The 68,012-nt window shown below is 54.1% G+C and overlaps 16 protein-coding genes and 1 pseudogene across 17 annotated transcripts; 9 read left to right on the forward strand and 8 right to left on the reverse strand.

The window, feature by feature from the left end:
- Positions 1-1,563: 1,563 nt before the first annotated feature.
- Positions 1,564-5,945, reverse strand: GMORB2_2676 (cullin-associated NEDD8-dissociated protein 1; the record flags this gene model as incomplete). The annotated part of the gene is made up of 4 exons (XM_035464655.1): positions 1,564-2,028; positions 2,149-2,487; positions 2,595-5,625; positions 5,713-5,945. The coding sequence occupies 4 exons, from the start codon at positions 5,943-5,945 to the stop codon at positions 1,564-1,566; spliced, it is 4,068 nt and encodes a 1,355-aa protein (XP_035319325.1).
- A 2,672-nt stretch (positions 5,946-8,617) lies between these two features.
- GMORB2_2677 (Sterol desaturase/sphingolipid hydroxylase, fatty acid hydroxylase superfamily) lies at positions 8,618-9,694 on the forward strand (the record flags this gene model as incomplete). Its single annotated transcript, XM_035464656.1, has 1 exon — positions 8,618-9,694. The coding sequence occupies one exon, from the start codon at positions 8,618-8,620 to the stop codon at positions 9,692-9,694; it is 1,077 nt and encodes a 358-aa protein (XP_035319326.1).
- Positions 9,695-10,523: 829 nt separating this feature from the next.
- Positions 10,524-12,933, forward strand: GMORB2_2678 (Fungal trans; the record flags this gene model as incomplete). The annotated part of the gene is made up of 3 exons (XM_035464657.1): positions 10,524-10,600; positions 10,818-12,180; positions 12,469-12,933. 3 exons carry the CDS (start codon positions 10,524-10,526, stop codon positions 12,931-12,933), a joined length of 1,905 nt encoding a protein of 634 aa, XP_035319327.1.
- A 1,263-nt stretch (positions 12,934-14,196) lies between these two features.
- GMORB2_2679 (Glycosyltransferase sugar-binding region containing DXD motif) lies at positions 14,197-15,405 on the reverse strand (the record flags this gene model as incomplete). Its single annotated transcript, XM_035464658.1, has 1 exon — positions 14,197-15,405. One exon carries the CDS (start codon positions 15,403-15,405, stop codon positions 14,197-14,199), a length of 1,209 nt encoding a protein of 402 aa, XP_035319328.1.
- A 3,172-nt stretch (positions 15,406-18,577) lies between these two features.
- Positions 18,578-20,119, forward strand: GMORB2_2680 (Acyltransferase family; the record flags this gene model as incomplete). Its single annotated transcript, XM_035464659.1, has 1 exon — positions 18,578-20,119. One exon carries the CDS (start codon positions 18,578-18,580, stop codon positions 20,117-20,119), a length of 1,542 nt encoding a protein of 513 aa, XP_035319329.1.
- Positions 20,120-21,445: 1,326 nt separating this feature from the next.
- On the forward strand, positions 21,446-22,831 carry GMORB2_2681 (uncharacterized protein; the record flags this gene model as incomplete). Its single annotated transcript, XM_035464660.1, has 1 exon — positions 21,446-22,831. The coding sequence occupies one exon, from the start codon at positions 21,446-21,448 to the stop codon at positions 22,829-22,831; it is 1,386 nt and encodes a 461-aa protein (XP_035319330.1).
- A 1,059-nt stretch (positions 22,832-23,890) lies between these two features.
- On the forward strand, positions 23,891-24,142 carry GMORB2_2682 (Apc13p protein; the record flags this gene model as incomplete). Its single annotated transcript, XM_035464661.1, has 1 exon — positions 23,891-24,142. One exon carries the CDS (start codon positions 23,891-23,893, stop codon positions 24,140-24,142), a length of 252 nt encoding a protein of 83 aa, XP_035319331.1.
- A 415-nt stretch (positions 24,143-24,557) lies between these two features.
- On the reverse strand, positions 24,558-25,464 carry GMORB2_2683 (trafficking protein particle complex subunit 5; the record flags this gene model as incomplete). Its single annotated transcript, XM_035464662.1, has 2 exons — positions 24,558-24,979; positions 25,425-25,464. 2 exons carry the CDS (start codon positions 25,462-25,464, stop codon positions 24,558-24,560), a joined length of 462 nt encoding a protein of 153 aa, XP_035319332.1.
- Positions 25,465-26,182: 718 nt separating this feature from the next.
- Positions 26,183-27,537, reverse strand: GMORB2_2684 (CRAL TRIO N; the record flags this gene model as incomplete). Its single annotated transcript, XM_035464663.1, has 2 exons — positions 26,183-26,595; positions 26,850-27,537. 2 exons carry the CDS (start codon positions 27,535-27,537, stop codon positions 26,183-26,185), a joined length of 1,101 nt encoding a protein of 366 aa, XP_035319333.1.
- Positions 27,538-28,726: 1,189 nt separating this feature from the next.
- On the reverse strand, positions 28,727-31,620 carry GMORB2_2685 (Fungal specific transcription factor domain; the record flags this gene model as incomplete). The annotated part of the gene is made up of 6 exons (XM_035464664.1): positions 28,727-29,176; positions 29,265-29,723; positions 29,889-30,178; positions 30,384-30,769; positions 31,263-31,318; positions 31,597-31,620. The coding sequence occupies 6 exons, from the start codon at positions 31,618-31,620 to the stop codon at positions 28,727-28,729; spliced, it is 1,665 nt and encodes a 554-aa protein (XP_035319334.1).
- Positions 31,621-32,648: 1,028 nt separating this feature from the next.
- Positions 32,649-36,417, reverse strand: GMORB2_2686 (uncharacterized protein; the record flags this gene model as incomplete). The annotated part of the gene is made up of 3 exons (XM_035464665.1): positions 32,649-32,718; positions 32,785-36,296; positions 36,376-36,417. 3 exons carry the CDS (start codon positions 36,415-36,417, stop codon positions 32,649-32,651), a joined length of 3,624 nt encoding a protein of 1,207 aa, XP_035319335.1.
- Positions 36,418-38,659: 2,242 nt separating this feature from the next.
- Positions 38,660-39,212, forward strand: GMORB2_2687 (uncharacterized protein; the record flags this gene model as incomplete). The annotated part of the gene is made up of 3 exons (XM_035464666.1): positions 38,660-38,679; positions 38,797-38,822; positions 38,905-39,212. 3 exons carry the CDS (start codon positions 38,660-38,662, stop codon positions 39,210-39,212), a joined length of 354 nt encoding a protein of 117 aa, XP_035319336.1.
- A 574-nt stretch (positions 39,213-39,786) lies between these two features.
- Positions 39,787-41,305, forward strand: GMORB2_2688 (annotated as a pseudogene). Its single transcript has one exon. Coding segments are annotated over exon 1 (834 nt in total).
- Positions 41,306-41,878: 573 nt separating this feature from the next.
- On the reverse strand, positions 41,879-44,293 carry GMORB2_2689 (serine/threonine-protein phosphatase 2A regulatory subunit B'; the record flags this gene model as incomplete). Its single annotated transcript, XM_035464667.1, has 5 exons — positions 41,879-42,278; positions 42,350-42,648; positions 42,717-43,670; positions 43,802-44,128; positions 44,270-44,293. 5 exons carry the CDS (start codon positions 44,291-44,293, stop codon positions 41,879-41,881), a joined length of 2,004 nt encoding a protein of 667 aa, XP_035319337.1.
- Positions 44,294-46,809: 2,516 nt separating this feature from the next.
- On the forward strand, positions 46,810-48,813 carry GMORB2_2690 (uncharacterized protein; the record flags this gene model as incomplete). The annotated part of the gene is made up of 3 exons (XM_035464668.1): positions 46,810-46,905; positions 47,111-47,483; positions 47,561-48,813. The coding sequence occupies 3 exons, from the start codon at positions 46,810-46,812 to the stop codon at positions 48,811-48,813; spliced, it is 1,722 nt and encodes a 573-aa protein (XP_035319338.1).
- Positions 48,814-49,544: 731 nt separating this feature from the next.
- On the forward strand, positions 49,545-51,152 carry GMORB2_2691 (palmitoyltransferase ZDHHC2/15/20; the record flags this gene model as incomplete). Its single annotated transcript, XM_035464669.1, has 1 exon — positions 49,545-51,152. The coding sequence occupies one exon, from the start codon at positions 49,545-49,547 to the stop codon at positions 51,150-51,152; it is 1,608 nt and encodes a 535-aa protein (XP_035319339.1).
- Positions 51,153-53,504: 2,352 nt separating this feature from the next.
- On the reverse strand, positions 53,505-56,891 carry GMORB2_2692 (phosphatidylinositol phospholipase C, delta; the record flags this gene model as incomplete). Its single annotated transcript, XM_035464670.1, has 1 exon — positions 53,505-56,891. The coding sequence occupies one exon, from the start codon at positions 56,889-56,891 to the stop codon at positions 53,505-53,507; it is 3,387 nt and encodes a 1,128-aa protein (XP_035319340.1).
- Between the last annotated feature and the right edge of the window lie 11,121 nt (positions 56,892-68,012).

Here is a 68,012-nt window from a genome sequence, read left to right on the forward strand (position 1 = left end):
TCGGTGATGCCGTTTCTGGTCCTTTCTTGACTCTTTTTTTTTTAAAAAAAAAAAAAACTTGTACTATCATTTCATAAACCATTAGTGCGGGGAGGAGTATCTATGAGAGTATCAGTAGGTGGTAGGTAACTTGTCTGGTCTTCTCAACCTGCTACCCTCTTTCATCTGTGAGTTGACGATTCTCTTGTCAATACACACACACACACATATATATATATTATATATACATACGTATACATACATGCATACATACATACATACATATACATACATACATATATATACATACATACATACGTATACATACATACATATATATACATACATACATACATACATACATATAGGCATATATAAATCACAGTCAACTCTTACTTGCACAGTCAACCAATTCTTGCTCATGAGCATTCTTGACCAGGTCAGCCGTCCATATCCTCATGGTAAGCTGACATGTATAATACAAGTCATATACATATCATCTGTACATGGGTATCACTTCAGAACGAACCCACATTAAACCCCCTCGGGAGCCAGCACGCCATCATTGACGAATCGCGATGGGGCCATGTCTCTCAAGGTAAAAAAGAAGCATATTTATGCTTAAACATGCTTCCCCCCCCTCCCACATGTCACTGGCCATGATTCGTCTCATGGGCCTATTTCTATCCAAAGAAAACCTTGACTCTGACCTTGAAGATTCGACAAGAGGGACGGTCAAGGAAAGAGAAGAGACAGTCATCAACAGCAGCGACAGCAATAGCAATGGCAACGACATACACAGCAGTGTATTGTACATACAAGTTGCAAGGCAAGAGAGACACTTCGAAAAGAAGAGAGGAAAAAAGAGCAAAAAACCACTTCGTACCATTCATGGTATTATTCAACTATTTCTCGTCAAGATTTTTTTTTAAAATTTTTTTTTTGTTCTTTTAAAGCAAGAAAAAAAAAAGTCTATACCGTGTCTCGCCCACGGTATAGACCAAAATCCATCTCCCGACTTCTACCCCCTTCAACCAACCACATCTCCCGCCAAGCCTCATCCTTTTTAAACCCTCATCCTCATCGATCCTACTCGTATTACCGTTTGCTTGCAAGCATCAGTGCGGATAAATCTTCAGAAGAGGGTCCTCTCTTGCATCAGAGATAATTCAAGCCATCACTCACCACTTTGCTTCTCCTTCAGATAAATATAACTACTCCGTACATCACTCATCTTGATCACCAGCACACGAAACAACATGTCCGGATTTCTCTGCTCTCCGACCAAATGGCTGAGCCGTTCCCCCCCCCCCCCCCCCCCCCCCCCCCCCCCCCCCCCCCCCCCCCCCCCCCCCCCCCCCCCCCCCCCCCCCCCCCCCCCCCCCCTTCTCTCTCTCTCTAAAAAAAAAGGCATCTTTCTTTTGAAGAGAGCTACTACCTACGTCGTCGTATTAGCAGATACTGTCCATCCACACACCCTCTATTCTCTCCCCCCTCCTTAAGCGGTGAGGGATGAGGGATGAGGCAGCTTCAATCTCAACTGCGAGGTCTCTCCCTGGTCACGCCGTGCTCATCGTCGGCCCCCTAGACCATCTTTGTCTGAAGCCTCTGCTTCTCCTCGCGGAGACCCCGAAGCTGCCCTTCAAAGTCCTTGTTCACCCATTCCCAGTATGACGTCCACGTCCCCGCCGCCCCCGCGTTGCTCGTCGCCGCACCGGCGTTGCCCGTCAGCGCCTTCATCCGGTCCCCGAGGAGGAGCGTCACCCGCAGCACGCTCTTGTTGGCTTCTTCCTGCTTCTCAATCTCCTGCTTGACCGCGTTCTCCTTGAGCTTCACCGACAGGACGGACCGGTACGCCTCGGCAATAGAGTCTAGACGACGCGCCGTCTCGTCGGGGTCGATCACCATCAGCTTTGTGATCATCAGGTTGCACAGCTGCCTGATGTCGTTGTCATCCCTGAGGCCCGCCACGATCCGGTCGTAGAAGTCGATATTGCTGATCCGGCTGAATGCCGTCTCCATGAGAGCGTAGAGGGTCTCGTACGCGCTCTATGTGATTTGAATCCCATCGTTAGCTCTCGTCTACCCACCATCTCCACACATGCTATACCGTACACACACACACACACACACAACCGCTCCTGAAGGAGAGCCACGTCCCGGACGTACCTTGCGAACTTCGAGCCCGTCATCCACAGTGTGCGTGAACGGACCCAGCTTGACCTCGCGCACGAGCTCAGGCTTGACCACCGACTCGGTCAGGACAAACGGAACCAGCTGGCCCAGCTGAGGCAGGATGAGGTCTGGCTTGTTGTGCGCTGCCGAGTTCAGCGTCGTCATGGCCAGTCGGCGGATCTCCATGTCCTGATCCTGGAGCATCACCAGGAGCATCTCCACCAGCACGTTGCGTAGCATGGCGTCAAACGTCTCATCGCTCTCCGGCAGCGAGTACCTGATGGCCTGCACCGCCATGCCTCGGACACCTTGCGACTTGACCGACAGAAGTTTCTGGGCACGCGGAGTCCAATATCAGCATCTCGATTCCATAGTAAGCAGTTGGGGGGGGGGGGGGGGGATGTAGTGTGACTCTCCTTTCGCTCCCCGACCTCACTCACCTGTAGCTGTGGCATAAATTCTGTAGGGCTGAGGATGACCAGCCGTCCTGCGCACTCGGCACAGCCCACCTTGTTGTCGGCATTCTCCGACGCCTCCATCAGCTTGGCCCAGATCTTGGGAGCGTAGCCCTCGAGCTCGGTGGTCATGGCCGATATGGACTGCAGGACCTCCTTCAACGACTGCACCAGCAGGTACTGCGTGTGACCCCCCTTGCTCATCCTCTCCAGTATCACCGGGAGGTACCTTGCAACGTTCCCGGAACCCGCCCTGCCGAGGGCCACCGCCGCCGAGAGGGAAACCTTGTCCGGCTCTTGGCGGAACTGGCCGAGGAAGGTGTCGGGGCTGAGCGGCGACGCGGTGCCCAGCCCCTTGCCGGCCTCTCCGAGAACAGCCAGGGCCAGGCTCGTGCGCGCCTCGTCTCCCGACTTGGCGCTCTTCTCGAGCTCGGTGACGAAGCTGTCAATCGTCACGCCCACCGAATCTCCGCTGCTGACCAGCAGGGTTCCGATGATCTTGCCCACGACAACCGGATCACCGTCGACGCTGACGTCACTGAGCAGGCCCTTCATGAGCTTGCCGCCTGCCGACGTCTTTCCAGCGCTGGTAACCAGGTTGATCATGGGGTCCAGCACGAGACTGGCGAAGTGAGTCTTGAGGAGAGCACAGACGGCACCGATCATCTCCTGGGACATGACCAGCTCGGGATGGCTTGGAAGAAGGCTGGCGAGGATGGCGAGAGACGGCCCGAGGAGGTGCGTGTCGTTGTTCGTTATGGCCGGCATCAGCGCCGAGACGACCCCTTCGATAGTGGCCGGCTCCAGCTTGTCCTTGGAAGCGGGGGAGAGCGCGAGGTGTTTCAGAGCCATGATGCTGGACCCGCGAAGGGACCTGTTAGCCTTCCGCAGCTGCGCCGCCAGCTCCGTGGCCACGTCCTGGACCCAGTCCTTGTCCAGCTGCTCGGGGGAGTGGGCCGACGCGGCCACGGCGTCAACGGCCCGTACCGCTGCCAGGCGCGTCGTCTCGTTCTTGAGTCTGTCGCGGAGGAGGTTGAGGGCCGCCTCGCGCTTATCCGAGGGTAGAAGCTCAGAGGCATCGGCCGACAGCGTCCGCGAGATGACTACGCCGAGAGCGTGGATTGCGCGCTGGCGGACCTCGGCATCCGTGTCGTTGGCCTTTGCACGGTCCACCACCACGTCGTACAGCTTGTTGAACTCGGCCTGTTGGCTCGATCCCGTGTTCTTTGCCCGCGGAGGGGTCATGGTCTTGACCAGCTCCTCCGCCGTGCGCACCGCCTCGCTGGAGATCTTGTAGAAACGATCATAGACGGCCGCCGTCACTCCCGCCACCATCCTTGCCACGTACGGCTGCAGAAACGCCGACGGGTGCGTCTTGGCCACATCGCTAATCAGCTGGAGGGCGGCAACCTTGAGGGTGGCCGGCGTGGCCGAGGCCGAGCCGCCGGATATACCCAGCGAGCTCACAGTCCCCGAGGCCGTTGACTTTACCGCGTCGATGACCGGGTCGATGATGTCTCCCAGATGGTCCGCCAGGCCGCCCCGCTGCACAGAGACCATGTCGTCCAACAGACCGATGACAGCCTGCTTCGTCGGGACGGACTTACCTTTGAGGTGCCTAGCGGCGACCTTGACGATAGAGGGCGTCAGCCGGGCCAGGTCAGCCTGAGGGCCCGTCTGGGGGATCTTGTCCATCTTGGGCGATAAGCCACCGACGGGCTCAGAGACGGTTCCGGCCGCGCTGCTCTGCCGGCGCCTCTTGCGGCTATTCGGAGCCTGGCTGACAGAGTCTGGCTCTATGCCATCCGGCGACAGCTCATGAGCGTGGATACCTTCCCCGGTCTTCCGTACGAGGAGGGCCAGGGCCGAGATGACTTCGAGGCGCACATTCTCCTCCCGCTCATCAATCCTCTTGATCAGATGCGGTGCGGCCCGGTTGTAGAGCACTCCGTTCTCAAGCAGGTCGCCGCTTCCGCGGGTGGCAACCAAGGTGTAGAGAGTCTTGGCGGCACATCTCCGAACCTTCCAGCTGGCATCGTCATCGTCGTCTTCAAAGCCGTCATCTTGGTCGAATTCGTCGTCCTCTTCCTGGTCGTCGCCGCCGCCGCCGTCGTCGTCGTCGTCCATGCCCACATCGTCGTCATCGTCGACAGCGTAGTTGGGGTCGTACCTGAGGTAACGAAGGCAGGAGGCGATCATCTCGTCTGTAAACTGCTTCGTGTCTTGTGGGCAGGAAGCCAAGAAGGCCTCGAGGGCAACCAGGGCCGCCTCTCGGACTTCGTTGAACTCTTGGCCCAGGTCGTCTCCGTCGCTGACCTTCTCCAGATGTGCCTGCAGCTCTGCGTCGGACAAGGCGTTCAAGACCACCGGGGTGGCCGTAGAGATGTGCGGAGCGAAGCGTGTGGGGATAGAGCGGGCCATGCTCCCCAGGATGGAGATGTAAAGCCTGCGGGTGACGGGGTTTAGGCTGCCGCTCGAGAGGCTGGCAGTGATCCGCTGAACGACACCGTGCAAGTGCTCCTCGGAAAGATAGACGGCCAGCATGGCAATAGCCACGACGGCACGCTTCTTGACCACCGATGACCCCTTCTTGCTCTCGAGCATCTGGATGACGATCTCCTGCATGGCCTCGACCTCGACCTGGTCAAGCAGAGGTCCGAAGCAGCGAACAACCTCGATCATGACATCAACCGACTCGGAATTCAGGTCGCCCTCGTTCTGCAGCATCCCCTCGGGCACCGGTGGCAGCTCAATGCTTGTCGTCTTGGGGACCTTGGTCTTGGGACCGGGTCCAATCAGGCGGGGTATGAGGACACGGCTGACGGCACTGTAGGCATCCTGGACGTTTTGCGTCGTGGCAACTCCCGGCACCGGACGTGGCAGGGCAATTATGACAGTTCGCAGGGCCAGGGAAGGGATGGCGTTGTCGACCGAGTTCTTGAGCTTAAGCATCGACAGTTTCTCGATCATGGGGGCGATGATGGCAGACGGGATCCTCCCGACAAGAGGGGACAGGCTATCGGACACACAGGCTGTTCAGTATCTATCCGTACCCCTACGGATTCGAGGGATATCCGGCGGGGGAGGGCAGGAATCTGCTCACCACTTGACGGCCAGGTTCTGGACCTCTCCATTCTGGTCATCTAGGGCCTTGATGATGTTATCGACAGTGCGGGCAGCGACGTTGTAATCATGATGCAGGAAGTCGGGCTTAGAATTGTTCAGCAGCTGGACGAGGTCGTTGAGCGACATGAATCGAAAATCCGGATCGGCATCGTTCAGTCTGCTGACCAAGCTCATAACCGCCTGGGGCGTGACGGGTTGAGCTGATGCCATGACCAGCAACGGTCTCCAGGTAACGGCTAAGGCGGGGTTATTATCGTATGGACGGGATTATGCAGTACCATCAAGGTCAGAAGGGAGGTGTGAGGCGTGTGAAGATGAATAATCACAGACCTCCCGATTATCGATTCCTAGCAACTAAGAACAGAGCGATGATGGCTAGTATGAGGGCCAAAGGACGAGGACAAGAAAGATGACGGATCTTGGCTCATGATGGTGGGGGTTCGGTCGATACTGCTGGGTTAGCTGCGCGCCTATTGGCGGCTGAGAGAGCTGCCAGAGCTGTTGCCAAAGCGCCCAAGAAAGGGTCACTATGAGTAGTTGCCCCGCTATGGAAGGAGGTTCTCGGGGGTCCAGTTTATCCGGTCCGGTCACATCCTGAGTCTAGGGTAAATTTTTGTTTTTTGTTTCGAGTATATCTGTTGCACGCTCTCACTTCACCTCCTCCCATTCCTTCTCCTCCAAGGACGCATCGTCGTCACATGCATTAGGAGTCAACGAACCAAATAGCTGTGGGAGGCAATGTCCTCAAATGTATGTGTATGCGAGACCTTATCCCTGTGGGACCAGAGTAAACGCAGAGGATGCAATTCCCCAGTCTACTCCTCATGACTCTAAACTCAGCCAACTAGTGGATCACGATTTGCTTCACTCGCAAGATAACATCAAGAGGTGGGCCACTAGGCACATATTCATATGCCGAGGCAGGAGGATAATCTGATGGAAAGCTACCTACGACTCACATTGATCTAGAACGCACACCTCGCAAGCCTTCGCTGTTCATCTCTTTCCAAATCCCCATCCCCCCCCCTTGCCCTTCCGGGTCCCCACTGACGTCCCCAGTCGGCCCACCTCTGCCATTGTTATTGTTGGGGCAAGGCTGTCGGCTTGACATGTGTCTAGTCTTGAGCTCTTCTTCGAATTGAGACAGGCTGTTTTTGTCCCTTCGCGCAACTTCCTATATTATCCTGGCAGTCTTGAGATATGTTTCATCATAGATCAGATCAGCCCGAAGCCCGGGGAGACCCGGTGCGGTGAAAGACATTGAGTGCTCGCAGCCGAATGTACGCGCACGTACCTATCATCTATGACAGCACACAACAGCGACGCCACCCAATTACGGACTTGACGTACAGTGTTGCAGAACGGGGAAGCCACTACTCTCTAAGCAGAAGCTCAACGGCTGGTCTGCAAACGTCTACTGTATGGTGTTGGCATTGCGGGTTGGGTAGCAAGAGTTGCTGTGCGGTCAACCTGTATGATCCCTTGGCATTGTCGTCATCGGGCCGTGGAGCGGTTGACATTCAACTTGCACATCTCTCGCCCTTCGAGCATGAAGCCTTCTAGTTCCCCATCTTTTAGATGTTCCATCCGTACTACATGTCACAATGCCTCAGCCCTAGTGCGTCTTGCATTTCAAGACGAGCGGGATCAGCGAGTGACTTTGATGAAGCTTAAAGACACAAACACCGTGTCAGGGGAGATGATACCGAGGATAATAACGTGTAATATGTACAAAGTAGTGCGTGGATCGAGGAGACATCGCAAAGTAACACCCAAAAAGGCAGTGGGAAATACAAGTACCCCGCAGACCGGGACGACCAGCATCGACTCGTTACGGAACTTGGAGCTAGTCTCGAGACCTTGGAACCAAAGACTCCACATGGTTGCGAGGCTTTACTACATTTGTTTCTCTGGCCCCCCCCCCCCCTCGCCCTATGAGTATTATTAGCAGGTTTATATTGCTTTCCTGCTCTCTCTCTCTCTGCTCTCCCTCTCTCTCTTGCTCATTTGGTTGAGAATGCAGGGGCATGAAGACATGGAATAATGACGGCCCCCAACAGTTAATGACCGCGTCGACCCAAGTTGCGTGGCGAATAGGAGGACCGTCTCTCGTTGTGGAGCCGATGTTAATCGTAGACTTGAACTTGGGACGAGACAGAAACCGAACAGGACATTGAACATGGGAACCTCGGAAGACAACCAAGGGCAATGCCGAGACATGCAACCACGGGTCTGCGTGTCTCATCAGTATGCGAGCACGACGTACCCGATGTACGGATGATGATTGTAGTCAGACCGTGGAATAATTATGGCTCAAGTGTACCGAGTATAGCTAATAATGACCGTGATCAAGTGCCCAGAACTAATCCGTACATATAGGGCAACGTCGTCAACGCAGGGGTAAGAAGGACCGAAGTGGATCTGTTGCCTGATGCTATGAAGAGGATCTCCCCCCCCCTCCCCCCCCCGGCAGACGTCAATGGCCATCGAAGAGATGAAGAAGAAGATCGGGGCCTATCTGATATCATTATCGCTCCTTCTCTTCGCATGCCGAACGATCATATGTACATGTCGATCCTTAGGGTATATAAAGATACAAACCCTCGCCACCCCTTGCTAATTCGTCCTGAGCCTGTCTAATATATAATCATCTCTGTTTTCTTTGTTTCCTTTTTATTACTGAGGTGTGGCTACACCGACATACAGACAACGACAACGACAGCCTGCACCGAATATATATATATATATATATATATACATGTATACAACCCACCAAAGAAAAGAGGAATCTTGATATCAACTCGGACGAGTACACCGACTACACCCACCCACCCACACACACACACACACACACGCAAGTCGAGACGATTCCTTCCTCGAAAATGGCGACGACGGCCAAGATGAGGAATCCCAAGGACTCCATGAAGTCAGACTGGTACACAGCACTGCCCCGGGATCAGTGGACGTGGCACCACTGGTTCTACCACTATACGGGCGTGTACAAGGAGGGGGTGGAGACGCCGGTGCCGATATACCAGAAGACGGAGAGGGTCCCGTACGTGTCGGACTGGACGACGCACGGGTGGATCACCGCACACATTGCGACGACGATATTCCTGAACCACCTGTACGTGGTGTACACGGGACACAACCTGAGCGCGGTGGCTGCCTTCTTCTTCTACTCGCTGGCCTTCAAGATCACCGCCATCCACGAGATGCGTGCCCTCCGCTATGTCGGCCACATGACGGGGTACCTCGACGGGGACGCGCACGCGCGCGACGGCGTGCCCAACGTCGGCGTGGAGAAGGTGGTGTGGTCGCTGCTGTCGACGTCGACCTTCCGCCCCATCTTCACGCTCTTCCTGAGCTGGCGGACGGCACAGGCGCCCGCCGACGCCAACTGGCTGCTGGTACCGCTGGAGACGGGCTTGTACATTGTCACCCTCGACTTCTGGTTCTACTGGTACCACCGCCTGATGCACGAGGTCGACTGGCTGTGGAGGTTCCACCGCACCCACCACCTCACCAAGCATCCCAACCCGCTGCTCACCCTGTACGCCGACACCGTCCAGGAACTATTTGACGTCGCCGGGATCCCTCTCATGTCCTACTTCTCCCTCAAGGCCGTGGGCCTCCCCATGGGCTTTTACGAGTGGTGGTTCGCCCACCAGTTCGTCATGTTCACCGAGCTCGTCGGCCACAGCGGCCTCCGCATAGTCCTCTGGCCGCCAAACCCTCTCAACCCGCTCATCCGCCTCTTCGGCCTCGAGCTCATCATCGAGGACCACGATATCCACCACCGCAAAGGGTGGAAGAGGAGCGGGAACTACGGCAAGCAGACTCGCATCTGGGACTCGCTCTTTGGGACAAACCTCGGTCGCATCGAGTGCCAGGACAGCAACATCGACTGGAAGGGAGAGCCTGTCAGTATCCCTATGTTTTTCCGATCATTCACTTGATATCACATGTGCTCTTGTCTTGACAAGGGGAACGAAAAGCGGGACTCCTGGGTTTGGGGTATCATGGGCATGCCAAGAATTTGATGCTTTACGATTGCCAACGAAACTGTCTTGGTCTTTTACTTTTTATCATATCTCTCGTCTTCAAATAGTATGGATACCAACATGAGAACTATCATTCCTCCTCTATACCAGGCCACCCGAACTCATTGAATGCTAGTAAACGAACACAGTCATGCCGGAAGACATTGATATAGGGCAGGCATCACTATGCGCCTATACATCAGCCTGTAGAACTCGTACTCTATGTCATATAATATATGCCTACAGCTTCAACCTGATAGATCATATACACGTACTCGTAATATTACGTGTACTATTATTATAATACGATTGGCACGTATCTAAAGGTGCATATAAATATAAATATATATATATATATATACGTGCGTCATGTACAGGTACTCTATCGTGTAGAGTATACGGATAACAGATACAGGTACTCCTTAAGCGTATATACTCGATTGACTTTCAAAATGGAAGGGTTGTTCGTTCGACTCGGATGGCCTCTGAAACGCACAAAAGATATCATGACGTATCATAGACATTGGACCTGTCCGTCATCGATGCCAAAGTCGTGATCCGCCGACGCCGCGGCCGTCAATGCCGGTACCCCGCAATCTCCACAGATTGAACCCTGGCCAGCCGGCAAAATGTCCATCATGAATCAGTGCCGCGCGTGCATCATCCCGCCTCTTTCATCCTCACAAATCGCGATCCAATACGTATCACGCACAGGTGGGAAGATCTGGCATGACGGTCCATCCCCATGCCGCCGAATTCAATATCGAACCGGCCTAGTCCATCGGGAGTCCGCAAGCGCAGTACATACACGTCTGTGGCCTGGTTCGTCTCCTCCATCGCCCCTCCCATCTCAATCCGGGGGCTCGCCCGTGACGCGCGCGCCGAAGCAGTCGAAGTCTTCTCAATGGATCGGATCCAAGCAGTACTGATGAGAGAGGGAAACGCGCAGTGAGAAATGCCAGAAGCGAAAGATCAAATGCAGCGGGGAGCATCCCTGTTCACGATGCCGCGACAGCGACCTTGCATGCTCGTACCCTAGGACGACGCGATTTCGAAACACCACCCGACAAGAAGCGTGGCCTCGAACCTTGGCCTCGGCCTCGGTCTCGGCCGGGGCCGGGGCCGCACCGACGTCAAACGTGCTGGCCAGCGGCGCGGCAGAAGATGCGACATCGGCAGCGGCCGCATCAGCAGCGGCGTTCCCGTTGCGGAATAACGGCAGCGTACATAGGGGCTCGCGCCTCCTGGGGTGGTCCAACCCAGGCAGCTTCGACTACCTCATACGACTAGCCGAGAGCCGGCTGGCGGCCGAGAGTCCCGAGCAGAGCGCCCGACCGCGGCCGAACACCCGTCAGACGGTCCCGATATGGCCGGAGCAGCTGCGCGAGCTGGCCTCCCGTCGACGGTCGGGCGGCAGCGTGCTCGACGTGCTGGACATGAAGACGTGGACGGGCATACTGGAGACGTACCACGACGAGCTGGGGATGCAGTACCCGTTCCTCGACACTGAGGAGCTGGTGGGGAAGATCCAGGCCATGAGGGCGGGCAGGACGCAGGGCGCGGTCGACTACAGCCGCGCGGCCGACGTGGCCTGCGTGGTCGTGGGGCTCGTGTCGTGCATGGTGTCTGCCGGGTCGGCCGACGCCGCCAACCCGCTCGTGCACGACGTCTTCGGCGCCGCCATGGTGCGCGTGCACACCGAGCATGTTCACACCGACGACCTGGCCATGCTCATCCTCACGAGCCTCTTCTTCTTCCTCAGCGACCGCGAGGTCGAGGCCTGGCGCTGCATCGGCACCGTCATGCGCCTCGTCCACGAGCTGTGCCAGTACGGCTCCGACGACCAGCGCGTGTCCGACGCCCTGTACTGGTCCGTCTACACGCTCGAGAGGCGGTGGAGCTTCGGCACCGGCCTGCCGTTTGCCGTGCCCGACGCTGACGTCGAAACCGTGCGCCAGCTCTCGCCGCAGGACGACGCGTCGGACCTCGTGTCTGGCTACCTCAGGCAGATGGTCACATACTGCGCCATCTCGTCCGAGGTGCGCCGCAAATTCCTCGACCTGCCCTCTGCACCGGCACCGACATCGGCGTCGGCCTCCCACCCACCAAACAACAACCACGACTCGGTGCGCGACTGGTGCCATTTTCGCATCGTCCAGTGGCAGAACAACCTGCCCCGGCACCTGCGCTTCCGCGGCCCCGACGAGGACAAGTACGACAGCACCCTTGAGGGCCGAGGCGAGTACAAGCTCCGCCTGATGCTGTACCTCCGCGCCAACCAGATGCGCACGATAATTCTGCGAAAGTCGGCCATCATGTCCGCCGCCCCGCCCATCGTCGTAGACGAGGGTTCCACAACACACACCATGCTCGAGGCAGCGCGGGACTCGATCCGCCTGCTCGTATATCTGGGAAAGGAGACGGATATCTACGACGCCCAGCACCGCACCTTCAACACCTTCCTCGAGACGGCCCTGTCGTCTCTGCTGCTGGGGATCTGCTGCACCGGTCCTCGCAGCAGCAGAAACAACAGCAGAAACATAAGCAGCAGCAGCAGAAGAAGAAGAAGAAGAGGCAGCAGCAGCAGCAGCAGCAGCAGCAGCAGCAGCAGCAGCAGTCGCAGCAGCCCTCCCGTCTACCTGGACGCCGTGGTGGCGGCCATGGATCTGATCCGTCACCTGTCGCACAAGTCGCACATCACCAAGAAGCTACACGACAAGCTCAAGGTTATCCAGAAGTTCGTCGACAGCCTCAAGCCGTCGCAGCAGCAGCAGCAGCAATCCGCAGAGGAGATGCTGCCTCCAGCACCGTTGCCACAGACGCCAACCGACGGCATCAGCAATGCCCCCGCCCTGCAGAATCTGCTGTGCCCTGGGCCGGAACCGCCGAACAATAATGTCGACCCCGACAGTCGCGAGCAGCAGGCTGGTCCTGCCCTGGCCCCGGGACCGCTGTATGCGGGGCTCGAACCGCCCGCCGGTGCACAGACGGCCAACATGTCGTCCTTTTGGGTGCCACACGGTACCCCTGATGACTTTCGATTCATGGACGACGGGGGAGTGGCTACTGAGCTGCATATGCTGTCGGACCTGGACGAGTCGCGATTGCGAGAGCTCAATGATATCCTCATGGATTATGAAAACTTTAAATTCTAGGGGTTCGTTCTGATATGCATCGTTTTCCACGAAATCAATGATGAAGACGATTGGAGAGTCACATAAACAAGATGTCCCTAAAGGGTGCTGGCCGGCGCAAGCGTGCCATGCTGACCCAGGATGGCTGGCCCGTACGGAGAGCAGGATCTGGACCCCAAGTATAGGCGCTACTATTGACGCCTGAACGGGCAAGATGTCCTTCATCTCTCGCTGAGCGTCTAGTTTGTGTTCTGCCGTCTTGCTATGTACTTTTACCTTGTCAGGTCTCACTCAGAGCTACATCGGCCCGGTTGTTGGTCGGTTCGTGACATGATGGAACTGCGAATCGTGGCTGAAGAGATACTGACCCATCGTGGATGCAAATGGGATAGACAGGGTGGGAGGAAGATTGCTTACGCTCAATTGTAGCCCGTGGGCGGTGGCTACAATGTTGCCCAGGGAAACCTAGCTAGGCATTGATATTGGCCCTTGAATCCATCCATCCATCATCATTGTATACTCACGTTGTATGTATAATAGGCATGTATAATAGTGACTTTATCTTGGTGCGGTTCATTATTCTCAACAGACCTCGAAACAAGATTACCTTAATTCCCCTCCCTTTTCGCTTTCGCTTCCTCGGCTTCATGACTCTCCCCTTCCCTCCCCATATCCATTCATTCATTCATCGTATAACGGCCCAATGCCCCCGGAAACCGTCATACAAAGTCTGGTATTTGCTCTAAACTCCATCTGGGAAGCAACAGGAAACAGATAAGTAGCTAATTAAGGAAGAAATCAGGCCCCAGAACAAGAACAAAGGCAATCGCTTGTAAACACCGTTTGCTGCATCATCGACATCATCTACCAAGAGAGCCGTCCTATCAGAAGCTATTGGTGGGATTCTCACCGGAAGTGGGCAGAGGCGTCGGGCCGTCGACAAGTAGCCATCTTCCTCGATTCCATCGAGGAAGGGAGCAACGACTGATACACATCCGTCACTGTCGACACACCTTCGCCACTACCTCTCCGCTACCTCATTGACACTTAGCGGACCCTGTCACCTACCTTACTCCCCCCCTTACTTCAACCAGACTCGTTGTCTGGAGCGCCCCTCCGACGATACATAGGCATGTAAAAAGCTTGTCGGCTCTCTCAAGCCAAGCAGGTTTCGTGTACCGTCTTCTTCCTAAAAGAAGAAGAAGAAGAATAAAATTAAAAAGAAGGCAGCGTATAAAGCGACAAAAGTACAGAAATGAGACAGAGAGAAATTCGGGCGGGAGATCATTGGCTAGCAAACAATGCCTCGAGGGCACGTCTCCTCTCTTCATTTTTGGCAAGCTTCTCCTCTTCCGAGAGGTGCTCGTACGCGGCGACATTCTCATCCCACTGACGCACGCACTCAGCATTCCAGTTGCACTCTTCAACCTGTCCGTAGGCCGGGTGGTAGTAGCGCGGGTGCTTGCTGGGCCAGTCGGATGCGTGGTAGTGGTGCTGGACGAGGGCGTTGCGCGACTGGTGATTTCCCGAGTCCGAGTGGCCTTGGCCTGCGCAGAATGCCTCGACGGTGAGGACGAGGACTCGCCCGACCACCTTTGATTCTGTCATGCCGTGGAAGTCGTCCCATGTGACCTTCTTGCCACGCGGGGACTTCCTGTTCATCTCGGCCATGACGGCCCGGGTAAAGGCTGAGGGACCGGTGCCTGTAATGACCTCGTCAAAGGTGAGCTCAACCTCGCTGATGGGCTTTCCCTGCTTCTGAGCCATCCCCTCCATCCAGGCCATGATGTCCTCTATCAGACGCATCATGACGGGATGGCGGGGTCGCGAGATGATGGTCCACTGGCAAAAGGACTGCGACTTCTGCCCGAGGATGGGGTGGTCGCGGAACCCCGGCTCGTCGACCTCGATGCCGATGATGAGGTCAAAATCATTCTCGTCGTGCGCGTTCGGTAGGAAGCGTTCAAATGGCCTCAGGGCCTGGACGTCAATGTCGGCGTAGATGCCGCCCTCGGCGTACATGACCATGTAGCGCAGCAGGTCGGCCTTGACAATCTGCAGCTTGAGGCTCCGGTAGAAATCGACGATGTCTTGGCGGTCTAGGCCTTGAGGCCCGAAGTGCTGCTCAACGAAGGACATCTCGTTGCTGTCGGTGATGACCTCGTAGCGCATCTGCGGGTTGAGCCTGAACCACGACATGGCCCGGACCGTGTCGCGCACGCCAAACATGAGGGGCTCCGTCTTCCACGTCTGCCAGATCTTTCTGGGAAAGGTGTGTCCGCGCTGAAGAGAGTGGGACACAGGCTTCTCGCGACGGTGCAGATTCGAGGAGCTTGGTAGGGAGTAGAGGACGTCAAGGTTGAGCATGAGCGCCAGGAAGAGGACGCAGCCCAGGTATAGAGGCAAGCACCTCTTGACCCGCGTGGGCACCCTGTTTCTGAAGGCGGCCTTTGAAGCCGCCAATCTTGGTGACGCTAGCGGGGAGTCGAGCATGATGGCGACAGCGATGAGCACACCGTCAAGGTCTTTACGCTTTCAGAAAGGTCTGAGGTGCGTGTGTGTGTCTGTGCGTGTGTGTATGTGTGCTGCGTTAAGGCCCGAAAGGTTGAAGGGTTGTTGCAGATGGGGCGGTCAAGCAGATGGTGCATTATACGAATGTGGACGTTTACGGTCAACAAAACACACGAGGTGTCGTGACGGAACGTAGACAATGGGTAAATACGATGTAGACAGAGTATTATGGAGGTTTGAGTAACACGTATGGGGAAAAAGGAAAAAAGAAAGAAAAAAAAGGGGAGGGGGGAGGGAGGAAGGAGATAGTTGGGGGAGGAGCGAGGCGTCTCCTTCTACAGTAAGACGCGGAGAAGGTGCGAGCGAAGAGAAGTACGACAGAGATTGAAGCTGTACGAGACTTCTGGGACCGACCCGGATTCTTCCATGGATAAGGTTGGGCAACAGCGATTCACGAAGGTGACTTCCTAATTCCTCTGAGGGGGACCTTTCCAACCAGCTTCTCCAGTATCAATCGTATGTGTATGCATGGGAATTAGTAGCATCGGGTATAGCAATGGTAAAAGGGGGGAGAGGGGGGGGAGCTAGGGATGTTGGGAAGTGCCTAGTTTCGAGAGACCTGGGGAAAAGGTACCAGTCAGCTCGATTGATGGCATCAGTTTCCGTGGCCAAGGTTTACATCTGATACCTGGACAGCAAGTAGTGGAAGCATGTTGGGAAGGTTATTGTTTCGGGAGGAGTGGTCTCTTTTTTTTCTTCTTCTTTTTTCCCCCGCCGTTTTTGCTCTACCGCTTGCTAGCTCCCGCTCCTCTCCTCATGATGAACAGGAAGGGGATAAAAAAAAGACTCGGTGCTATTCGGCCAGTTGTCGCATGTGATACGCACCGGTCCTCGGCAGTAGACTGGATGCATGCAAACGCAACGGTGGCATCGCGGGGTTGCCTTCGCTCATCGCCTCGGCCCTAGACCCAACGTAGCATGGTATATGTTGCATGCAGATCTCTCTCCTGCGCATGGCGCTATCACACGAACCATGGTGTACGAGTAGGTCCAGCTGGTTGGTTCCGGTTAGTCGCCCAGACCGGCTTCTCTGCAAGTGTCATGGTCTTGCTGCTGCTGCTGCTGCTGCTGCTGCTGTTGTTGTTGTTGTTGTCTTAATGGTTGTCAAGATTCGACGTTCCATAAGGGTAGTAATGATCGAAATCTCAATGTATGATCAATCATCTCCTTCCAACGTCCAATAGTAGTCAACGGTGACGCCGATGCCAGTTACTATCGTTACTATCGTTGGAATCAAAACGGCGTCCTTGTCACGGTCTTTTCTGAATGAATCGAAGAATAGACTCCACCGCAGAATAAATCAAGCCATGTACGCATAGGTGGCCGACAGCCACCATCACTCGGCCAGCTTACCGACTCGCCGACTTGCCAAACCCTCGCCCCCTTGCTTCATCCTCCCATCCCAACCGGACCCCCTTCCCCGGCCCTGTCAAGACAACTCCAGGGATTTCCATTTGGTGGAGATATCTCCATGTGGTCATCCATATTCACCTACATCACGTAGTGGGCGCGCTGCCATCCTTCTTGCTTAAGCGCCAAGCTGCTTTCTCCCCCGCATGAATCGGCATCCTCCGGACGGGGTGGGGAACGAGCTTGCAAGTTACAAACAAGGCAATCGTCCCAGAGTCCCAGAGCCCAGGGACTCGTACTCCGTATTAATAATACATGTAATCTGTACTCATAGTCTCTCGTACAGACTCCACCCTTGCAATGCATCCCCAGATTCGGGCTCCACTGACTCCCGTATTAGTCTGGAGGAGGAAGCTCCACCTCTGGCATCCTCATATCCCCGGAGGAGGGGGCCGTACTTCCGTATGGCAAGAGTGTCGAGATAAGTCAGTTGCTCGTCAAGGTTGGTCAGGGACATGGCATCGGTCACAAGTACCTGCACAGCACTCCTCCCTTCATGCGAGAGTAGCTACGAATCTAGGATCCTTCCTGTAAGCACCTACGTCATAGATGTATCCTCATAGATGACCGCAGACACACACATCCGTTATCTCTCATCATTCAGCTCTACCACAGTCTGACATAGAGATCAACATACTCGTCGCTCCGCTCCGACGAGACGAGAGAAGCTGATCAGGGCAAGTCAGAAACACAGGATTGAAGTACGTCTTGCTCGAATCGTGCGGGCGCCCAAGATCAGCATTGTGGATTGAAACTTGAAAAGTAATATAACTCCATTATAACTCCATGTACGAGTAATGCATATAGGCCCGAAGCATCCCTACCGTTTTTCCTCTCTCCCCCCCCCCCCCCCTCCCCCCTTTCAGGCTGTTCCCTCAATACCACGCTGGACGGGCATTGCTAAGTCTCCAACAGAAAGATGCCAACCACTAGCGTCCAATTCGCAATCGCCTCCCCTCCATCTCCTTCGCATGCTTTCTCCGACTTCTTGTCCCATGTCCTGATGTCACTTTTTTCTTTTCTTTTTTTCTTTGCTCGTGAAGCGGACCACAACATTGTCTTTCACCGGACTGGTCGCCAAACTTCCATCTGCCGCTAGTGGCCACCATTACCGTCATTCTGGCTTCAACGCTCGAAGAAGACGATAGAGATGAGCTTGTCCATTCACTGGGAATCTCTTCTCTCTTACCATTCCGTACGGAGAATCGGAGATACAACGAGGAGCATCTCGCTCCTCCCTTTGTAAGCCAATGACGCACAGAGACGACGCACCTTCCCTGGTGATCGCGGGGTAGCACTGCTTGTACGTAGTTCCGTGCTGTTGCGGGCAGGTACGGACGGCATTGAATCTGACTTGTGAAATCTTCTTTTGCTGCATGGTGAAGCGTGAGCCATCCCGTAACCTTCCCATCTCCCGACAAACTCGTCTACCTCCCTCCCCACCATCTCTTCTCTCCTCCTCCAACCCCCTCGGTCTATCACGTGTCAGCGCACAGAGCCATACTCAGACGCTCTGTCCTGATCGCCTCAAAACCATAACCGCTCCACGCCCTCATACTTGGCTCATCTGGGCGGTCAGAACCAAAGCGGCATTGAACATCTGTTATTCCTGCCTCCCTCTCTTTCTTCCTCCTGGTTGGGAGATCTAGAATACCTGTTGCTCGCCTCATACATGTGACCCACCATGCCGTCCCTGAACGAAGGAATCCTCGACTCCGGCACCTGGTCGGACGTGGGAGACGAGAAATCGATGCCCGCCCGGAGCAGGTGGCAGTCGTACGGAAACTTCACCTGGGTCACACACTCCGCGAGGAATTTTCTGAGTCGTTTCTGGCCATCTCGCTCATCCGCTTCAGCCAAGAACGTACATCCGACAGCCTACCTCGACGGTCTGCGAGGGTTTGCCGCCTTGCTCGTCTACTGGCACCACCACGAGCTCTGGTCGCATACGGGTCAGTCGGCCCTCTTTCAGGACGGATTCGGCCGCGATGGAGACTACAGGTTCGCGTCTATTCCGGGCGTCAGGACATTCTTCACCGGCGGGCACTACTCGGTGTCTACCTTCTTCGTCATCTCGGGCTACGTGCTGGCGCTGAAGCCCCTCAGCCTGTTCCTGGCCGGTAACAGGGTCGGCTTGGGTGATCACCTTGCGTCTTCCATCTTCCGCCGTTGGATACGCCTCTACCTTCCTCTCTTTGCCTCGGTCATGGTATATTCGATGAGCTGGCACATTCTGGGCATCTGGGTCCGCGCAGCACCTCAGCAGCCAACCTGGCGTGAGGAGCTCTGGGCGCTCTACACACAGGCCAAGAACTTTAGCTTCGTCTTCAATTCTGGCGGTGACCCTTGGCTGCACTACAACGTCCACCTCTGGTCGATTCCCTTGGAATTCAGGGGCTCCATGGTCATCTACGCCAGCATCCTGGCCTTCTCAAGATGCTCGGTCAGGAACTTCTTGTGGTGCTCGGTGGGCCTGCTCTTCTATTTCATGTACATTGTTGACGGATGGTACTGCGCCATGTTCATGTCGGGCCTCATCATCTGCCACCTGGACCTTCTCTCCGGCCAGGACGAGCTACCGTCGTTCCTGGCAAGGCTGGAGCCGTACAAGACGTTCATCTCGTACCATATGCTGGCCCTGAGCATCTACCTGGGCGGCGTGCCGAGCGAGAACAACGACGTCGACAACCTGGCCAAGAACCGTGGCTGGTACTACCTGTCATATCTCAAGCCTCAGGCTGTCTTTGACTACAAGTGGTTTTACCTATTCTGGGCAGCCACGCTCCTGGTGGCGTCAGTACCGCGCATCCGCTGGCTCAGGAGATTCTTCGAGACGTCGGCGTGCCAGTATCTGGGGCGCATCTCTTATGCGCTGTACTTGGTCCACGGGCCCGTCATCGCCGTTGTGGGCGACAGGCTATACCTGGCGGCCGGGTGGGAGCTCGAGGACGAGAGCAGGGCGAACATTCCCTGGTGGTTCAACAAGATGGCTCTCCCACGAAAGGGGCCCATGGGTCTCGAGCTGTCGTTTCTCCTGCCGCACATCATCCTCTTGCCGCTGACCATCTTCCTGGCCGAGCTGGTGACGAGGGGCATTGACGGGCCGAGTGTGAGGTTTGCGTCTTGGGTGTACCGCAGCGTTTCGTCGCCAGAGGCATCGCCCCGGAGGCCGAGTGCAAAGTCGCTGTTTGATGAGTTGCCAAGGGACGAAAACAAGCGGAGCTGATGCTTTAGAGTCGACTGGACAGGTGCATCATCACTTTGGCATTCGTGGCCTCTCTGCTTGAATGATTTTTCTCTTTTACATTACTAGTACTTCGTAGTACAGGGGAATAGTACATGTAATTTGATCATGCCCAATACCAATGTAACCAAATGAGCAGAGTATCTAGAAGTATTACACTGCCGAACGGAAAACCGGAATCATGCAGGAAAGAAGACAGAAGGATCCGAACTTGATACCCGTCCCTTTCCCCCATATTCAATCGACCCCATCGACCCCATGCACGAGACAGCCCATACGGATAAACGGTACCAGCAACCCCGACCCCGGATGCAACCATCTCGCTCACTAGCTGCCCGCTAGCCGCTTAGTGTTGAGCTCGTGAGATGCAAGATGCGGGAGAGGAAAAGAGAGGGGGGGGGCCTTCCTCAATGCGTAGCACTCCTCCACAAGACATTTTACATTTCCGTATCTACGAGGTACTACGAGATGCGATACGAGTAATGCTGTGACGATCAAAGGTTATTTGCATTGACCATCTTCCTTGTTTCTCATCATCTCTCCCACCTTCACTCCTCTTTCTGTCCGAACTTCCCCGCACCAACAAGAGGTGGTTGTTGATACGAGTTTAGAGTGATGATGGTGGTATAATACATGTATATACTCGTACCCTGACTGACTGACTATGCATGCATTATTATTGTATTATTGTTTAGTTTATTGGGGGGGGGAGGTAACCTCGGTGGCACATGATTTTTCTTTTTTTCTTTTCTTTCCTCTTCTTTTATCTTGTGATTGTAGATTTACATAAGCTGTGTTTTATTGGGTTTTTTTTTTGTTCTTTTTCTTCTCTTTCCTTTTCCCGAGCTTCTTCTCTGTCGTCTCTCCTCGATGCTGATCCATCATGATTCTCTTCCCCTATATTCAATCGTAGAGAAATGATGTTCGATCCCTCTTGATATCTGATCTGTATGTGAGGCAGTATCGATTATCACTGCTTCGTATCTTGACAAGGCCGCATCCTGATTAGAGGAGAAGTGGAGGGAAGGGGAAGAAGTAAATAACTTTTTTTTTTAAAAAAAAAGAAAACAGTGACGTATGCAAAGGCAAAGGGGAAAGAGGGGGGGGGGAGGTTGGAGATGGAGAGTGAGAGAGAGGACCAAGAAAGTAAAGCTCAGAAATCAGAAATCACTCCCAACTCTCTTCCTACCACTTTCCTTCTTTTGTAGAACTCCCACCACACACATGCTACTATTCTGACAACTTGCACAGCTTGTATCCCCGGACAAGATAAGATAAAAAAAACATGGGCAGAGATCTTCTACCATCATGATCATCAGAGATGTCAGGCGCGTGGCCATGGTGCTCGTGCCCGTCTTCATTCTCCTGTACGGCAGCTTCATCCTGCTGAACGATAAGACATTCCGGTCGGCCAGCACGACAGCATCCTGGCTAGGACACTCGGCCAAGAAGATCATCAAGGGTGCCGGCGGCGAGGGCGGCAGCAGCGACAGCAAGGACTATGTGCTGACCTCGTCGCCCGAATACCACGAGCTGTCTGCCATATCGACCCCCGACGGGAGCTTCTTCGCCGTCGACATGATGCCCCGCCACGCCATCAACCCCAACATCATACCTCACCCTCGGCTGATGGACACGTGGATCGTGGTGGCGCAGAGCGTCCGCGAGGACAACCTGGCCGCCTTCGTGGAGCTTGTGTGCAACGCGGCCTTCCGCGACGGCGCCCTGCGCTGCCTACAACCGGCGGCGCCGCTGCCCATCCGGCCCACGCAGGGCGGCCACCACTGCCAGGGGGACCTGGCGTACTTCAACCTCAATGTCGGGCCTCACGATGCCCGCGTCCTCGTCGGGCCGAAGAGGCCGTTTGTCGTCTTCGGGTCGAACTCAGTATACACCTGCTTCGGCCAGTTCATCCAGGACCTCGACGCGCTGGTGGAGCACGAGTGGGGGGGTGTCACCGGCGGCGACGGCGGCGACTACCGCGTGGCCACGGAGCTGCAGAGGCCGGGGCCGTGGAACTCGGTCGAGAAGAACTGGTTCCCCTTCTGGGACTCCAAGGACGAGCTGTACGTGCACTACGACATCAGCCCATCCCGGGCCTTTGCCCGGGTCTACCCCGACGGCTCGGCGGGGCCGAACCTGGCGGTCCTGTCGGCCGCATCCGACGCAGCCTGCATGCGGCGGTACATGCCCGCCCTGGGCGATGCGGCGCAGGGGGAGCCCCGGTCCCGGTCCCGATCCCAGTCGCTCCACCAGGCGACCAACTCGCTGCGCGTCACAATGTGCGAACGGCGGGGCAGCCCCTGCACACCCGACGACGACAACACGTACATCTTCGCAATCTACCAGCACAAGACCTTCCACAACCTCCACGCCGTGTACGAGCCTTTTGTCCTCATGTTCAGGCAGGTCCCGCCCTTTGACATGGTTGCCATGTCGCGCACCCCGCTCTGGATACGCGGCCGCCACATGAATGCTGCCCGCGAGGTGTCCGAGATGCTGTACGTCACCTCGATCAGCTGGAAATCCGGCAGCGGCACCGGTGGCGGCAACGGGGTTGCCGACGGTAACGGATACCACGGGTACCTCGACGACGAGATGTTCATCGCCTTCGGCATAGAGGACGAGAGGACCGGGGCTATCGACGTCCTGGCCAAGGATGTCCTGGGTGATATCGCGCTCTGTGGACTGTAGGCGTGTCTTCTGGAAAGGTCGAGTCGCGTATTTTTTTTTTTTTTTTTTGGGGGGGGGGGGGGTGTACATTACAATATATCATGTGTGCATTCTGTTTTGGTGTTTTCTTTTTTCTTTATTTTCTCGATGTTCCTGGTTGGGCTTTTGAGGGAGGTGGTCTGAATGTATCGTTCTCTTTGATATCAAGATTACATGCATGTATGAATAGACATGAGAAGAGGAAGGAGCAGACGAGAGTACCTCTTTCCACACACAAACAGAATAAGCAAGTCGTCATCATCATCATCATGAGATGCATATATATATATTCAGTAGTAGAGTACGTTCATCTGTCAATGTATCTCAACGAGAGGAAATATGGGATTCCAGGAGTTTCGGTGCAGGATATTGTTATATAATTATGCCAATTGAAGGGGGGGACGAATGGCCAGGGAGCAAAGATGAATTGTTGAGGTATAGGTTAAGCAACCCTGTTTGAATATATATTCGTTTTTGTTGGTATCGTCTTTTCTTCCTTTTATCTTCACCGTACGATATCACAGGTGCATCAGCTCCTTCTTCAAGAAGAGCCTTTGCKGTTGTGATGATCGATAGYTRTATTGTTCTAGGATGACTCTCTTCGTGATAGTAGCATATATGTTTGCCAAGTCATCCTGAGGCAACAACCCCGGTACCGGGTTATTCCTTCTTTCGGCCTCATTTGGCAGCCTGATGCAAACAGTTTACATGATTATTAACTGACTCCGTTATTCCGTTACTTCCAGCTGCTTTGCCTTGCTCACGTCATTTCATTCCTCCCACCCTGAACAACATCCCCGACAGGAAGAAATATGAGAAGTATAGAAAAGAAAAAATCGAAAAAAAAAATAACAAAATGGTATGCCTCTCCTCCCCTCCCCGTTTTTCTTCTTCTTTTCCTTCTCCTTTTCTTCTTTCCCACATCAATCACACAAAGTATATATATATCTATATTATATATATTATATTTCATACTTGTGATATACTGATACCCCCCTTCACCCCGAATAGAACAAGGACGCAAACTACACACACGTGCACATGACCGAGCAGCGCCACGCAGACCTAGCCGACGACTTTTGCAAGGACAAGCTCCCCCGCGACGACATCTACGTGGCGCCCCAGCACCAGCCTGTCAACCCGGAGGACGAGGACGACGTGGTTCCCGACCAGCATGCCGCTTTCGGGATACAGAGGGCTACGCAGAAGTCCAAGGAGCCGGTCTGGAAGGATCTCGGGTTGGCGGAGCTGATGAGGAGGGGACCTTCTGGGCCGTCAAAGATGCCTAGGTAATCTTCGTGGCGGGCAAGGGGGGTTGACATGCAGAATCTCCCTCTCTCTCTGGTAGATGATGGGAGACGTCCCAAGGGGAATGATGTCCTATCACGTCCGGAGGGGGATAGGAACAATGGACAATGACGTCGGGATGAGCACGAGCACATGAAGTAATGTAATTCTTCCCACGTGAATTCTATAATAAATCTTTCCCTATTGCACACAATGAATTCATGAATCAACTCGATCGCTCCGGAAACAAAATGAAGTTATGAAAACAGAAGAACGTAGTAAAGCAAGAAACAGAGAGACAAGAAAAAAAAAAGGGGGGGGGGAACGCTTGATTGTCTAGACCATACGAAAAAGAAAGAAAAAAATGGAAGGAAAAAAGAAAAAAAAAACTGCCTAGGAACAACATCTCTCCATCGTCCCATCAACCCTTCCTTGCGGCGAGAAAGGTCTCCCGCTCGACGACGTCAGGCCTGAACTTGACGAGGAAGACGGTCTTGCCGGGCCACATATCCCCCTCGGCGACGGTGTGGGCCGTGACCCTGGCGGGGAAGTCGGCGCCGTCGCAGACGCCCTCGACGACGCCGGCCACGAAGGCGGCGCAGTTGAGCTGCGACATCTCCCTGGGTACGCTGACGTACTGGTTCACCAGCGGCTCGTTGTCGATGATCATGTACTCGTCCGGTGTGTCGGGGTTGGCCGACTTCTCGAGGCGGTCGGCGTGCCTGCCGAACAGGTGCTGCCACACCGACTGCTTGATCAGGTGGAGGAGGGAGATGATATCGGTGGGTCGCTGCTGGGTCCGAGCCGGCTCGCGGTACAGGAGCAGGTCGAGGAGCTTGAGGCCTATGGGGTGACCTTGTACGTTGAGGCTGGTAGCGGTAAAAAAGAAATAAAGATGGCATGTTTGGATCAGTTGCCATGATTCATCATCACAAGATTACTTCCCCCCCCCCCCCCCCCCCCCCCCCCTCTTTCCTCTTTTATATTTCCTCCTTCTTCTCCTCCTTCTTCTCTATCATCCCTAGATAGAATGCATACGCACATGGAGAGAAAGAGAAAAGAGGGAGAGGGAGAGATGGAGAAGAGGAGAGGAGAGAGGGAGAGGGAGAGAAAAAAAAAAAGTAGACGTACCGCTGCTCTAATTCCTGGATACCCTTGACTCTCCTCTGAGCATAGGATATCATTTCCCCGAATAGAAAGGCGAAGCTGGCTTGGCTGGCCTCGTTTGTGCGTGTCCGATTCAGAGATCGATGGTAGATTGTCTTGCCGCTGCTGGGAACGCGTAGACCAGAGTCCTTGTTGGGCTGTGACGGGGGGACGTTGGACATTGTCGCTAGTCGGAGGGGTGGTTGAGGTCAGATTGCGTCTTGCTTGCTCTGCTTGTTCGTATCTTCGGTCGTGCGTGCGCGCGCGTTGTGTGTGTATGTGGTGTGTGTGTATGTGTGTGTGTGTATGTTTATGGGAAGCGCATGTTTGTCTGTATGGTGGGGGTGGGTGGGTGGATAATGATGTAGCTGGTTTGAATGGCGGATTGACGGAGGGGGGGGGGGGGGTTTCTTCTTCTTTTCTTTTTAATCTGCTGGGCAGGACGGCCCACCAAGGGATACAGGTATCAATGATTACGACGAGTACAGGTACAGAGTATTAATGAGTGCAGAGTAATATTGCCAAGATGGACAAAATCTCTATAAAGATCTGAGTCTCAATTGAGTATGTACCTCTATAATGATGGTTTTAGGATGGGAATCACGAGAGAATCAGACATGGTCTTCTTTTTTCTTGGTTGAAAAAAAAAGAGGATTTCCAATAAAAACAATAAATTAGAAGATAGAAAAAAAAAAGACATTGTATGCAGTCTATACTCATATACATGCAGCCCAGTATCCATCTATACTACATGGCAGGGTATTCTAAGCTGTGATGTGAAAGAATTAAAAGTGGTGAATGACGAAGAAGAAAGAGAAGAGATACATATGACCATGGAGAGAGAAAGAAAGAAAGAAAGAAAATAAGATGGGGAGAAAACAAGATAAAAGAAGAATACATCTACGCTTGAACCTCGTTGGTCTCGAGCTTTGCCTCGGCCAACTTGTCACCCACGGCATCAACAGCATCCTCCTCCTTCTCCCTCTCCAGGACAGCAGCGCCACCGTACTTTACACCCTTGACGCTCTCATCCGTACCAGCGACGAGGTAATCCTCCAACTCGCCCACCTCGCTGCCGGCAGCCTCCCAGCGGCGCTTCTTCTCGGCCCTCCTCTCCCGGCAGAGCTTGTTGATGGCAGGCCAGTAGACTTCGTGGTCGTATTCAAAGTCCATTTCGCCTCCCCAGTCAGCGCTCCAGAGCTGCTGGGGTGGGACGTACTGGCGCATGTCCTCGTTGAATTTGAGCTTCTCGCGCGTGACGGGGTCGATGAAGGGGGTGATGATCTTGAAGAAGCCCCATACCACCCAGGGAACTGTTGTTCATCAATGTCAGCACTAGGTTTGGTCTGGAGGGTGGGGTTTCTTCGCCTTCGTCGTCTTCTTCTTCTTTTTCTTCTTCTTCTCCTTCTTCGTCTTCTTCTTCTTCTTTCTCTCTTTTCCTCCCCCCCCCCCCCCCCCCCCCCCCCCCCCCCCCCCCCCCCCAAAATTTCCCCCCCCCCCCCCCCCCCCCCCTTCTTCTTTTCTAGATCGTAGCAAGAGACGGACAGGATGAGGGAATGGAACATACCATTTATTATGAGAGCCTTGCCCAGACGCTCGGGGTAGTGATTCTGCAGGATGTGCAGGACCTCCCTGGCGGTGGAGATGGGCGTGCTGGTGTTCTTGTTGGTCTTGGTGGGCTTGAAGTTGATCATGAGGTTGAGCGTCTCGACGCCGGCGGGCATCATGTCGGCCACCAGCTCGACCATGTAGAACAGGTGGTGGATCTGGCGGGGTGTGGCGTCGGTGTTCTGCCTGTTGGGGTTGAGGTACTGGCAGGGCCGGCCGACCCTGTCGAAGCCCACAATGATCTGCTTTCCCGTCTCCTGCTCCGGGGAGATGTAGTCGGGCGTGAAGCTGGTGATGCCGTACTCGCGCCTCCAGGCCAGCGTCGACGACAGCCTGCTGGCCGCCTCGTCCACGACCCACCGCGTGGCGCGCAGGTACCGAAGCAGGCACTCGCGCGTCAGCCACATACGCTCGTCGGGCGTGATGGGCCCGGACCTGTCCACGTCCTTGCCCTCGCTATCCTTGACGGTCGTGCACTTGACCTCCGTCACCGCCTGCATCTTCTCCAGGAGGGAGGCGTATTTGACCTTCTCTTCATCTGTGAGCTCCGGACGAGGAGGGGGCACGCAGTCCGGCGCCGGGGACTCGATGGGCGTCTTTCGCACATTCTTCGTACCCGTCGGTGCTGCCGTCTGTTCCTTGCCCATTGTCGCTGTGCCTGGGGTCTGACGTTGGCGGTGATGGAGGTGGTGAAGAGGAAGATGGTGATGAGTGAGGGACAATCCTGCAGTGTATGGCGGTGTGTGTGCGTTGAGCACCAAAGGGTAGAGAAGAAAGAAGAAGAGAGGGGAGAAGGGGAAGAGGAAGGAAGAAGGGGGGGGGCAAAGAGGAGGCAGACGACGATACGTCACTATCAGCTCGTCGTGCAACCAAGGGCAACTGTTCTCTGTCGTCGTCCAAGGACAGAAAGGGAAAAAAGAAGAAGAAGAAGAAAAAGGTACGAGAGTATTATCAGGATTATCAGAGGGAAAAAAAGGGTCCTCTTGTGAGATGAGCCAAGTCGAACGGGGTCTTGATTCCCGCCGTTGAATCCGGTCCCCTTTGGTGTGTGGGGTCTATCGGGCTGAGCCACTAATTTAAGCAACTCAGGTCAACTAGAGATACAGGGGGAAAGGGTTCGGGTCAGTCTGTCAAACCGCACCTTGTTCGTCATCAGAGACATTCAGCACTTGCCTTGTACGAGTACGAGTACGCGAGCACTTCCGCATCACGCATCCTCCTCCTCCTCCTTCACCCTTGATGCGATGGCTTGCTCGTATGATGGAAGCAATCTCTATGGTGGCTGAACGGCAATGTCGACCCAAACAAATCCACTACACGTGATACTTGACTCCTGTCTGACGGCTCGCCCGGGTTGACGTCAGCCTAGATGAAGAGCGTCCGAGTTTCCTAATCAGACCGGGTTATTCCGTTATTTGATTAATTAGAGTAATAAGGAAAATAGAAGGAGAAATAGCGTTATCTGAGCAACTCTAAATATATTGCTATTCTTCCTATATCTTCTTGGTCCGTATTTCCATAGTAGAATATAAGAAGAAGAAGGTATTTTTTAAGGGGACCAACTTATCTAGAGCGAAACACTTTAGCCCTTGTCCGTCGCCCCCGTTCTCTCTCCAACCACTCCGCTATGACGTCGATCACATTCACGTACATGTACAAGGCAGGAGGGAGACATCCATCCCAATGCTCCTTCCATTGTATCAATCAATCCCGACCCTCTCCATCTATTTGTAATTTTACATGACTTTTGCCTGACTTTGTCCGATTTCCCCCCCCCCCGTGATGACGTGTCCATCTCTACTCCCCCTCTCCTTTCTACCCTCTCTCTCCCTCTATTCACCCGTCTCGGCTCTTGAACCGTCGCTGCACATCGGCATTCAACCCCTCCATGGCCTTGGCTAGCGGTAGGAACCCACCATCGCGGCTGGCAACCCTGCGGATACCCCAGGTCGCCTTAGCCAGAGCCTCCACGTCGGCCCTGTAGGCTCCAATGTCGGGGCAGCTGAGCAGGTGGCCGATGACGTAGGCAAACGGGACGTAGGCGCGGAAGGGGCCGAACGTGGCCCCCAGCGTGGCCGGGAAGGGGTACTGTCCCACGAGGCGGCTCACGATGCCGAGCACCTGACGCGCCACGTCGAGGGCCAGGGGAGTGGCCGTGGACGGGCTGCTGTCGGGGATGGCCATCTTGCGGAGCATGAAGATGATGCAGGTGTATCCTCTCAGCGTGACGTCGACCACCATCCACCTGTCCATTGTGGTGATGTCGGAATTGGTGATCAATTGCAGCTGATAGTGTCAGGAACCGTACGGGACAGGAACGGGAAAGGAAGAGGGCACGGGGGACGAGGAGGGGATAGGGGAAGGGTCCACTCACAGGCTGCCACTCGTCGTATAGCGCCCGTATCTGGCCACACATGTCCTCCGTCCTACGGAACAACCGGACAGGCTCCTCGGCCGGGTACTCCTCTAGCATGGCGAAGAACTGCAGCAGGATGAGCGTGACGCGCGAGCTGACGAGGAACAACATCATGGCCGTGCCGGTCCCGACGGCCGGCGACGACCCCGGGTTCAGCCAAGGGAGGTTGACCTTCCAGCTGTTGCCCGAGATGGACGCCGGCTTGTCGAACATGAGGCGGAAGAAGGCGTCGACCTGGATCAGATCCCAGAAGCCCTTGCGGTCGTCGTCCGATATGTCGGGGTTATGTATGCCGCTCATGAGGTCCCCGTCACCGCCGTCTAAGTTGTGGATGCCCAGCCCTTGGGCGTACTCGCATGCCAGTTTGAACGATTTCCATGACATTTCGTAGTCGAACGACGTACCGGCCACGCGGGTCTTTTGGCGGTCACCATTAGCCACTTGAATCGGATGATGAAGGGGGTGGCGTGTTTCAGACGGATAGATGAGAGGCGAAGAGAAGAGAAGATGGGCAGAGGGAGATATGTGTGTGTGTGTGTGTGTGTGAGAGAGAGAGAGAGAGGGAGAGAGATCAAGACTCACCAAGCTGATAGCTGCTATCAGATCCATCATACAACCGGTAGCCTCCCTCTGCCAAGCCGGCAGAGCGCGAAGACAGCCGAGATAGGTCAGCTTCGTCCACCGTCCGGCGTCTTGCGGATCCTGCGTATCGTCCGGGAGCGAAGAGCCGGACCACAGGATGCAGTAGTATATGACGAGGACGCACGAGTCAAAGTGGACGTGGGGGGATGTCATCATGTCTGGCATCATTTCGAAGAATTTCCGGTCGATGAGCTTGAGAAACATGTCTGTCGGCTTCTGGGCAAAGTAATCTTGATGATGTCAGTGTCTTTTTTCTTTCTTTCTTTTTTTCTCTTCTCTTCTTCTCCTTCCTTCTTTCTCTTCCCTCTCTTGCTTTCTCTCTGGTTTTCCTTTATTGCCTTTCTTGTTTATCCTTCATCTTTGTCTGTTTCTCCCTCCCCCCCCCCCAAAAAAAAAAAATTTAAAATAAAATAAAAAAGAGAGAGAGAGACTCACTTCGAACCCAAGACTTGGCTAGCGAGGGAGGGACCTTGATCTCATCAGTCACGATTGAAGAACAGTAGCTCTGCAACCTCAACCTGTGAACGCAGTCCATGGCCTCCCTCAGAACGTCCATGGCACGAGCCGACGGATCGCCAGACGTGTCGGCAGTCTGTCTGCCACCGCTTGCGAGTGCAGAGGTGCTGCCTGCGGCGGCGGCGGCGGCGGTGCGTACCCATGACGGCGTGAAGGCACCGGACGTAGCACGCGCCGCGTCGATGGAAGCGGCATAGCTACCGGTCGAGGCGGACGGTGACGGCCCGACGGGAGGTAGAGAGAGGCTGGTGATGAGGGGAGGGGCAGCCACGGACGGCGGTGACGAGGGCGTAGACGACTCGGGACTGCCAGTGTCGTCGTCGTTGCTGTTGTTGTTGTTGTTGTTGCTGTTGTTGCTGTTGTTGCTGTTGTTGTTGCTGTTGTTGTCGCTGTTACTTACGCCTTTCTGTCGACGTTCCACGCGTCTCAGACGCTCTAGGATGATGTCCAGGGCATCTTTCGGAACGCTGTTTGTTTTGCGGGCGTGTGTGTGTGTGTGCGTGTATTTTGTCAGCCTCTTCTTTCTTGTTTTTCTTTCTCTCTCTCTTTCCTTCCTTCTCTCTTCTTGTTTCTTTCTGTAATTCCGGTCCTTTCTTATTCCAATCTCTTCAGCGAGCGAAGCGAGAAGTAGCCCCCGGTAGGGCCCCCCGGAGAGGAGAATCACAATAGAGTAGACTTTCTTTTCTTTGTTTTAAAAAAGAGAAAAAAAGGAAAAGAAGAAGAAGAGAAGAAAGACAGACTTACACACTCTCGGCATGCCTCTTTGTCCTGCGTTTCTGCCTCTCGGGATATACACACTCAACGCCATGTGTCGTGCACCAGTCGCAGCGTGGAGAGGTACGACTACATCGAACCTGTTGACGTCAGCTCTTCCCTTGCTCCTTCTCCCATCCTTTCTTCTCCTTCCTCTTCTCTTCTTCTTCTCGCCTGCTCTGCCTTGTCTTTTTTTTCCCCTCCTCTTCTCTTCTCTTTCCTTTCCTTCATTCCCTGCTCTGGATATACCTTTCTATCCTTGCATCTCACGCACTGATTGTATTCCAACGTCGCGTCAGCCCAAGACCATATAGTAAATCCCCCATATCACCAGAGGTGGGGAGGGGAGAGGGGAGAGAGGGGGGGGGGGAACGCATACAGATAATCGATTAAGCGTTGCCATTGTTTTTTCGTCTCCTCCTTCTTTACATCTCCTGATTCATATATAATCTTCATCTGTCTGTCTTTTGCCTCTGTCTTTGAGGTCTTCAGACTTTACTGAGCCACTCGGGCTTTCGGCCTTTCGGGTTCTTGAATCTATCCGAGGCCGAGCGTCGGGAACGGGAATTCTCACAAGAGTAAAGAAGATGAATCTTAAATCTTTTTGGTAATTTTTTTTTTTTTTTACATTTCAACATATAACCTTTTTTTTTTTCAACCCGTCACCTCTTGTCTCTATTCGTAATACTCATGACCTGTGATGGTCCAGTCGAAAACTATTCGTCATACTTGCCACTACCCTTGGTCTGTTTGATCTACTCATTAATAAGTCGATACATCCACTCGTCCACTTTTATAACCTCCCCCCCCCCCCCCCCCCCCGCGGTTCCCTTCTTCAACAATACCTTCACTATCTGATATATATTATACTGCTACTACTCTACTACTACTACTACTACTCTACTACTACTACTACTCTACTACTACTACTACTACTACTAGATACTACTACTACTACTACTACTACTACTACTATTTAATCTACGATATATACTCTCATCATTATTCTGCTATAATGATAATCTTCTTTATCGATTTCCCTAATATCTGCCAAGGTCATTTCGATATACACCTTTCAACTTATCCCATCATCGTCATCATGATATTCGCGTCCTTCTCATTGCAGCAGTAGTACCTGGGTGTTCTGGAATTCTAAGAGTGCGTGTGTCAATCTTATACGTGTGAACGTTATGTGACGTGTATTGACTGATAGTCTAGACCTCGATGAATCTATGCAACTATCCTTTCCCATGCATCTCAATTCGCTAACCCATATATCAATGCATTCCATACCGTATGTATTTTCCTTCCTTCATCAAAACATATCTTGTGCCTCGTGCAGAAAGCATGTAGAAGGGAATGACATGGGAAGTAAAAGAAGGAAGAGAAAGAAGGAAGAAAAAATGAAAGAAGGAAGGAGAAGAAAGAAGACTACTTGTCCTTCATTAGTTGTCTACTCGTCGCTTCATCGTATCCGATAACAGTCATGAGATAGTCTAATCTGCAACATGGTTAGTACATATAAGATGACTTCGGAGGAAAAGGGGGGGGGGGGGGCAGAACATACTCCTCTCTCGCCGTCTCTCTCAGCCGCACATCCTCGAAACTCTGCTGACTCTCCATCCAGGCCACAGCCCTGTCCCTGGCCCTCACACGCTTCACCCACAGCCTAAAGGTACCCGTGACCGGTCTGTGGTCGGACACGTACACCTCGTGGCGTCGGTAGTCGAGCTGCTGCACCCGGCCCCGACCCCGGTACAGGATGCGATCGCACCACGCCGGGCTGCGCTTCTTCTCGCTCGAGTCGTACTGGTCCGTTCCGACGTCGTACTTGTACGTCGGCGGGAACGTGATGGGCATCTCGTCAAACGCCCGGAGCCGGAACGTAGGGTTGCGCCGTCGCGCGACCAGGAGCTGGTCCCTCTCCAGCAGCTTAGCCAGGTTGCCCTGCTTCACGGCCCCGACCACCGTGTCGCGCGACATGGTGTCGATGCGGTAGTTCAGGTCGCCGTTGAGGATGCACAGCTCGTGGTCCACCACCAGGGACCCGTCCCCGCCGCCCGACAGGCTGTCTATCCGCGCCGCCGGGTCCGGCTCCGCCGGGAACAGGCTCGCCTCCAGGATCTCGCCCACGTCGTTGTGCCGTGCGTTGGCCTGCGACTGGCCCGCGGCCAGGTGGCAGTTGACGAAGCACAGCGACGTGTCGTCGATCTGGAACCGCACCGCCACCGCGCCCTTGTTGCCGTGCAGACCGCCCATGCCGCGCTTCACCTCGGCCCCGCTGACGTTGCGGATACGGTCGCGCAGGGTCGACTTGACGAACACGCACGTGAACAGCCCCACCATCGGCGCCGTGTGCAGCAGGTGGTAGAGCTCGCCCGCCGGCATGTAGTCGTCCAGCGTCTTCATCAGAAAGTCCTTCCAGTCGCGGTACTTGTGCGACATGCTCTCCTGGTCGTGGCTCTCCTTCTTCTTGCCCTTGAGGAACCGCTTGGCCGTCGCCGTCTTGTCCTCGAGGTCCACCAGCTCCTGGAAGCCGAAGATGAGTATGTCGGGCGCCCCGCTCGACTGTATCAGGTCCGGGAAGAAGCCGCCGTCGTTGCCCGAGTACCGCAGGCTGTGCGGGGTCGACGCGCCCGCGTTCCACGTGAAGACGAGCGCCCGTATCTCGTCAAAGTCGCAGTAGCTGACGTCCTTGGACTTCATGTCGTCCTCGACCCAGTCGTCCTCGAGCAGGCCGTCCCACGTGCGGATCTTGTTGTCCGCCCCCATCGACACCACCTGCACCCGGCCGGTCTTGTACGCCGCTGCCGGGTCCGACTTGATGCCGATGATGGGGTTGCTGTGCGCCTGCCACTCCTTGAGGACCGTCCAGGGGGCGTCGCCGATGTCGTAGACGCACATCTTGCCCGTGTTGAAGCCCACCCAGATCCGGTGGCCGACGCCCACCAGCGAGTTGACCTTCCACGTGCTGACGTTGAGCACCCCGATGCAGGCGTACGTCTCCGCCGAGAAGATGCTGACCTTGCCGTCCGAGTGCCCGAAGAAGACCTTTCCCGGCTGCGTCTTGACCGTCGTGCCAGACGTCACGTCCCCGGCACCGTCGGCCACCAGCGGCCGGATCAGCACCTGGAACTGCGAGCGCCCGTCGAGCGTCGGGGCGAAGACGCGGATCTCCTTTCCGGTGGCGTGCCAGAGCTCGTGCCCGATGGGCATGACAAACGTGTGATCCCGCGGCACCTTGAACGACTGGTGCGGGAAGCCCGTGACGTTGGGCAGGCCCGTCTCGTCCGGGCCCCAGGCCAGCAGGACGCCGGCGTCGTCCAGCGTCCACAGCTGGTTGTAGTAGCGGAAGATCCTGATGACCGGCCGCTTCTGGTGCGCGGAGCCTCTGCCGGGGGTGATGGTGTGCATCGTCAGGTCCACCTCCATCAGCTCGCCCGTGTTGGTGCCGAGCCAGACGGCGGTGCCCTCCTGCATCACGTCGATGCCCGGCTTGAAGGCGACCGACGTGACCTTGACGCCTTCGGTGTGCGACAGGCTCATGGTCATTTCGCCGTCGAGCAGATTCCAGACCCGCGTCAGCTGGCCGCTGGTGCAGACGAGCTCGCCGCATACGTCGAATATGCGCGGGTCGTACCTGGTGGCGATGTCGCAGGCGCTCTTCTTCATATAGGGGGGTCGGCGGTTTGTGCTGGAGCAGTCGGGGTACGCGGCCACCTGCCACGGAGCCTCGGTCTTTACGGGTGGCGGCTGTGCCTGTGCCGTCGTCTCGGCCTTGGCGGACGCGACAGCTTGGGCGTGCACTTCTCCGGCATGCACGGTAGCACGCTCCGTCGCAGCTTGCTGCCGGCTCCTTGCCGGCGTCGCGGAAGGCTGCTGCTGAGCTAGCGGGTTGGAGGAGGCCCTCTTAGGGGGCGACACCGACTGCGCCTGGGTTCCCGGATGGTGCGGAGGCATCATGGATACAGGACGGACCGCGCGAGGGGGTGTCGAGGCCGGGTATTGCACGGATAGAGGTCTTGCGGCGGCGCTGCCGTGCGGGTGCGACTTGGTCGGAGTGCCGGCGTACCCGTCGTCCACCTTGGGGGCGGCGTGGCCGTTGCCGGCAGATGCATTCGTCCCCGGCCCGTTCCTCTTGGTCGACAGCGAATGGCGCACGGGCTGAGGCGCGTGCGCGTCGGCGGGCGGTCTCGGGCGAGTAGGAAGTTGGGGCGGCGGCGGGTCGTTGCCGCGGTCGTCGGCGCCAGCGCCAGGGCTGCCGGGAGGGCTGCTGAAGGGCGAATTCCCGTGGTCCGGCTGAGGGCCCTTTTGCGGCATGAGGGGCCCGTCGCCGTGGGTCTCGGCCGGAGGTTCGAGGGTCAGGGTCTTGTCCCGGCGAGGGGCAGGCGGAGGAGGGGGCTGCTTCGGCTCGCGTCGTATCTCGCCCGACCTCCGGGGCGGTGGAGGTGAGGGGGCGGCTGCATGGCGCGGGTATCGCGGCGGCAGTATTGTGGGAGAGGTCGAGCGGAGCGGGGACTTGGCGGGCGTCGAGGCGCCAGCCGGCCCCAGGTTCAAGCCGTGATCGGCGGGCGACATGGCGACGGGCGAGGCGACGAGGCCAGCATTGCGCCGGGGGGGCGACTGGGGCGGCAGGATGTTGACGGAGGGCGCTGTCTGGGAGTTGCTAGGCAGCGACGGCTTCGAGGAAGGAGCGGGCCTCGTAGACGGATGGAGAGGCAGAGGCGGGGCTGCGACGGCGGCGGCGGCGGCGGCGGCGGCGGAGGGAGCGGAGGGGGCAGTGGCCGTGGTGGAGTTGTCGGCGCTGTCGTGAGAAGAAGTAGAAGACGTAGGGGCGGGGACGGCAGGCTTCGGGCGGTCCTTTGGCCTCAGGGGAACAGTAGGGATGGCGGGTGTGGTGGGCGCAGGAGCGGCGACGGAGGCGGGGGGCTTGAAGTCTCGCAACCTGTTAGGTTTGGGGGCTGGAGATATGGATCGTGAGGGAGTCTTCTGAGTGACAGCTCTAGGGTTGGGGGCGGAAGGAGGAGGAGGAGCATTGCCGAAGGTCTCGAAGCGGGCGCGTATCGAAGAGACGGGGCCCTAGAGGGGGACGTTAGCTAGACGGCGCGGGGGGGTAGGCGGAGAAGATGGGGTGAGAGCATGAGGGCGCGGTGCGTACGAGCGACGAGGCGTCGGGCCCTTCAGGATCGGGGGGCTCCATGCTGCAGCTGCTGGAGCCGTGTGTCGAGTTTGCGGAGGAGTCGTCGGCGGAGCAGTCGTCCCCGTAGGAGGGGAGGGAGGGGTGGTAATGTCCAAGCTGGTCTCGAGGGTGGGGTCAGGGCGACGTTGCCCATCACACCGACGGCGAAGCCAAAGATTCGGGGAAACTGGCAGGCGTCATGAAATGGGAGCTTGGACAATTCGGAGAGGGATGCGTGGGTGATAAGAGTAGGCCGCGATCGGTCGGAGAGAGTTTGTTGGCGGTTTGGCTGCACGTGGATGGCTTGGGGGGGGATTGATAGTGGGAGGAGGTAGCGTGGCTGAGTAGGCGGGTGTTGGTGTACTGATATTACTACTAATAGTAATCTGTACTTAGTAGTAGTCATTGACTAATTGTACTATGTTGGCAAGAACTCCGAAGAGTGCTACTTTGGGGTGGAAATATGGTGCCGCGTTTTTCCCTCCTTGCTAGATACCTTGTCGAGGAAGCTTGACTGTTGCATGGCCTGTGGCCCTGAGAGAGGGAGGGAGGGAGGGAGAGGGAGAGAAGAGAGGAAAATTAAAATAAGAAGAAAAGGAGTTGGAGGGTTGCGTGACTAGACGGTACCAATTGGTGGTGAGTGGTGAGTGAAGTCACCAAGAGCAAGGGGATTTGATCGTGTTAGCGATTCAGTGTGCCCGTCGGTGATGGCACTAACACTTTTGATTAAATCTTATGCGCAGGAAGTACGGGATACGGTGCACGAATAATCTGTACTTGACTTGGGTATTCAGACCTCCAGACGGCAGGGACTAGAGAGTTGCACGGTCAATCAGGGCAGGCAAACGTCGAGGTCAATTGGGTAATTCCCGGTACATGCTGGTCACTGCTACTATCATCATCGCCATCAGCAAGGCAACGTATCGCGGTCATCCATCACATGTTGGTGTACTGCTGAGAAGGAAGGATACTGCCCATGTACGGTGTATGTTACTGCTACTACAGATTACATACTCGTACATATGAAAGCTGCCAAGTGCCAAGTGCCATCTGCCGAAGGCCTTGGTGTGATCTCGTTGGTGGTACGGAGTATCGATCGTGGTATTGATATATTCGCACGGTATGTACTGATGTAGTCCCGTATATACCATACAGTGCACAAGACAGTATCCACGCTTACCACCACGGTAGAACGATGGAGGCCTCTAACAGATATGTAATATGTACAGATTACCCATGTGTGAGATATTATTATTACTCATATACTCGTGCTGTCCAGCTCCGATCATGATTACATAATATTGATTATATAATGCATCTTGTCCTGGCCCCTCTGTCGTCTGCTTCTCTCATCAGTGGCTTCTCATCAGTGTGGACAAGGCCATGGGGTTCCTGACAGCTGTATACGGGTACGTATAATACTGCATACATAAATCATGATAGAAAATGATACAATGTAATCTGCAGAGGGTCTCGTAGAGGGTCCGGATGTAAAACTGTACTTTGTACGAGTACTCGTATATCGCTAATATTACGGAGTATTGCTCCATGCCTACCTATTATAATGATACGCACAGATTACAAGTACGGAGTAAATCTGTACAGATACTATTGCTCCTTTCTCCATACTCGTACATGTAGTCTCATTAAGCTAGCGGGAGGATATACGGATTATCGTTCGATTTTCCACTTCTCAAGTCACTTGGAAGTTTGGCCGACGCCGTAGATGGGAATCCCGGAGGATCATCTAGATTACGCTCGTACTCGTACTTGTACATGGATGAGCCTTTTCCCCCGACAAGCTCGTATGAGTACTTCACTATGATTTCGGCTTGGAACTCACAAATTGTAACCTGTACATGCGAGTATAGCTGGTAGCTTGTAGCCTGTTAGGAGTACGGAGTGCAGCAGGTCAATTCTGGTGGGCCCTTCAACTCTTCCCTATTGTTCCCGTACCGTCAACCCTTTTTATCCTCGTCGTCACCCGAATTTCTCGTCATCCTTATTGATTTATTTCCTCGTAATCCGTACACGGTACTCCGTACTTTATCGTCCTATCCATCTTGGACCCTTGACATCACGTTTCTTTTTCTCTCTTTTTTTTTTCTTACTCCCCTCTCCCATCACCAAATACCTGCAACCATCACCATCACCACCACCACCACCATCGTCATCATCATCATTCCCACTCGGCAAAATAAAAAATAATCGCTCTCTTCACAATGAACACGGTATGTTCTTCCTACTCTCTCCATTTACCGATATGGTCATCAAGATACATCCGTCTCTAACGATCCCCCCCCCCCCGCAGGTCAAGTCCTTTTGGTACTCAACAGCACCTCCTCCGACCCGACGGCAACCTTGATATCTCCAGTACTGACCGCAAACACAAACCCGCAGGTTCGGATGGGGTTCCCTCTGCGTCGGTATGTCTTCTCCGTCTCGCTCTCTCCGTCTCACTCCTCTCCCCTCCTTCCCACCCCTTACTGAGCATTGCTCCCTCTCCAGCCGGCGCCGGTGCCTACGTCTTCGCCAAGCGTGAAATCAACGCCGACCGCCAGTCCAAGATGGCCGAGCAGCGTCGTCGCAAAGAGGAGCAGCAGCAGCGGACCATGGACGAGTACAACAACCGGACAGGCGGCACCTCGGCCACCCCGGCCCGTCTCGACACTGCCGCCTCTCCCAGTCAGGAGGGCAATCACGATCCTGCCCCTACCCGCCACGAGCCGGCCACGGAGGAGCAGCGCATAGAGGAGAAGGGAAAGTATGAGAGTAGTGTGCCGTACCGGAGCCGGAAGGGGGATAGATTCTCGTAGCTGTGCTGTCTCCTGGTCAACGACGTCCCAAAGGGGGGGGGGGGGTTTGTCGGGAAGGAAATTTGAGAAAGTTGTACAATAGCGACATTATGTCTTGATTGATGCGTCAGACCGGTCTCTCTGATCCTCCCTTCTTGATATCTCGTCTCTGGTACTGGGTTAGACGTAATGTAGCCTATGATGCCATGCGACTCTGCCAGACCATCGTCAGCATCCATGGCCATTATCACCAGACACCACTGCACCAAAACCCTACAAGCATAGACGGCAGCTACAATCTATTACGATGTACGCCCAATTCTTTTCTTCCTTCTTCCTCTCTCTCTGTCTCTCTTTCTATAACGCTCCATATATTACCAGATTTCAAACAGACAAGTCCACATCGTATACGCAACAGCATGCGTGCCGCAAATCCACTCACCTGCCTGCACCAACGTCACTATCATATGCCGAAGCTTAGCCGGCGCGTTCCCCATCCCAAGCTTGAGCTTCACATTCCATTCTATTCATCATCTTCACCTTTCCCACTTCCAATTCGCACCCAACGCCACGGTGGGATACCAATCTCATCGACATGGCCCAAGAGCTCGCCATAGCCAAAGCCGGCCTATCAGCCTCCCTCTTCCGTTCGGACCCAACGCCCCTCTCCCGTCCCTCGGTCGACGAATTTCTATCCCAACTATCCTCCACTCTAACGACATGTTCACGTCCAAACGTCCAGGTATGCATACGTACACTCACACACGCACACACACGCACACACGCACACACCCCGTCTTCTTCCCACCACCCCGGAGACGCAAAATCAATGCTGACGGCAACAGAAATGCAGAATCTGGGTGACAGAAAACATATCCCCTTCTCCATCCCGCATCGCCAGTCTAGCACGCTATCTATCCGCCCTGAGCAGGAGCATTGACACCACCGCCGCCACCACCGCCTCTTCCTCCTCCTCGTCTTCGTCGAGCACCAAGCCCAGCCCTCGCAGACAGAGACTTCATGTCCTCTACATCATCAACGACGTCGCCCACCATGACAGGAACCTCTTCGCTCAGCCCGCGTGGGAGACCCACCTCCCCAACCTCGTCAGCTCGGCCGCCAGTTTCGAAAATTGTCCGCGCCACATGGCCAAGCTACAAAGTCTGCTCGACCTGTGGCAACAGAGAGACTACTTCCCTCCCGGACTTCAGCTCCGGGAAGCCATGACATCTGCTCCCGCAACTACGACGACGACGACGACGACGACGACGACGACAACCACTCCCATTGTCACTTCTTCTGCTTCTGCTTCAAAGTCAACACCAACACCATTTGTCCTCCCTTCTCTCCACGGCGACCCGACAACACCATGGTACGACCTACCGGCCTCGACATGGCTCCCTCACATCCAGCCCAACTCCACGCGCCCCATGGACCCAGACTCCATCCGTCCCATCCCCATGCACTCCGGCCCCGCGGACCCCAAGTTAACCGCCGCCGTGACTACCCTCCTGTCCGACGTGGCCAGGCTGTTCTCCAAGGAGCGCGGCGACGAGGCCCAGCATGACGATCAGGACCTCGTCGTCCACGACGTCTCGGAGCTAGGCGAGGACATCTCCGTCGACGTCGTGACCGGCCACGTCGTCGATGGGGAGACATACTACGGCTGGTCCCGCTCCTTCTGCCAGCAGATGAAGCAGCGAGGCAGGAAACGCTCCCGCTCCCGCTCCCGCTCTCGTACCCCCCCTCATCAGACACAGCGTGAGAGAAGGAGCCCTTCTTCTTCTTATTCTGCCTCCCCCCCTGCTTCCCCCCCTCCGCGCCATCAGTTCAACCATCCTCCCGCCCCACCGCCTGCATTCCCCCCTCCAGCAGACTTTCCTATTCCTCCCCCTCCTCCAGTCGGATACAACGGTCCCTGGCCTCCTCCTCCCCCTCCCCCTGTCATGGGCAGTAACAATCAGACTTGGTTCCCTCCTCCCCCTCCCCCTCCTCCTATCCACGGTGCACCATGGGGACTGCTTGCTCCTCCTCCTCCCCCACCACCACCACATCAATATCAGGGCGGGGGGGGGAACCACCGTGGGAATTTCAGAGGTCGTGGAAGATGGTAGACGTCAGCGTGTCATGTTGGGAAGTAAGAAAAGATAGAAGGATAAAAGAGAGAGCCGTAAACACCAATGTATTGAATCCATACAAAATAATTTTTTTGAAAAGAAAAAGAAGAAAAACTCCCATCTATCACATTTTGAAAGGACATGGATACTTTCAACGCGATGCCTTCATCCATATACTAAAGACAATCATGAATAATAAATACCATCATGAAAGACCCAAGACAAACCATGAGTTCAATTCTTGAAACATGATGGGGAGGGGAAATGTCTTTGGTAAAGAAGTAAATAAAATAAAAAAGGAAGGAAAGTCCGTCATCATATTTCCCCTCCACCTTTTCCTTGCCACTCCCCTCCTTATCTTTCTCACCGGGCGCCGACATATTTGGAAAAAAAAACAGTAGAAGAAAACCAACATTTAGAAAAAAAAAAAGAGGAGGGGATGGAAGAGAAAGAAAACTTCTTGCTTTTTTGTTTTGTTTCGAGGTAAACAGGGAGAAACACATGTATCCTGCGTTTCTTTTTGGACCTTCATTGTTCACCTTTGAATATCCCGACATGTCATGACTGCCCTCATTTACTCCTGACTGACCCCGTGGATCCCTGACGCTCGTGGTTTACAGAGTTGAGACGGCCGGCAGCATCCTGGAGCTTGAGAGAGTCCAGGCGTTTCTGGTTGTCCTCGGACATCGGGTCGACCTCGTCAACCCTCGAGAGGTTGGAACCCTGGGCCAAACCTGCTGCTGTAGTCGTCATCACTGTCGTACCCGTCGCGCTGCCGCTGCTGATTCCCGACACGATTCGCTGCTGCTCCGCCTTCTCCTCGAGCGCTGCCCACTTGCTCTCTCGTATGGCTTCCCTAGCCGCCGCGCTGTTCTGCTGCTCCGTGTAATCATGAGAGCAGTCGTCGAATAGCTGCGGGTTGATCTCCATGAACAGCTTCATGGCGTTGTACACCATGCCATGGATCGTCCTGGGAGGTGTCAGCACATGGCACAGACGTAGAAGGGAGGATTGATAGGAGAAGGAGAAGCCGGGACGTACCTATTCCAGTGTCCCTTGGAGTTCTCGTAGAGCGGAGCGAACATTATGGGCAGAATAATCTCGACGTTGTCGCTGACCAGGTTGCAAAAGTACTCATTGTTCCAAAAGTACAGCGCTCGCTCCGCCACCTGAAAATGCGGGCTGGCCACGGACTTGGCCAGTTGATGAAACAGGGGCTCCTGGACCTTGGCAAACTCTGCCGGGTCCATGACTTCGAATATGTCCTCGACCTCGTTGAGGAACATGACTTCCTTTGTACTGTTGACCTTGGGCCAGTAGCGGAGGAGACCAAGTACGACCTGTTTTGTCAGTCTTCTACGATATCTAGAACGAGTGGTGGTGGTGGAGGAGAATAGAGAATACGTACATCCTCCGTCAGTGATGCGTCCTTTTCCAGAAACTGGACGATGCAGTAGGCGAGCTGGGGGTGGTACATGCTGAGGCTCTTGGGCTTGTGCAGAGGCAGTAGGACGCGGGTGAGGAAGATTTTGTGCTCCTCCTTGAGGGGTAGAGCAAAGCCGTTGATGATAGAGCCCAGAATCTCAAGAAGCTCGGCGATGCCGTTGAAACGCTCCGTCTCGTAGGTGAACTGGAAGAAGACGTTGTTGATGGAGCGGCGAATGAAGGATCGGAGGTTGAGGAATTTGCCGTAGATGCGGTGGAGCGTCGTCTTGAGGAAATCTCGCTCGCGGGGGTCCTCGGAGTCGAAGAGCTCAAGCAGAGACAGGACGAAGCCATGGTCGATGTAGGCCTTGGCAATGTTGGTGTTGAAATCCTGGCTCTCAATGAAGCGGAGAAAGAACTCGTAGACTACCTGGATGTGAGGCCAGGCCACCTCGAGGACGGGCTCATCCTCCTCCGGGTCAAAAGCCTCGCCCTGGGGGTTCATTGGCGGCGGGATAGGACGGAACAGGTTCTTGGAGAACATGTCGACGACGCGGGGATACATGGGCTCGGTGATGACCTGCCTGTTGTTGGCCACGTAGTCGAGAAGCTCGTGCAGGGCCAGTCGCTTAATCTCCTTGGATTTCATGTCGGCGCTGGCATCGTTGAAGTCGAAGATGACGTTGCACTGATCAATCTTCTGCATAAAGAGCTCCTGTCGACGGTTCGGCGGCACCTCGTGAAACCCGGGCAGCTTCTCCAGCTCACGGTGGGCGGAAATGTCAAAGCGTGACGAGTGCTGGCGCTTGGGCGTCCTCAGGCCCTCGGGGATGGCGTCTCGGTTGTCGATACCTCGATGCAGGAGCATCGACTTCTGGCCAGGCTTGGGAGGAGCCAGATCGTGGGGCATCGTCTCGGCAGCTCCAGGCGGCGGGACCTGTTGTTTGTGGTGTCAGATTGGTCCGACCATGGCCATCTCAACATCTCGCAGCAGCTAGTAGCAGCAATGGCAAGCATTGAGTGCATCTAGGGAAGGGAATGTGATTTCAACTTGGGGGGTGAGCTTACACCGGGGGTCGGGCTGATGATCACAGAAGGGGGGCCCCTGTCGCCGCCATTGGGGCTGGAACTTCCGCCTCCTGGGAAGCGATCTGGGAGGCTACCCTGCTGGACAACGTTGGACAGATTGGAGGGCTGGCCAGCAGCGTGATCACCCCCGGATCCGGTAGGGTTGCCAGGTGTGTTCTTGGATCGGCCATCGTTGAGGGTCGAGGTGGAGGATGAGGGGGTGAGGACGGGGGACTGGTTGGAAGAGTCGCGCGACGGGGAAGCCGTACCGTCCTTGGTGTCCTTGTTCTTCTTGGAGGATTTGCTAGGATCCTTCCCTCGCGAGAGCTATATTTTCGATAACGCGTTAAAATCCATCAATGCATTCATGTAGCTTTTGCAGGTAACCGTCCTCCTACTTTTCTTTGTTTTTTTCTGCGGAAAGAAGGGGAGGGGGTGGCGTAAGGATGAGGACAAAGCATAGCTTACCACTCTTTGACTGAAACGCTTCATCTTGGACAGATACGTCCCCTCTCAGACGCGACAGTGTATTAACTTAAGAGAAGAGGAAAAAGAGGAAATGACAAGTATAAAAAGAAGAGCAGCCGACTTTCCAGACAAAAAAAGTACTATGCCGGGCGGGCGGCGACCGGCAGTGGGGCAGACGGATTGAAGAAGAGGAGCAACAAGTGGCCGTAGCTCTCGCGCAACAACGGAGAGGGAGGGCGACGACGGGAGAGAGAGGGGGGCCCGAAGGAAATTATAGAGGAGAGAGCGCTGGCGACGCCCGCGGAAGGCGAGACACGACAAAGGTATTCAGGTCGTCAATTCCGTTATCGATTTCGTCGATCGAGGGAGCGGTAGGCAAGGGAGTGACAGGAAGGGGGCGGGTAGGCCGTGAACGCGGAGTTGAGGGGCGGGCGCGGCGAGAAAGAGGTGTGTCGAGGATCGATGGATGGTGGTGATTGTGCCAGGTCCCAGTCCAGGGGCGTTTGTGCCCGTTCTCTCTGAGAGTCGGAGAGAGAGCTGATAATAATGCTCGGCCGGTACTTTGCTAAGGTTAGGCTGCGCTTTCTCGTACTGTGCTATGCTGTACTAGACCAATATTCAGTGAGCTAGGCTGCAGGGGCGAAGACAGAGAGCACAGGGAGGGGAGAGACGTCAGACGGGAGGAGGGAGAGGATGAGAGAGCTCACACAGGGTCTGCGCACAGTGGGAAAGTCACGCGGCAGTAGAGCCAGAAACTGACTGAGGAGACGGACTGGGAGTGGGACCTCTAGGACCCTCTTTACCTCTATTCCGTACGAGTAACAATGGGGGTTCTCGTCAGTAATAATAAGCTACTCGTCGGGCGGTACTCGTAGACTGGTGAGAAGAACGACGTAGGTGCGAGTACTGGTACTATTGTACTATCTCTGGGAGTCGTTGGAAGGAGTCAGCCGCTCCGAGAGGGGGTTGGGTCCGAGATAAAAAAGAGAGGAGACAGTGACGCTGTGGAATTCAGACGTTGAGCCACTCATTGGAATTGGGGGAGAGGACAGACAACGGCAAAGATCCAAGGAACGACAACTGGGATGCTAAGGGTAGAAAGTAGAAACGAAACAAGCTGGCAGAGAGGGGAAGTGGAAAAGTGATGATGCCTGCTGTTGGACTGTTACCAGGACTTGATGCTCCTTGGCTCCTTCCTACTGTTGCTGTTTGCTGTTCCTGTCGCGCTGTCCATGTCAAGTGCCCATCAGCTGCACGCTGTACTCGTACAGGGTATGATACATGTACGCTGTATCTGTACGTACCTGTTACTCGTAATATACTCGTAGGCGGTGAAACAGGGCGCTGATGCCGTAGGCCAATAGGTGGGCCAATAGGTGTGCCTATAGGTGTGCAGCAGCCTATATTATAGGGGTTCCTAGATGAGATCCCACGGGGGTGTAGGGATTTAGGGGGCTGCTGCGCCTAGAGATCTCTCAAAGGGGATCTTTCTAGGGGGGTCCCTCCCGGGGGGCTTAGGGGGCTTAGTGGAGGGGGAACCGCTAATAAATCTCGTACCCCTCAATTCCAGGGGCCAATCCGGGCAATCTGCAGTCCCCAAGCGGCAAGGCGCGACGAGAGGCGTTCAACACTGTGAACGATGCACTGTGTCACTTGACCTCTAATAGACCTCTGCATATTACTCCGTGATGATGGCGACTTTGGGAGTAGACTGTATGACAGCCTCATGTTCGATAATGCATTGCATCGGCTATTATAATGTCCCCCCGTCAACCAATGTTCATCATTTAGATTACTTGATTTCTCCATTGTCTGATGCTCTCCAGCCTTAATATTAATCGGGGCGAGCCAAAGTATGTAAACAGATTGCATACCCTATGGATATCCTTTATCCGAGAGAAAGCACAGCCATCATCGATAAACCAAAGCATCAAATAACTAGGTTTCTAGGCTCGTCAGCAGAGTTTCGAGAGCTCTTTCACTGAGTATTAATAGTAAGAGTAGTAAATTTTCGATAGGCTGACGGGGTGTGCAAACTCCTGTTCACTGCACGGTTTGCCGTGGCATCATTGATGGGCTGGTTCTGTACAGATACTCGCAGTCGAATTTACCGTGATGAGAATACTACAGAAACACCAACAGCAAACAGCCAGAATATCAAGCGTACAGCTTTCTCCACAAACGACGAATGCATTCCATGGTTTAGTATTTATCGGGGAGGTTCTGGTAGCATAATCTTCATATCTCGGGATACAGACACTTACTTTTTTGAAGCCCCAATAGTCCCACGTGGTTGTACAGTATAAATTTGATGAACTGTACTGTGACGGCACCGCAGTCATATACCCGTCTGCACAGTGTCCAGAAAAAAACGCATATGCAAAATACCACAACGCCATGCCGGTACGACCGAATCCATCAGACTTCATCACCACCTGTATTACCATCTGTCCAACTAGTGACGCACCAGCTGCACCCGTTACCTCACAGGAGACAGTACCACTCACCAAACCGGGCCAGGCAAAAGCTCACAGGCCTCTATGGCTGCCTCCCGCCCCGGGGCCGCAAGCCGTGATGAGAACTCACTCCAAGACGGCGCACCGCGATACCCCATCCCCCAGAGGAGACTAGGCGCCGTCGAGATCCCGGCCATTGTAAAGGATATCGACCGTACCGTCAATGCCTTTGGCAGGGTTCCTTCATTAAACCACGTGCGTAGAGACACACACACGTACGCACGCACGCACGCACGCATAAACCAACAAACGCAACTGACATGGTATTACTACACAGGTCCTAGATCCAGAACGGCACTCCATACCACTCTACCTGAACCCAGAGAGCCCGTTTTGCAAACCTCTAATGTCGCACAATGCCAGGACGCACAACGTCGTCCTCAAGGTGACAGTGCCAAGGCGGACGGGGAGGAAGCGCAAGAGGGGCACCAATGGGCCGTGGCAGGCCGACACCGAGGCCATGAACCGGCTTCATCAAGGGGATCAGAGTGCGCAGCAGATCTGCTCTCACGGCCGTCTGGACGACCCCCGGACTCTGCAGAGGAAGCTGGCCGATAACGTGGGCCGGTATGAGGTCGAGGCCGTCGGGACCGTGAGGCACACGCATCGGTTCAGGGGGCTGGCAGACTTTTACTGGGTCACGTCTGAACGGTCTGACTTTGCCCGGAGGTATACAGACCAGGTGCTACCTGGAAATGGTAAGTCCCACCGTCGCCCACGCATGACGCCGCATGACGCTGCATGGAGGGAAGCCTGCTAAGGAGGAAGTCTGCAGTCGAGGACTTGAAGGAGTTCAAGTTTAGGCCGGGTATCGACAAGGGACCGAACGTGGACGTGCTCCCGCCGCCAGTCTTCACGCACATGAACCTGCCCTTCAACTACTTCTACTCTCAGAACCCATACGTGCGCGTGACGGACGATGGGCAGACGTTCAACGCCACGGCGGTGAAGCACGTGGGCCACTTCATCGGGGCCGAGGACCCTCCGCCCTCCGGTCCGCAGCACGCTCCCGACATGACGGACCCGCGAACGGTGGAGGTGATGGCGGAGCTGGAGTCGGCGTTTGACGAGCGGCCCGTGTGGACGCGGCGGTCCTTGATGAACCACCTGGGCGGGAAGCTGCGCAACTGGACCGAGTTGAAGCGGTACCTCAACTACGCGGCGTACCAGTTCAAGGGCGGGCCGTGGCGCGACGGCGTGGTGCCCTATGGCCTGGACCCGCGGACGGACCCCAAGTACCGCATATACCAGACCGTCATGTTCAAGCTCCTACCTCGCAACGCCCGGTCGGCCGGCGATGCCGCCTGGCGGTCCATCCACGACCATGGCGGCCACGATGACGGCAGCGGCAGGCCGCAAGGCTTCCACCCGGACCCGTTGAAGAGCCACATCTTTGACGGCCAGACGTACCACCTCGACGGCAAGGTCTGGCAGGTCTGCGACATCACCGACCCCCTGCTACGCGACCTGCTCGACAAGGCGGCCGTCCGGCCAACCCGCGACCCAAACAGCGGATGGTACCACGGCGGCCTGTGGGCCAAGGCCAAGGCCATCATGAAGACCAAGATGATCGCTATCCGCTTCGGACGTGACCTATCTGACAGGGACTTTGCGGCCACCCTAGACGCCGGTGACCAGACGCCCGTCCGACCGGGGACGGTCACGACGACCTCTTCGTCGTCTGTCCTGCCGCTTCCCGATCTGCGTCTGACGGATGACGAGCTCAGACTGCTCAGGGGCCGGAACCCTGCGAAGAGGACCAAGCATGCGGGGTATAGTATGCGTGTGCGCAATGCTGAGGCGACGAGCGAGGGGGCCCAGGCGGTAGCCGAGGAGGAGGAGGAGGGAGAGCAGCGGGGGGAGCAGCAGGCAGCAAGTGTGGATGAGCGAGGGGAGGGAGTAGAGGGGGCGACACCGCTGGCCGAGTTTGCGCAGGGTGGCTCGGAGAATGAATCGGGGAGTGAGAGTGGTAGTGATCTTCAGGAAGGAGATGATGATGGTTATGAGTACCCTGATGTACCGGTTTAGGGTAGTTGGTCTTCATATGTATACCGTTATGATGGCGGCACCTCAAGATGTGGTCAGTGTTTGTATGGTTGACGCTACATGATATCCTATGGCTGCAGATCTGGACCATGATGGGAATATAAAATCACAAGATCAGCAATCCCTAAAGAGAAGAAGAGAACGTAGGATGGGGGGGAGTATTTCTGATCGGTCAACCGACATCTCCATTGATGGTTAACGACCAGCTGGGTATAGGTTAGCTCCCCCATGAATGCTGGTATATGCCTCCCCCCCTGATGACCTAAGCCTGGACCGGGTACCGTTTTACAAGGCAACAGAAGCCCCAGCAACATTCCCGAAACCAACTCCCCATCCGCACTTCCCGGATTGCTGACGGGTGACGACGACGACGACGACGACGACTACTACTACTACGACGACGACACAGTGCAGAATTCCATCTTTGTTTCCTCGATTAGGAATATTGGCTCAACCTCTGACAACCGGTTTATATACATCTATATATATTTCTTTTCTCCTTGCCTTTTTGTTTTCCCCAAAAAAAAGGCGTTGGGCAACCCTACAAAGCGACGGCGGATGACGCGGCAACGATCTTCAATGTACGACTTTGTGGCTATGCAAGTTTAGGAAACAAGAAATCCCGAGAAGGAAAGACAAGAACCAAGGCAGAAGAAGATCAGAACAGAGGGCGAACAGAAGGGGGAGGCAGGAAAGGAACAGACAAGGAAAAAATGATGACGGCCCGTCGGTGCGCGCGTCGTATGGAGCGGGTGTGCTGCACTACGGCCAAGTACATGCCCCTTGGGTTCGTGTACGGGCTGACATCATGGGGTATGTGGGTGGTGGCCAAGGTCGGACTGGCGGGGAGTGCCAAGCAGCCGTGGCTGGGGAAGTGGTCGACGGCGTTTGGGCTGCTGCTGTACGTGCTGCTGAACTGGTCGTACACCACGGCCGTCTTCACGCCGCCCGGGTCGACGACGGACGACAACGGCTACGGGCTCCTGCCGACGGAGGCCTCGGGGGCGGAGAACGGGGCGACGTCGTACACGGTCAAGAGCAACGGCGAGTTCCGGTACTGCAAGAAGTGCCAGGCGCGCAAGCCGGACAGGGCGCACCACTGCTCGACGTGCCGGCGGTGCGTGCTCAAGATGGACCACCACTGCCCGTGGCTGGCGACGTGCGTCGGCCTGCGCAACTACAAGGCCTTCCTCCTCTTCCTCATCTACACGAGCGTCTTCTGCATGTACGCGGCCGTCGTCGCGGGCACGTGGGTGTGGTCGGAGCTGCTCGACAGTGCCGAGTACATAGACTCTCTGGCGCCCGTCAACTTCGTCATGGCGGCCGTGGTGGGCGGCATCATCTCCATCGTCGTCGGCGCCTTCACGTCGTGGCACATAATGCTCGCCTGCCGCGGCCAGACCACGATCGAGTGCCTGGAGAAGACGCGGTACCGCTCCCCGCTCCAGAGAGCCTATCGCCAGGCCCACGACCCGGCAAACCGCATGGCCCCGGCGGCCCGGCAGCTCGTCGACTTCCACGCCAACGCCATCCCGGGCGTCACGCGCCCCGAGGAGGGCGAGGAGGGCCGCTCCAGCTTCCAGCGCCAGGAGCAGAGCCCGTACGAGGCCGGCCCGGAGACGGGCACGCGCATGTCGTACGCCGACATGGAGCGCGAGCGTTCGCGCCGCCGCTACGAGGAGTACCTGGACGAGCAGGACTCGGACAAGCTGCCCAACGTCTTCGACCACGGGTGGCGCGCCAACCTCCGGCACCTGTTCGGCCCCACGCCTCTCCTCTGGTTCGTGCCCGTGTGCAACACGTCGGGTGACGGATGGTACTGGGAGGCCAGTCCTCGCTGGCTGGAGGCGCGCGATCGCCTACGCGCCGAGAGGGAGCAGCAGCGTCTGCGCGAGGTGAATGCCGGGTGGGGGCCGAGCTACGATGACGACGACGTCGGCAACGACGTCGACGACGACTCCGTGGCCCGTGTGAACGGCGCGCGGCCATCCAACGGGAGCACCAAGGCCGACCGAATCCTCGGTCGCGACCCGAACCTGTACGCCGACAGGACGCAGGACGCCGTTCCGATGAAGAGGCTGAGCAGCGGGCCGCACCGCCACCGCTACAGGACAGTGGACGACGAGCTCGCCGAGATTGACGGCGTGGACGGCGACGAGGCCGAGCACGCCGCCGCCATGAACGTCGTCACCAACGGCGCGTGGGGGAAGGGCGGGGCGAGTGGTGTGTTGAGGAATCAGGGACAGGGCCAGCAGCAACGGCGGTCGCCGCCTGCCGCGGGTGTACAGGTGCGAAGGTATCAAGATGATGGAGTCGACTGATGTGTCCAGTATTACGTGTGTAGTCTTCTTGTTGCCGACTCCCATCATTGTACGAGGGTGATGTTATATGCTGCATGCGTGGGGATATAGAAACGCACTTTTATGCCGATACCATGATTGCTTTGTTTTTCTGTCACTCCCCCCCCCCCCCCCCCCCATTCTTTTTGACTGTTTTGTTTAGAGCTTTTTTGGGGGGAGGGCAATTCCCTTTTCAAAAGATTGTTTCATTCATCTGTATATCATGTCGGAGATGGTACATACAAGAACGAGTAGTATAATAATGTAATACATCTCATTTGTTACCCTTTACTACTACTACTACTATTACTACGACTCGTATCCTTACGGAGTATTATTACGAGTAGTTTACGAAGACGAGAATCCCCCGCTAATACGTTATAATACATGTACGTACGAGTAATGTGAAACGTGCGATCCCCATCTACAATCAATCAATACACACGCCCCCCAGGACAAGATGACGGGGGCCTGCCTATCGAGTAAGCCGCTTACTCAGCAGCCTAGAAACTTTTCCATGTATCCGTACTCTGTACTCAGTAGAAAATACGAAGAAAAAAAGAGGTACAGAGTGCCTGTACACGTATTGTACTTTCCCCCTTTTGTTTTTCTTTTCCTTGCCGTTTCGGTACCGTATTTCTACGGGTGAATAAAAGGAGAGAAGAAAAAAAAAAGAAAAAACTACCCTTTACACTTCTGACCCGAACCCCATCGTTAACATTACTAATCATACCAAAATGACCGTTTTGCGACGTTGGTATTACTAACAATCTGAGTCTTGGGAGGGGAAGAAAAGAAAAAGAAAAAAAGAGAGAAAAAAACCCTCCCGTGTGTATTTCATCTTGTAGTTGCCACGTCATTTCTCTTACCCCCCCAATTCTACCAGTCCTCGTGACAGTCATGATATATCGGACGTACCTGTAAGGAGTAATATATGTAAGGTGTTGTCTACTTGTACGGATACATGTCGATCAAAAAACGGCTTGACAAGGGGGAGAGGGGGGGGGGGGGGGGGGGGAAGGAGATTGACGGGAGAAAGCTCCTCAATTGACCGGGACCAAAGGAAGGAAATCAGGGGCAAGACATTATGAGGGAGGAGAGAGAGAGAGAGAGAGATAGTAAATACTAATCTGTACTCCATATTGAGTGAGGGAATAATACATGTACTGATTAATGAGAGAAAGAGGAAGAAGGGAAGGAAAAAAAAAAACTCCCCTGAGCCCTGCCAAGCTTCTCATAGGCTTCATTGCGTCATCGGACATGCGACAGGGTGATTGTCTCCCTCTTGATACGTCATTGGCAATTTCGAAAGTACGAGGAGGAGGGGGAAAGGGTCATGATGTACGAAGTATCATTACTCCGCAAGGCCTTCTTATCTGGACGGTTTTTTTTTCCCCCTTGGTGTGAGGATGAAGATGTAGGAAATACTCCGTAGAGTACGGACGACATGCATAACAGATGAAATGCAATGTCGACTTTTATTTTATTTTTATTTTATCAATTATTATTATAAAAAATTTTTTTACAGAAAAACATCACATGGGATTCGATCATGATAGAGGCAGCAAGGTAGTCATAAAGAAAAAAAGAAGAAAAAAAAGTGATAGCCAGACGATATTCAATATGTAGCCAAGTAATTCATTTGCAGCGCGAGCCGCCAAAAGAGTATAGAGAGTGTCAGCTGCCCCGATGCAATCAATCCTGCCTGCGCCAACATGCTAAGAGATCCTGATAGAATCAAGATTACAAAAAGACGGTTCAAAAGAGATAAAACGAACATAAGATAACCCAATGAGAAACCACCCTCCGTCTATTTTTGGTGGAAAATGTCTGTGTTCCCTTCCGTGTGCTATGCTCCATCCAAGAATACCCAAAAATGCCCCCAAATGTGTAATGAAACTCGAAAAAAAATTCGTCATGTTAGTGAGGAATAGAAGAAAGAAACAACAAATAACAAAACATGCTAGATATGCCATTGTCCTCCGTTGATTTTTTTCTTAATGGGCTTTTCGACTTCCACCTAGGGGAATCCATGCAAAGTGACAAAAGAAAAAAGAAAAAAAGGGATAATAATAACACAAGAGAGGGAAAGAATCCAGCCCGATGAAGAAGAGAAAAGAAAAGAGAAGAAGAAAGAAGAAGAAAAAGCAAGATTAGCGATTGTATAGTGTAACCCCCATCAATGAGAGAAACAAAAAAGAGTAGTCAAATGACCATCGAGGCCGTTGAGTCGTCGGTCGTCATGTCGGTAAGAATCGGGTATCTATATATATATATATATAGTGGCGAGTTGTGGTGACAGTCAAGACGCGGTACTGTCCAAAAGTGTAACAGCTACCTGGCACTCTCAAAGCTCGCCTTGTCACTCCTGTCACACTTGTCAAAGGTCCCCCGGGGGCTGGTATTGATACGCCCAAACACCTTGCCGCCGAGGTTCTTGAGCTTGTTGACCTCCTGCTTGCGACGCGGCGCATCCACCATCGTCTTGACCACCGGGTCCACCTGGATCCGGCAGAAGAGCGAGGAGAAGAGGTACTGCACACCCTCAAAATTCTCCAGGGGCAGCGTGCGGTAGCCCTGACGGAGGTTGCACAGCTTGGCCGTCCACGACGCGATGCCGTAGATGTCCTTGTTGTTGGTGCTGTACGTCTCGCCGTTGGGCGACAGCTTGACCGTGAACTTGAGAAAGATGAACTCGGGGTGCTTGGTCGTCACCATGAACCGGAAACGGCCCTCGTCGAACACGGGATTGAAGCCATTCTCCCGCACAATCTCCGTCTGCGCCTTGAGCACGTTCTCGGCGTGCACCACGCCCTCGGTCGAGTTATCCCGGATGCAGTTGGACCGCCCGTCAAACACCTCGACCTCGATGTACGGATGCATGCACTTGCTCGCCGCCAGCTTGGGCGGCCGCATCAGCTGCTGCGCCGATAGGACGTCGATGCTGAACGACACGACCGACCGCTCCTTCTTGCCGCCAGCAATCGCTGTGTTATAGGGCAGCACCTGGATGTTGCGCAGCTCCGGGGGCTTCAGCACGTAGCCCGACGAGTCGGTCCCGCCGTCAAACATGGCCCGGTTGACCTGCATCGCTACGTCGTTGCTCTGCCAGTTGAGTGCCGCCATCTGCACGCCTCGGCGCCAGTACAGCAGCGGGTCAAAGTTGCTCGACTGCACGCGCGTCGGGTCCGGGTAGATGCGCATCAGGTAGCGCATGTTGTGCAGGTCGAGCGCCATCTTCATCTCCTTGGTCCTCGAGTTCTTGGACAGCGTCGTCTCCTGGAACGAGAAGATGTGGTTGAACTCCTTGGCCTCGGGTGCGTCGAAGCCGTTGAACTTGACCCCGGCGCAGTACACGCCCAGCTGACCGAGAGCCTTGACAGTGCTGTCCGGGTCGTACGAGCCGGCGTCGCTGCCGCTCTCGTTGTCGCTGGGGCTGCTGCCGTCGTTGAGAAGTTCTGAGATGCGGCCCTCGGCAATCGTGTTGACGCGGCCCTTGCTGACGAGCCGGCGCGGGGCCAGGGCAGGCGCGAGCATGGGGCTCTGGGGGAGCGACTGCGAGGGCTGGACGGCGACCTTGTCGGGCACGAAGGCGGGGCGCAGCATGGGCGAAGTGAGGCTGTTGCCGCGTCGCCGACCGACCATGGGCTCGGTGTTGCTGGTGGCGTGGGTCTCCTTGGGCTTCTTGACCTTGATAAGGACGTGCTCCAAGAGCTGCGAGGGTGATGGCAGGGTATCGAGGTTGGACGACAAGGGCTCCTCGACGAGGCGGGAGCCAAAAACCTCGCGCAGGATGATGGGCATGACGCGCTGCTGCTCCTCGCTGCAGCGTACCTCGAGCGAGATCCACAGCGGGAAGAGGGTCTTGACAAAGGCGTGCTTCTTGATGACGATCAGCACCTCACGGAAGCTCAGGTTGCTGGTCAGCGTCTGGCCATGGGTGACCCTGGGCTGGCCGTTGGGGCCGTTCCAGCAGTCAATCTCGACGCAGCGGCAGCCTTGGACTAGGGCCGAGATGTATCCCTCGACGCTCGAGTTGCCTGCAATCTGGCGTCCGAGGAGATAGGTGTTGTGGGAGCTGGAGATGAAGTACTCGTTCATCGGGCGGTCGAGGGAGTAGGACTGGGGCTCGGGGATCAGGGGCCCATTCTGCTTCGACGTCAGGTACCCGGTGAAGGCGGCCTCCGACATGAGCTGCGTCTCTGGGCGGTGGTCGGCGGCGGCAGACGCGAGAGGGGGCTTGTCGTAGCCGGCACTCGCATTCGACGAGTGACGGACCAGCCTGAAGAACTCCTTCTCCCAGATGCCGACGTTGGCGTCGACGTTCTCGCCCTGGACATCGCGGAGAAAGCGTAGGAACTCGTCGAGGCTGATGCCCAGGTCCGGCTGCTCCGCAATCGAGTGCATGATGCGGCGGACCTCGGGGCGCTGGTTGAGGCGGCGGACAAAGTCGAGGAATTCGGAGAAGCTCAGCCGCTCGACACCCCGCACGTCGGCCTGGGCAAAGGTGGACTCGAGCGTGGACTCGGAACTGTAGATGTGAAGCTTCTGGCACATGCGCTTGACGCCGGCAATGTCGAGCTCGCCGGCCTGGCCGCCGGGGGAGCCGGGCTGCCGGTCGGGAAACTGCCTGGCCATCTCTGACTGCCAGTAGTGGGCGATGGCCTCGTCCTTGAAGGCCATGAGCGACGTCATGACCTCTTGGCGGTGCCTGAGCATGGCGTCGAGGAACGAGATCCACACATTGCAGACCTCGGGCGTCTCGGTGATGAGGTGCATGATCTTGTTGTCCGACTTCTTGGGGACTGAGTAGATAATGGTGAAGAGATTGTCGACGCCGGGCATGTTGAGGTCAATGCCGTACTGCTGGACGTCGGGACCGCTGCGCACGGCGAGGATCTCGTCGAGGTGGACAAACTTGTTGGGTCGCTTCTTGTCCCAGGTGAGCTTGCTAGAGTCGGGGTCGTAGACGAGGCAGACGCGCCTGGAGCGCTTCTTGCTCGACACCTTCGTGAGCCAGGTCCCCCGCTGCAGCTCGGAGGGTATGACGGGGCCGGCCATGGTGTCGGGCTCCTCGGCAATAGACTCGGCTACGCTGCCGGCCGAGACACTGCGGACCGAGGCGTCGCGGTGCATGCGATTGCCATCTCTCTCGTCGACATCGGACTCGGGGTCAAAGGGGGTGGGCAGGAAGTCGGCAGGTGCCGTCGTGTTGCTATCACTCCGGCGACGCAGCAGACAAGGGCCGACGCTTGTATCGCGGACGCTCGGGGCGGTCGAAGACTGCCTCCTGGTGCTGATGCGACGCGAGGCGCGGCTCGACAGGCGACGGATGAGGCTGGTCTTTGCGGGGGCGCTGGCGGCAATGGCGGGGCTGGCACCACCGTCGAGGGCATTGGACGACGGATTGTTCCTCAGGCTCTGGCCCAGAGAGGTGGAGCTCGTCTTGCGTGAGACAATGGATTCAGGGAGCTGGAAGTTGGGGGGGTACTGATCCTCGTCGGAGGCGCGGGGGGGCTCCGGCGACGCCTGGACTGAGGAGCTGGTGGTTAGGACGGCGGTATCGGGTGACATGATGGGAGAACCCGACCGGGAGCTCGAGGCCACCGAAGAGCAGCTGGTGGCCGAGGTAGGCTGTGGTGACGATGAGGTATGTGTTTCTAGGTTGGTCTGAACCTGACTGGGGCGCAGCAGCTTCTGCTGAAAGGGAAATATGGACATTTTGAAGCCCAAAAGGGGCGACGCTGTTGATTGTGGATCTGAATAGCTGGACATGGCTCTCTATCTGGGAGGGCGCGTGTATGTGGAAAGCCAAGGGAGTTGATGGAGCTCTGTAGCGTGTTGAGCTTAGACGAGAGTATGTGTATATATATATGTGTGCGTGTATGTGAGAGAGAGTGTGTGTGTGTGTGTGAGTTTTGATTGCTTCAAGCGGTAGTAGTAAAGGCTACTATGGCAAGAGCAGACTGGGGCATATCGGGAGATTGCGTCAACATTTATAAGATGCAGCGGCACGCGGCGTACATGATGGGACGGGCCGCTCCAGCAGTAGGGTGGTGGTTGGGTGCGGGGGAAACGACCAGAACAAGGGCCTCGGGGCAGCTGACACCACAGACGAGAGCGCGGATGCCGTCAGCCTGAAGCGGGAGAAGATCACACACAAAAAAAAAAAAAAAAAAAAAAGCCAGGCAGAGAAAAACGACCGAGTACAGGGAAGATTCGATGTACCGAACCCTCCCTATCTGCAGGTTATATGAGCGTCCAGGGTGACGGTTGGAGGGATAGCTGCAGAGTACGCTGGGGCCAAGTCGACGCAGGCTATATGCAGCAAAGACACGGCAACAGTAAAGAGGTATCGACCTCTCAATAGAGGGGTACAGTATGCGTGTATGCGTGTGCGTGTGTGTGCGTGTGTGCAGTGCCTGCTGCAGCACAAGGAGCAATATGGATAGCTACCTGTCGGTGGGGTGGGCCACGCACAGAAAGAGCAAGAGATGGAGGTAGAAAGGCAAGGCAAAACGGCCAAAAGAGGTCAAGGTCTCGTGGTGAGCAGGAGCTGCAGATCTGGCGCGCGTCCAGAGAAAGGAGGTGGGCAATTGCAACAGCGAACGCTGAGTTGGCAGCCAATGTATGCAGGTCGCTTGTTCGGGTACTCTGGGGGCAGGTCAAGTAGTCGTATTTTTTGCTGGGCAACAACAAGTCGTCCGTGGACAGAATCGAGTTGCTCCGTCGTAATACGTCCTTGGATGGCAATGGGCCAAGCGACGCGCGCGTACGGCAGTGGGAAGTCGGAGAGGGAAACCAGATGTCGGATTCGAGGCGGATGACTCTTGTCTATGCAGTAATATTTGGCTTCCTTTCGTGGTGTCGAATATGGGCAAAGATGGAAGAAAACCCCGTTTTTTTCCTGTCTTGTCTGTTTTGTTGCTTGTCGGAAGACAAGGGAATTTCTGGGTCTGCCTGCGACCACGGGAAGCAAGATGGCGATTAAGACAAGGAGAAAGAGATGTCGAACAAGAGGGCTGTCGAGATTTGAGGTTGAACGGGAGTCGTCGGGGAACCAAGATTTCCTCTTTTTTTTCCTTCTTTTTTTTTCTTTTTTTTTTTCGCACTAAGTCACTCTGGTGTTTCTGTCCTGCAGCAGGGCTGGCGTCGTTTAGGGAAAGCAAGAGAGAACGAGACAGAGAGTATTAGATGGGGGGGAAAAAAAGACGGTTCTCGGTCGAAGAATGGTAAGCAAAAAAGAGATGGAAGAAAAGGAAGGAGAGAGGTCTTGTCTTGCAGTAAAGATAAAAAGAGTAAAATAGTAGGAGGGACGAGGTCGTAAAATAAGCGTATAAGGGCTAAAGGGCTGGGGTTGATGATGGTAGCAGTAATAGTAGCAAGTAGCAGTAAGTGAATGGGTTTAATATGGGCGAGTGGGTGGCCGTCAACGGCGGATAATGGCAGATCTTCTTTTCCCTTCGTTCTTTTTAATCTTTGCTTTTTCTACTCGTACTCCATAAAAGGGTCATGCAAGGTCGAGAGGTAGGGAGCCATGGAAAGTTACACACTGTAATGATTGGGAAAGAGCTCTCTTCCAAAGGCTGAGTGAGAGAGAGGGAAGGAGAAGGGGGTGAAGGGGGTGGGAAAGAGTAACTGGAGCAAGAGCGACTTCCATTACCAGGGGGGGGGGGGCGAAGGAAGAAAGAAAGGAAGAAAGAGAAAGAGAAGGAACGAGGGAGGGGGGGAGGAGGGGGGTGGTGCTATAATCTGCTGGAAAAGTGGAACATGATTGAATGGGTTGCCGGGACATGGGGCTGGTGTTGGAACTTGGGCTCCAGCAGCCTTAAGCTAAGGTGAAAAGCCTACGAGCATTCGTAATGTTCGTACTCGTAGTATTAGTGGTTGTGGTAAGAGTACAGAGCGCGTACTATTACTATGGAGTCATAGTAGTGGTGGTGATGGTGATATCAGTACTGCTCGTAGAATAGTTACGACTACGGCTATAGGGGGCGTGTGTGTGTGTTAGGTTGGACCATTCAGGCTCGTCATGGACGATGTCGGTTATCCTGCCCGGATTAATAGCGACTTCCAGCGGGTGCAGGGTGCTGCCTGGTTAAGGCTCCGACAGCCATGCTCAGATTGACTCGGATGAGGATCAGCGGTGCTGGGAAAGAGAAGTTGAGGAGTTTAGAGGAAGCGTAAATACCATCATTACGTAGTTTGACAGGATTGGCAGGTTTGGAAGCATCAGCACAGGCATCTGTGACGAGACTCCCCAGTACGGAGAACATAGCTAACACTCCGAAATGCCGGTAAGTGTTAACTGTAGACTCTAGCCGATAGGAACAACCAATATTCGACTACTATTAATACATTTCCCATTCGACTTCGGTCAGTTAGGCTCTGACAGGAAGAAAGGGGGCTAGACTTGACGCCATAGTCGTGCGCCAAGAGAAACTGACATGCAGGTTGATAGGTACTCGTACATGCAGATGTAGACTGTAACGGTTGATAGTAGTAGTATTAGTAGTACGGAGTAGCAGTAGTGTCAACACACGTTCAGGTTATTCCCTCTTTTTTCTGAACCTGTAAATGTGACGAGAAGTCTTCCATGCCCAGACTATTTTTTTGTGCCACGGCAGCCTGCAGAAAACAAGGCCAGTCAGTCAGATTCTCGGACTCTCGCATCACAGTCACGGCGCCAGAATGATACGAGTATCACTTTACCTGCACACATTGCTTTGTGCTGGTAAAAAAGTAAAAAATTGAATAAGATTAAAAAAAAACCATCACGAGATACTCACAGGCTGAGGAACCTGGGGTATTAGTTTGATTCCTCCCCCCCCCCCCTTTTTTTTTTTTTTCCACTTCTGCATGCCTCTGGATCATCTGTTTCTTCTTTTTTCTTTCTTCCTTTTCTTACTTTATTCCTCTTCATATTTCCCATACAAGAGTCATGCATTGACCAATGTCAATAGTAATACTAACAGAATTACCCCTTTCGAGGGCCCTAGGGTGACAGAAAAGGAAGAAAGGAAATAGTGTGGGACCAGGTGGCGAGGACACACAAGGCAAAAAAAGGAGAGACCGGGGAGCACGGACAGAACGATGTCATCGGCTCAGGGTTTTTCGTTCTTTCTTTCTTTTCTCCTTCTTTTTCCTCTTCTTCCTTTTCTTTTCGCCAGGGTCCCCTGGTCGGTCAGAGGTCGGTCATAATATTCATACAAGTCCCCGTTTATTATTCCTTTTGTTTACCAGAGTGGCATGGGACTTTTCTACCACTCATAGCCATCAGCCACTGCTAAACACCATCCCCTCCCCGGCACCCCGTCCCAATCAAAGATCATCATGCGCGCACACCCCTAGCAGCATCTGGCCATGATGATTTGGGTTGTGTGTGTGTCGCCCTCTCTAGTAATACTCCATACATAATCTATTACGTCGTATAGCCAATTCCCCAGGACTGCTACATAACTCGGGAAAAAATAAGATACTTGAAAAGAAAAGGGAAAGAAAAAAAAGGACAGGGGGTTGGAGGTGTGGAGACTGCCAACTCGCGTCTTGACCGATAGCTTGGCTGCGCTGAGGCGTCATCCAAACAGTATGCAGCATCACTAGATGAAAAGCGCCACAAAGTCTCAGATCATGTCTGATGTTTTTCCCTTCTTCTCTAGCCATTCCGACTCTGTCCGGATAATATGACCGACAGCCTAAGCGCTGCCTGAGATACTTGGGAGAGCCAAGCTAGTGTACCCCAGTCAGCAAGGTAATATCACTCTTACGCTCTGTCACGACTACTCGTACAATGAACAGTGGCGCAATTGCATGAAACGAATCGACTTACGTCATCTATGCGTCGTCGCGGGGGGTACCTAATGTACAGTTGTGTACGTTGTTTTCGTCTGACTCAATGATGCGGAAAGCGCAGTGTAAAACAACTCTACCCGTACCTGTATTATCTGTCTCTCTCTTGCTTCACTGTATAACAGGTAGAGTGTAGGGTCTGATCAGTGATCAGTTTCGGCCTCCAAGATTTGGAAGGGGGGGGGGGGGGGGGCGGCGGGGGCTCAGGAGACCTGAGGACAAATTTCATACAATATGTACTGGCCACGTACTTGTCCAGGTGGTAATAGTATCTAGTATTTTCCTGGGTCCAGTCACAGAGAGTGACGTTGGCGCTGACAACTTGGGAAGAAGAGAAAAAGAAAAGAGAACCGACCCCCCTCAATATCGCGGAAAGCTCGTGAGAATCGCTACCATATACAGTAATTTACGGGGCCGCGTAAAGCCCCTCCTAGCGCGGTACATAGAGTACAAGAACGCTCAATTCATACTCGATTTCTTACTTTCCTGTTGTACGATCTCGACTGAGTTCACCTAAAAGAAACGGAAGCTGACTAGACCTAGACCCTCCTATGACTCTTACTCTCTCTCCCTTGATCTCCCCTCCCCGCACATTTCTTTTCTCTTCTTCTAATTCCCGAAGGTGAGGCGCGGTAGCCATACGACATACCTCTCTGACTCCGGCCTACAGGTACGCGAGTACGGGATTATTGCCTGCAGGCTTTATGCTGTCCTACGCTGTAATACGGCTCTGCAAAACACTTCTGTATCTCTCCAGCTGACAAGCTTGGAACTCTTCTCTTATTAGTGTGCGACATTGCCCATCGATGACCGCACAACAACCCGTTGACCGCATATTATCTTCTTCTCCTTTTTCTTCTTCACCTCTCTCTCCCCTTCTAGTCCATACGTGTCCTTTTACCTCGCGTCGTTTGTTCTTGTCTGCTTCCAGAGCATGAATGAATCCCCAGGAGAAACCCCTCCCCCCCCCCCCCTTCCCCCTCCCCCAGTAACGTGGGTCGTTGAGCCTCGTGGCAGGAATCTGCATCCTGCAGCCACTTCTGCCCGAGGCAGCTGCAATCCTTCGACACCGCCGCATCGAAAAAGGCGAAAGGCCTCGGTTCCCCGGTTTTTTTTTGGGGTTTTTTTTTTGCCCTTCCTCTTTCTATCTCCATATATATCAATGTACTCGTACCTCCTCGTACTTTTTGTGCTAAAACAAGAAAGAAGGTTGAAACAGGATGGCAAAGTCAAGCCATGACATTAAATTAGCAGGGCTACTCCGTAGTCGGTAATCTGTACAGAGGGTACAAGTTGGCGCCTAGTAGAATACTGTCTATTAGAAATACAGTATTCAACTGGTATCAACTCGCTCCCAGGAACAGAAGGGGGGGGGGGACCCCCCCTACAAGGCCCATGCATGGGTTTAAATGACTAAAAAGAAACCGTCACTGTACAATTCTTCTTCCCCAGTCTTCTTTCTCTCTCCCTATCGCAATGGTGCCTTGTTTCAAAAGCTCCCCCAGGAATAAGTCTGACCTGTCCATTGAATGCCCCTCAAAACTAACTGACCACATATCACACAACCACATCATATAACACAACCACAACCACACACACACACACGTACACACGTACACACGTGCGCCCACACACGAGACTAATCCAATCCAGGGAACCCGAGGGCCCAAAATATCTGGATGGTCAGATGGGGCTGCCTCACCTGTTAGACTTTGCCCTGATCCACCTCGGGTCCAGATTGTCATCCGCGTTGCGGTGAGATACCTTTCGGTGTTGCTTTGTTTTGCTTTGCTTCGCTTCACTTTGCTTCGCTTCGCCTTGCTTCTCTTCTCTTCTCTTCTCTTCTCGTCTCTTTTCTCCTCTATCTCTCCTCTTCTCTCCCTTTGACGGAAGGCAGTCGTTATGGAAGGAAACTTTTTTTGGGGTAATTTTTTTTTCTTGAAGCGGAATTTCCTCTTCCTTCTTCTTCTTCTACTGTGTTCATTCCAGTGCTCATCATGCTATGTATGTGATGGATGACGAGATGGGCCGAAACTCTCCTGCTTTACACGTAGTAATAATATAGTACTATACTCACTACCCGTATGGGTAGTATAAGTACGAGTAGTATAAGTACGAGTATCCCTCCAGATGATATCTGCTCGTATGCTTGTCGTAGTACCTAGATGTCACTTGCAATGCCACATATGCTAGGAATGAGGCTGAAGGGGTGCATCTGCCGTGGATAGGGAGTGCTATAGTATCGATTGTACGTACAACCTAGATTCTGTCGCGGCTGCTACAGGTAGGCTGAATGTCGGTCTTCTCCAGCTGCTAGTGTTTCTACTACGCTATAATAATACTTCTCTTGACCAGAGAGACAGTCACTGACAATCCCTTGAATCATGCTTGGGCTTGAATCCTACCCACGCGCGCATCCCCCCCTCCTCGGAACTCCGGAATCAGCATTCCCAATGGACTGGATTGGGGTTTGGGGAGGGGTGTGTGGGTGTGTTTGTATCACGCATTTCCGTACTCGTACAGCTACGAGTACTATTATTACGTACACAGCTACAGGTACACTCACAAACAGCTACGAGTACCTAGGCGTACCGCACCCGTGAGAGGTCTTGGCCTTCGTCTTCTTCTTCTACTCTTTCTTCCCTTTCTTACTAGCTTCTATGGCTTTCCTAATGGTCCGTGTGTTTGGTATTCTGCCAAGGTCCCAGGGGATGGAAAGATTAAAAGGAAAAGAAAAGGAAACGGAAAACAATGGGTAAGGGGTGTGTATGTATAATATGTATTGTGCGACGTATGACCAAGAGAGAGAGAGAGAGAGAGAGTGTGTGTGTGTGTGTGTGTGTGGATTCTTATTTGGGAAAGTGCACAAGCAGTTGCGTTGTTCTGTTCGTTCTATCATTGGCAACTTCGGCCGTACGATATGTTGGGAGGTCTTGGCAGCTGCTCTCATTCAATTGGAGGGGGGGCTCTTTCCTTTTTTATTTTCTTCGACTAGAGAGGAAGAATACATATAGTCAATAGTCATGGAAGGATCAAGCGTCTAGGGCACCTGAAAAAAAAAAAACCATTGGCTTGGCTTAGCTTCGGTGTGGGTATATTATATCATTACCTATAATAGTAATGATAGGTTTTGCGACCCAAGAAATGGGAACCCTCGCTTGGGGAACCTTCGCTTGGGATGGATGTCATGTCCCATTGGCACACAGACAACTTTGCGCCGACGTAATATTACGACTTGAACGGAGTAATACATGACTGCAGTGCGTGTCGTAGGCACCGAGTATTATTTCACTATGGAGAGGTTTGACCGAGAAAGAGACATAGCATATGAGGGGAGAGGAGGGGAGGGGAGGGGAGGGGAAGGAGAGGGGAAAGGGGGAGGGGGGGTTTTTGGGGGGTTTGTGCTGACCAAAGACTGCAACACCCCACAATGATTCTTCTTTTATTTTACTCGTATGTACCCCTGAGCAGCAACAAGATAATGATGTCTTCGTGTTTTTTCCTTGTGCTACCGAGGCCAAGCACATGAACACGAGAGAACTTTTGCCGGACTTTGTTGAGACGACATGTACGAATGAGGTAAATAAAGAGCAAGAAGGAGGAGAAGAAGGAGAAGAAGAAGAGGAGAGAGAGAGAAGAAAGCGATTGTACAAGATTCATCTCTCACCCCCTCCCCCCCCCCTTTTTTTTTTCTTTTTTTCTTTTTCTTTTTCTTTTTTTTTCCCCCCCTTCTACGCCAAGGAGATATGGATCGAGAAAAAGAGAGAGAGAGAGAGAGAGAGAGGAACATCATGTGGTCTAGTTTACTCGTATTCGAACACGTCTGGGCATTTAATCCCTTGGCACCGAGCAGTACGAGCAGGAAAAGGAACGACCCCCGGTCAGAGAATGGGGATGAGGGGGGGGTGGGTGGATTGCTAGTATAGTGAAGACACGATGGTCATGACGACTTTTTCTGTTCTTGGTGCGTTATGTGTGGTGTGATGTAGGGATGGAAAGAGGGTCCTGTCTTTCTCCCTCTTTCTCTCAACTCACTCTCTTTTGCTTTCTTTCTGTCAGACCATGGGCCTGACAATTTTTTTTTATTGATCTGCACGCAAAAATTCTTGGAAACGTACATGATGAAAATATGGAGAAGATGCATGGGAAAATGACTCTTTGACGATGGGCGCTTAGAACAAGTGATGAGAGGGCGGGGGGGGAAGGGGATGAAGCGAGAATACGACAACAGATAATAATACAAGAGGAAGGGATCAAGAACACCAACACCGGAGAGAGAAAAAGAGAGAGAGAGAGAGAGAAAAGAGGAGGAGGAGGGGGGGGGTGTATGGTCCTCTCGTGTACAATGACGTCTCTTGGCATATGCGCTTGAAACCGAGGTCGGTCTGACCATGTGCTCTTTTGTTATTTCTCGTCTACCGGGGGCGGGGAGGGGATTTACGAGTACAGATTATAGTGATGGTAGTTATGTACTAATAGTACGGGTAGTAATAATAATGATGATAATAATAACAATAATGATGGTAAATAAATAAATCATGGTATCACTGCTCTGTACAGCCTGCCAGTACAAGGTGATGAGACGAACAGAAAGTGACAGTGATGATGATCGGGGGAGGGGAGGATACGAGGGAAATGAAAAAGGATCGAGGTGATCTGCGACTTAGCTTCTCGAATCATTCCCCCTGAGTGCAACCAACTTGTTCCGTCTCTTTCTCTCTCTCTCTCCATTCTTTCGTGACATGACAGGTCCGGTGGTATGCGGGTATGCGTACGGAGTATTAATATCTAGAGTGATGTGCGTGCATGTATGTTGGACGCGGCGAGCTGTCGCGCGTAATGCGAGTTATATTAGTTGGAGGTTCTGAATAGATGAGCAGTATCATCATCATCATCATCATGACATTCTGTCTGCAGTTTTGCACGCACATCTTACATCTGCCCTTGGTATCGACATGGACGAGTACGTACATGTCGCGTCACTTATTATTCGGTATTGCCGGAGTATTCTTGCATGGTTTCTTGTAGCGACACTGTGCGTTCCCGTTTAGCCTAGAAGTCTTGGGGTTTTAGTTAGTATTATTATCAATACCATCATAGTGTCTGTACATACATCATACGTGTACTACCTGTACAGCGTATTCTAGTCTATAACGATGATGATGATGATGATGATTGCATTGTAGAAGTACACGATGCATTCGTACTCGTAGGAAATCATAGAAGGTCGGTACTCGTATTTTCACAGTGTACCTATACAGGTAGTAGATAGTATTAAAACGTATACATAATACGAGTATAATATAACGATAACATGTAATGCAGTCCCAAGACACAGTCACACAGAGAGTCGGAACACTCGCCGGGATTTGCGTGGCGCGATGCATGTAAGACATGGAAGGGCATGAAGCGGGCTCCCGATTGGAGGTATTAAATATAATGAATGGTAGAAATAACAGCCCCCAAGTATGGTGGTGATGGTGGCCTTGTCCCATGTTGATGTCGTATCGAGATGGCCTTTTTTTTTTTTTTTTTTTTTTTTTTTTTTTTTTTTTCCACCCTTCCCTCTTCTTCCTCAACTGGACGGGTGACAGGTCTTGCAGTGCATTTTGTATGAATTGACATATAATAATATGTAGTCTGCTGCTATAGTATTACAGCACACGGCACTCGGGTCTACCAATTCGGGTCCAACACTCGAGTGTGTGTACATGTAAACTACATATAAACTGGAAATGAAGCCAGAGTGTCACGCGCAGACGATTTTTTCTTTCTTTTTCGGTTTGTTTACATTGTGTTATCATGATTGTTATTTTCGTAGGACTATTGTTACTCCGTACAGAACTTCCAGTCATCCGAAATAAATAAATCGTGGACCCAATTGATCATGTTGATGTTCATCGTACACCATGAGGGGCAGGCACACCTTAGGCCCTTGCTTCCTTCCCATTCACCACGTTTTTTGTTTTGTTTTTTTTTTACCTTCTGGCTTGGTCATCCAACATCTTCCCTGTGCTTCTTCCAATTACAATCTTTCCTCCCCCGTCTTTTCCTCTACTTTCCTCTGCCCCTTTCCCTTTTCCTCTTTCCTCCCCCTTGTCTGTATCAACTTTTCCCTTTTCCCCTTCTCTACGGAGTATATCAACTCTTTTTTTTTCCCTCCCTTTTCCCCTCTTTGTATCAACTTGTCCTTCCCACCCCCCCCCTCCCCCGATTGAATCCAGTCATGTTCATGTCCATGTTGGTCTCCCCACCACTAACGATGCGCACACACATGTATCATGCCATGCAACCGGCATCAGGCAGCATAATCGTCACCTTGGTACACACACACCCACACACACACATACATGTGGCCATGTCCCAGTATTCGCCGCGCCTAAAGAATCGAAAACCTAACTAAAACACCCCGCTGGTGACTATGTTTTCTGCGCCGGCCTGACCGGACCTTACCTGATCTGTCCTGTCCTGTCCTTCCTGTCCTGATGCGGCCGAGGTCTTGTACTACCGACACTACACTTAACATGATTCCAGGTGGCGTCAAAGGGAGAGGCAAAAGCTCAATCCTTTCCCTCTGGGAAGGGAGGGGTGTCCGTCATGGACTCTAAATCTGATGCTGCTAACCGAACAGTCCGTCACCGAGTCTACTGAGGGAGGGATATACGTTGTATCGTGTGTGTCTGATATCCAATTATGACTGCTAATACTCAATCGTCAGATAATTTGATCTCAACACCATAGCCCCCACCCCTCCTTTCACCATCTGACTGCGCGGCACGGCACGGATACCTACGTTCAGACTCTCTCTCTCCTCTCTCTCCATCTCTCTCTCTCTTCATCTCCTCTCTCTTCTTCTCCTCTCTCTCATTATTCCCCTCTCCTTCCTCCTCTCCCTTCTCTCGTCCGCCCTTCCTTTCTTATTCTTCTCTTCAACTTTTCATTGGCCTGGCAAGAGAGTCAACGCAGATGACTGTCGAGACGGACCTTGATTGA

Source organism: Geosmithia morbida, assembly GCF_012550715.1.
Source record: "Geosmithia morbida isolate 1262 chromosome Unknown scaffold_14, whole genome shotgun sequence".
Taxonomy (NCBI): Eukaryota; Fungi; Ascomycota; class Sordariomycetes; order Hypocreales; family Bionectriaceae; genus Geosmithia; species Geosmithia morbida.